This window comes from Gorilla gorilla, chromosome 20 (assembly GCF_029281585.2).
Source record: "Gorilla gorilla gorilla isolate KB3781 chromosome 20, NHGRI_mGorGor1-v2.1_pri, whole genome shotgun sequence".
In the NCBI taxonomy this organism is placed as follows: domain Eukaryota; kingdom Metazoa; phylum Chordata; class Mammalia; order Primates; family Hominidae; genus Gorilla; species Gorilla gorilla.
In genome coordinates this window covers 28,491,967-28,552,914 of record NC_073244.2, presented here as the reverse complement: position 1 = coordinate 28,552,914, position 60,948 = coordinate 28,491,967, and the positions used below count along the sequence as shown (strand labels likewise).

Below are 60,948 nucleotides of genomic sequence, written 5' to 3'. Positions count from 1 at the left end.
TCATAAATAGAAGATTCTAATGATAAGCTTTTAATAAATAAGCACTAAAGAAAACTAGAGGTAAATTTCATCATTATATATGCTGTTCTCACACAATATATGCTACATATATTCTTAAAGATTATGTGCTATTCTTACACAAAATGAAACTGCTGTAATTTAACTTTAGAAGCAAAGAATAGTCTTACCTTGCCAAATTAAAAAAAAATGTCTTGCTGAATATAATTAAAGCCTCTGATATATAAAACAAATATCTGGGAAGAACTTATTTTATTATTTAAATATAGGCTGAAGAAAGTGAATGGAAATCGTGTAATTCCTTTCTGCCTGCAGCAAACTTAAATTTATAATTAAATATTTTAGTAAATATGGAATGCCTACTAATTTACTGCTGGCATAACATTTAAATTCTAACATATTATCCTAAATGTCTAAAACTAAAATAACAGAGAAATTTGAAATAGAAAATAGAAAGTAAAAATGTATAGGGAGAGCGACATCAGTGAAATTAAAAAAATAAAAAATAAAAGTTGACATTTTCTTATCCCCTGACAGCAAGAAAACTGTGAGCCAGCCCTGAAAAAAAATGTGTTTATGAGAGATCCAGGCATCCTGGCTCATATCTGTAATGATAGCTACATAATACACTCAGTTTGAAGAATTTCTTCAGGATAGGATTTCAAGACCAGCCTGTGTTATGTAGAAAGACTTCATCTCTAAAACAAGTACCTTCAAAAGAGCTTTGAGATCCAAGGATGGAGTTGTGAAACTGCTAAAGCCCAAGACTGAGGAACTGTCTTTTCATGAGACCGGCTTCCATTAAGGTGGCAAACTACAGGACCTCTGTTCTTGGCTACGGACCAAAAAATAGCCAACCCAACTTGCTCCCACTGAGAATTCTGAACTTACCCTATAATCATTCCAAACTCCTCCCAGCCACAGCCTAGGAGAGCTCCTGCTGTACAAGAGGCCTGGAGGAAGACACCCATTGTAGCCATACAGTTTAATGTTTTACTTCTAACTCCAAGCCACAGTTCATGGCCAATTCTGCCTTGGTAGAATCCCACACAGTGACCTGGGAAGACCCTCTCTAGTACTCGGTGAAAGGCATCCTCATCCACATCCTGATGTAAGCCCCACCATATACAGACCTGACTGCAACAACTTCCCCTCGTGTCTGCTCTACAGATGAAAGTCCTGAAGAATATTCAGTCTGTCCAATAATAAAATGGGAATTACAACTACCCAAACCTTCTGTAACAAGCCAACTAAAGGTAAATCCTATGCAGAGGCAGCAGCTTTTTGATCAACCTACCACTTCTCTCTATTACAAATAAAAAGGGCATCCTATAAATATGGGGGCCCAACAAAAGAAGATCTTTACCTCTTGTAACCAGTTTATATAAACTTGAAGAGGTTTTCACTCCGTGAAATTTACAAAAACCAATGCAATGCAAAATTATATTGTCTCCATTGCCAATGCTTCTATTTTAACATAACCCTGGAAGTATGTGGCAGAAGAATTAGGCAAAAAAAATTGTTTAACGCCATTGAAATTGAAGACAAATAAATACAAAGTTGCTGTTTGCAAATCATATAATCTTATATATTAAAAAAAAAAACATAAACAGTACATTTAAGGCCAGACACGGTGGCTCACATCTGTAATCCTAGCACTTTGGGAGGCTGAGGCAGGCAGATCACCTAAGGTCAGGAGTTCTAAATCAGCCTGGCCAATATGGTGAAACCTTGTTTCTACTAAAAACACAAAAATTAGCCATGCATGATGATGGGTGCCTGCAGTTCCCCTTACTTGGGAGTCTGAGGCAAGAGAATTACTTGAACTGGGGAGGCAGAGGTTGCAGCGAGCCAAGATCACACCACTGCAATCCAGCTTGGGCGAAAGAGCGAGACTCCATCTCAAAGAAAAAAAATTTTTTTAGCCTAAAATGTTAGTTCTGTGCTTCAGACATATAAATTTTCTTGTTTCACCTAAGTTGTCCCTTAAGAAATGCAATGAGAGAGACAACAACAGAAAAATATTGGGGGACTTTTGTACTTTACTTATAGCATTAGACATGTCATCAAGACAGAAAGTCAAAGAAAGAAAGAAACAAAAACAATGCACTTAAACTATACCTTAGAACAAATGGACTTAACAGATATTTACAGAATGTTCTACCCAACAACTGCAGAATATACATTCTTTTCATCAGCACATAAAACATTCTTCAAGATAGACCATATGATAGGCCACAAGACAAGTCTGAATTATTATTATTTTTTGTGTGTGTGACAGAGTCTTGCTCTGTCACCAAGGCTGGAGTACAATGGCACAATCTCGGCTCACAGCAACATCTGCCTCCCAGGTTCAAGGGATTCTCCTACCTCAGCCTTCCGAGTAGCTGGGATTACAGCCACATGCCACCATGCCTGCCTAATTTTTGTATTTTTAGTAGAGATGGGGTTTCACCATGTTGGCCAGGCCGGTTTTGAACTTCTAACCTGAGGTTATCCACCTGCCTTGGCCTCCCTAAGTGTTAGGATTAAAACATGAGCCACCATGCTCAGCCCCTGAATAAATGTAAGAATATCAAAATTATATCAAGTACTGTCTTAGGGCACAGTGGAATAAAATTAGAAATCAGTTCCAATAGGAACACTCCAAACCATACAAATACATGAAAATTAAATAAACTGCTCCTGAATGATCATTGGTTCCACAATGAAATCAAGATGGAAATTAAATAATTCTTTAAACCGAGTAATAGTGACACAATATATTAAAACCTTTGGGATACAGCAAAAGTGGTGCTAAGAGGAAAGTTCATAGCATTAAATACATGCATCAAAAAGTTCAAAGAAGCACAATAAACAACCTAAGATTACACCTCAAAGAACAAGAGAAACAAGAACAAACCAAACCCAAACCCAGCAGAAAGATAAATAAATAAATAAATAACAAAGATCAGAGCAGAACTAAATAAAATTGAAATTTAAAAAAAATACAAAAGATAAAACAACAAGCTAGTTATTTGAAAAGATAAACCAAATTGATAGACTATTAGTGAGATTAACCCAGAAAAGCAGAAGGATGATCCAAATATGCTCAATTAGAAATAAAAGATCATTCAAAGCTACTATGAATACCTTTACATGCTCAAACTAGAAAACCCAGAGGAGTTCAATAAATTCCTGGAAATATACAAACCTCCTAGATTAAACCTGGAAGAAATAAAAGCTCTGAACAGACCAATAACAAGTACCAAGATTAAACTAGTAATAAAAAATTGCCAGCTGGGTGCAGTGGCTCATGCCTGTAATCCTAGCACTTTGGTAGGATGAGGTGGGTGGATCACTTGACGTCAGGGGTTTGAGACCAGTCTGATCAACATGGCAAAACCTCATCTCTACTAAAAATACAAAAATTAGCCAGGCATGGTGGTTTGTGCCTGTAATTCCAGCTACTCGGGAGGTTGAGGAAGGAGAATCACTTAAACCCAGGAGGCAGAGGTTGCAGTGAGTCAAGATTACACCACTGCACTCCAGCCTGGGTGACAGAGCAAGACTCAAGAAAAAAAAAAAAAATGCCAACAAAAAAAGTCCAGGACAAGATGGATTCGTAGCTCAATTCTGACATTCAAATAATTGGTACCAGTCCTACTGCAACTATTCCAAAAGACAGAGAAAAAGGGAATCCTTCCTAAATCATTCTATGAAGCCAATATCACTCTAATACCAAGATCAGGAAAGACATAATAAAAGAAAACTGCACACCAATGTTCCTCATAAGCATAAATGCAAAAATCTTCAATAAAATACTAGCTAACCAAACACAGCAGCATATTAATAAGATAGTACACCATAATCGAGAACATTTTATGCCAGGGATTCAGAGATGATTTAACATAGGTAAGTCAATACATGTTTTACACCAAATAAACAGAATTAAAACCAAAAATTATATGATTATCTCAATATAAGCAGAAAAATCATTTGGCAAAATCCAGCATCCCTTTATGATTAAACTCCTCAGCAAAATCGGGATAGAAGGAACATATTGTAAGGTCATAAAAGCCATCTATGACAGGCCAGGCGTGGTGGCTCAAGCCTGTAATCCCGGCACTTTGGGAGGCCGAGGTGGGCAGATCACCTGAGGTCAGGAGTTTGAGATCAGCCTGGCCAACATGGTGAAAACTCGTCTGTTCAAAAATACAAAAATTAGCCAGGCATGATGGCGGGTGCCTAGTGGTCCCAGCTACTGGGGAGGCTGAGGCGGGAAAATCACTTGAGTCCAGGAGGCAAAGATTGCAGTGAGCGGAGATCCTGACATTGCACTCCAGCCTGGGCTGAGTGAGACTCTGTCTGGAAAAGAAAAAAAAAAAAAAAAAGCTATCTATTATAAACAGCCAACATTACACTGAACAGGAAAAAGTTGAAAGGATTTTTTCTGAGAACTGGAACAAGACAATAATGCCCACTCTCACCACTTCTATTTAACACACTAATGGACGTCTTAGCCAGAGCAATCAGAGTAAAGCAAAAAATAAACAGCATCAGCTGGGCGCAGTGGCTCACGTCTGTAATCCCAGCACTTTGGGAGGCCCAGGTGGGCAGATCATGAGGTCAGGAGTTCAAGAGCAGCCTGGCCAACGTGGTAAAACCCCGTCTCTACTAAGAATACAAAAATTAGCCAGGCATGGTGTCGAGTGGCTATAATCCCAGCTACTAGGGAGGCTGAGACAGGAGAATCACTTGAACTCGGGTGGCAGAGGTTGCAGTGAGCCGAGATCATGGCACTGCACTCCAGCCTGGGAGACAGAGTAAAACCTTGTCTCAAAAAGAAAAAAAAAAACTTTTCAATCTGATACATAAATTCAGTAAAATTTCAGGATACAAAATGAATGTGTACAAATTGGTGGCACTGGTGTACACTAACAGTGACCAAACTAATAATTAAATTGAGAACTCATCATTTTAAAATAGCTGCAAAAAAAAAAAAATTAGGAATATGTCTAGCCAAAGTGGTGAAAGATCTTTACAAGAAAAACTACAAAACGTTGCTGAAAGAAATCATAGACAACAAAAACAAATGGAAATGTATTTCATGCTTATGGATGAGTAGCACTCTTACTGTGACAATGATCAACCTACCAAAAGCAATCTACAAATTCAATGTGATTTCCATCAAAATAACATTATTATTCTTCACAGAACTAAAAAAAACCTAAAATTTATATAAATTAAAAAGAGAGCCTCCATAGTCAAAGCAACACTAAGAAAAATAAAACAAAACAAAACAAAACCAAAAACACACACAAAAAAATCTGAAGGCATCACATTATCTGACTTCAAACTATACTACAAGGCTATAGTTACCAAAACAGCATTGTATGGGTATAAAAATAGACATGTAGCCCAATGAAACAGAATAGCGAAATCAGAAATAAACCCAAATACTTACAGCCAACTGATCTTTGACAAAGTAAACAAAGATATAAAGTGGGGAAAGAACACCCTATTCAATAAATGGTGCTGGGATAATTGGGAAGCCACATATTGAAGAATAAAACTAGATCTTCAGCTGGGCGCAGTGGCTCATACCTGTAATCCCAGCACTTTGGGAGGTCGAGGTGGTTGGATCATGAAGTCAGGAATTCAAGGCCAGCCTGGCCAAGATGGTGAAACTCTGTCTCTACAAAAAATACAAAAAAAAAAAAAAAAAAAAAAAATTAGCCAAGTATGGTGGCGGGTGCCTGTAATCCTAGCTACTCAGGAGGCTGAGGCAGAGAATTGCTTGAACCCAGGAGCCAGAGGTTACAGTGAGCTGAGATCATGCCACTGTACTCCAGGCTGGGAACAGAGCGAGACTTGTCTCAAAAAAAAAAAAAAACAAAAACAAAAAAACGGATCTTCATCTCTCACCTTATACAAAAATCAACCCAAGATGGATCAAATACTTTAATCTAAGACCTGAAACAACCCGAATTCTAAAGCATTGAAAAAACTCTTCTAGGCATTGACTTAGGCAAAGAGTGCATGACCAAGAACCCCAAAGCAAATGCAACAAAAACAAAGACAGATGGGACTTAAAAAATTCTGAAAAGAAGATACACAAATGGCCAACAAACATAGAAAAAAAAATACTGAACATCACTAATGATTAATGATCAGGGAAATGCAAATCAAAACCACAATGTGATACCACCTTACTCTTGCAAGAATGACCATGATTGGCCGGGCATGGTGTGGCTCATGCCTGTAATCCCAGCACTCTGGGAGACCGAGACAGGTGAATCACCTGAGGTCAGGAGTTCCAGACCAGCCTGGCCAACATGGCAAAACCACGCCTCTACTAAAAATACTAAAATTAGCAGGGCGCGATGGCGTGTGTCTGTAATGCCTGCTACTCGGTAGGCTGGGGCTGGAGAATCGCTTGAACCCGGGAGGCGGAAGTTGCGGTGAGCCGAGATCGCACCACTGCACTCCAGTCTGGGCGACAGAGTGAGACTCCATCTCAAAAACAAACAAACAGAAAAGACCATAATTAAAACATCAAAAAATAGGCCAGGCACAGTGGCTCATGCCTGTAATCACAGCAAACTCCATCACAAAAAAAAAAACTCCATCTCAAAAAAAAAAAGAAAGAAATAGTGGATAAAAACCCAAATATTGTATGTCCTCACTTATAAGTGGGAGCTAAGCTATGAAGATGCAAAGGCATAACAATTATATAATGGGGCCGAGTGCGGTGACTCACGCCTGTGATCCCAACACAATGGGAGGCAGAGGTGGGCGATTACTTGAGGTCGGGAGTTCAAGACCAGCCTGACCAACATAGAGAAACCCTGTCTCTACTAAAAATACAAAATTAGCCGGGCATGTTGCGGCATGCCTGTAATCCTAGCTACTTGGGAAGGCTGAGGCAGGAGAATCGCTAGAACCTGGGAAGTGGAGGTTGTGGTGAGCCGAGATCACGCCACTGTACTCCAGCCCAGGCAACAAGAATGAAACTCTGTCTCAGAAAATAAATAAATAAATAAAATAATTATATAATGGACTCTGGGCACTCAGTGGGAACGGTGGGAGAGGGGGTGAGGAATGAAAGACTACACATTGGGTACAGTGCACACTGCTTGGGAGATTGGTGCACATAAATCTCAGAAATCACCACAAAAGAACTTATCCACGTAACCAAATACTACATATACCCCAAAACTATTGAAATATAATAATTTAAGACAAAAATAAAAAGCCCCAAACTCCCATAAGTTTAAGGTTACATGCTTTGGCTTTTTTTTAAGAAAGGGTCTCACTCTGTCACCCAGAATGGAGTGCAGTGGCTTGATCAGGGCTCACTGCAGCCACAACCTCCTGGGCTCAGGCAATACTCCTACTTCAGCCCCTGAATAGTTGGTACTACAAGTTCAGCTCACCATGCTAAATTAGCTGGGTGTGGTGGAGGGCGCCTGTAATCCCAGCTACTCGGGAGGCTGAGGCAGAAGAATTGCTTGAACCCAGGAGGCAGAGGTTGCGGTGAGCTGAGATCATGCCATTGCACTCTAACCTGGTGGACAGAGCAAGACTCTGTCTCAAAAAACAACAACAACAACAACAACAATAATAATAATAATAATTTAAGGTTGTTTCAAGTTAAAAAAAAGTCTATTAAAATAAAATAGAAAAAGTTAAAAAATATGAGATTATAAAATATATATGAAAATCTAGAGTGTTGAAAAGTGACAAATTTGATGGATTTATTTATAAGATTTTACTAAAATAGGTTTAGTTTTTTTGTTTTGTTTTTTGAGATGGTGTTTCACTCTTGTTGCGCAGGCTGGAGTGCAATGGCCCAACCTCGGCTCACTGCAATCTCCACCTCCTGGGTTCAAATGATTCTCCTGCCTCAGCCTCCTGAGTAGCTGGGATTACAGGCGCCCACCATCACGCCCGACTAATTTTTGTGTTTTTAGTAGAGAAGGGGTTTCACCCTATCGACCAGGCTGGTCTTGAACTTCTGACCTCCAGTGATCCGCCCTCCTCGGCCTCCCAAACTGTTGAGATTAAAGGCGTAAACCATCGCTCCCGGCCTTTAGTATTGATAACACACTATGACTAAAGTAAAAATTAATTTACTCTGGAACAAAAGTTTTATGTATTATTAACATGGCAGTAAAATATATTCGTTCACATTTCGAATACATTTAAAAAAAGAGAGAGTAAAGAAGAGATAGAATATTCGCATGCTCTGGGGTGGGCCTGGCTCAGCTCAGGGAGGAAGCCCTGCCTGAAAAGGCTGCAGCCTACGCTGGCTCTCTTTCTTCATTCAGCCTAGCATCTGATCACATCTTCTGTCACTCAGGGCCTGAAAGGGCGGGGCCTTAAACATTATCCAATCAGGGATGCTGGGCTGGGAACGTCCAATCAGGCAGGCAGCTGGAGGGGACAGGTCGGCTTCCGGGATGTGGTCGGTCCTTTGTCTCTCGCTGCAGCCGGAGGTCAAGGTCTCGTCCTTACTGCTCTGTGTCCTCTGCTCCTAGAGTCCCAGCCTCTGTGGCCCTATGACCTGCAGGTATTGGGAGATCCACAACTAAGTCGCCAGGACCCCCTGGAAGCCTAGAAATGGTGAGTGTGCCGGGTCCGACATCCGGAGAGAGTGGCCCGGGCTGTTTGGAACCGGTGGGAAGTGGCTGTGGCGGGACTCAGGCCTCCCCGCAGTCAGCTGCACATCTGTGCCCCGAGTTCTTGCCTAGCTCGACCTCAGTCCCCTTCAGCCATAAGATGGAGGCTGCGCTGACACCCGGTCCCCGGGCGTCCTGTCTCTTCCCTGCGCTGTGATTGTGCCCTGGCCTGGAGCCCTCTTGGGGCCGCTCTGCACCCGCAGCGCGGAGTCTCTCCCAGATGTGCAGGGACCATGAGAGGGTCGTGAGAGGAGAATCCTGACTTGGGGTGTGGGTTCATGAATGGGAAGAGCTTTGGTCCGTGAGGCTCCCAGTTCCTGTTTTCTCCTGTTAAAAATTTATGGAAGTCACCGCAAAAATATTAAAGAATTTAATCAAAGAGTGATTCCAAAATTGTAGAGCACCCAGCTATGGGTTGTAGTTAATGGTCTATTGAAGGGGTTTGACGGAAAGAGTTTTATAAGGTGCAAAACGAGGAAAACCACATTCAGTAATTGGTTAGGTACAGTTACGTAGTTTCTTGTTTTGTTTTATTTATTTATTTATTTTTGAGACGGAGTCTTCCCTCTGTCGCCCAGGCTGGAGTGCAGTGGCACGATCTTGTCTCACTGCAAGCTCCGCCTCCCGGGTTGACGCCATTCCACTGCCTCAGCCTTCCAATAGCTGGGACTACAGCCGCCCGCCACCATGCTCGGTTACTTTTTTGTATTTTTAGTGGAGAAAGGGTTTCACCATGTTAGCCAGGATGTTCTCGATCTCCTGACCTCGTGATCCGCCCGCCTCGGCCTCCCAAAATGCTGGGATTATAGGCGTAAGCCACCGCGCCCGGCCTTGTAGTTTCTTAATTTGTAACATCAAGATGGAAATTTCTTGGTTATGTAATCAGAGGTTAATTGGCAGTTTATAGTGTGTTAAGCCTGAAATTTTTTCCCCCAATGTAGTAATTTACAAAAAATGCATTTGAATTAGATTTTTTTTTTTTGAGACCAAGTCTCACTCTGTCGCCCAGGCTGGAGTGCAGTGGCGCCATCTGGGCTCACTGCAATCTCCGCCTCCCAGGTTCAAATGATTCTCCTGCCTCAGACTCCCAAGTAGCTGGGATTACAGGCATGCACCACCATGCCCTCTAACTTTGCATTTTTAACAGGGACGGGGTTTCACCATGTTGGTCAGGCTGGTCTCGAACTCCTGATTTCAAGTGATTCACCTGCTTCGGCCTCCCAAAGTGCTGGGATTACAGGTGTAAGCCGCCGCGCCTGGCCAAATTAGATTTTTTAAAAGTAGAAATTAGGAACTACAGCCTCCTCAGTCTAACTGCCAGCCACTTAATTATTTTCACACCCCACAAGGAATTGCTGTTTCCTTGCATTTTTTCACATGTGTCCCAAGCAGGACCTCAAGTCTATCTGCCACCCCCTATTTCTCCAGCCTGACTCTGGCTTGCAGTAAAATACTTAATTTCCAGTTCCTTCTGACATTCCCAAACGCCAATTTCCCCTCCCTTATTCACATGATCAACTATTTGTCCTTTAGTGTACATTTTGATACCTATGTTAATTATTTTTTGACAAAGCATTTGATGGCACATTTAAAAAGATTTGTTTTCTGTTTGTAAATATTTTTTCTTCTGTTTTCCGTAGACATAGATATCAGAATGTTTTTGGGTCAAGGTTTCCCTTTGGAAACTTTATAGGGAGATGTGTCCTCAGACACCCTTCAGTTTTTTCTTGGACCTGAGATTCAGTACTGTCTGGGGAAAAACTAAGATACCCGCCATGGCTATGTCTGTGAGAGTGTCTAGTGAATATCAGCTCCTGGGTCATTTTCTCCCATAAGACAACCTGAGGTACACAGTGTAGCCTCTCTCCTCCCATAACACAACATGAGATATGGAGTGTAGCCTCTCAAGAGAGCAGGTGAGTACCCTGGGGCTGAGAGGCATCTTCTGGTGTCCTGTTTTTTTGGAAAGCTAACCCCTTGAGATATTAGTGTTGTCTTTACCCAACGCAGCTTCCATTTCTTGGAGACACATTGCTGTTCAGACAATCAGATGCTGGTATTGAAGGGGAAACCAAAATAATTTTTGCCCCTGGATTCTCTTAGGGGACAGAAAAATAGTGAAATAAAAATGGTAAAAGGTTTGTGAAAAAAAAATAGCACTCCAAAGACAAAAAAAACTGACCCCAGTGAGATGGTGCAAGAACTTGCAAAGTAAAATGTACCTGGGGCACTCACTGGGGCATAGTTCAGAGTCTCCTGAGAGAATGGTTACTGAGCACTTAAGTGAACAGGATGGGGTGGGAGAATCTCTCAAGTAATTGGATGGCCTGACTTGACACATGAGTCAGACATATCTGTACCTTGAAATGATTAAATGCATTGTTCACTTATTTTGACCTCAGTTTTTTTTTTCTTTTTTCTTTTTTTGAGATAGAGTCTCATTCTGTCACCCAGGCTGGAGTGCAGTGGCATGATCTCTGCTCACTGCAACCTCCGCCTCCCGGGTTCAAGCAATTCTTCTGCCTCAGCCTCCTGAGTAGCTGGGACTACAGGTGTGCACCACCACGCCCGGCTAATTTTTGTATTTGTTGTAGAGACGGAATTTCACCACATTGACCGGGCTGTTCTCGAACTCCTGACCTTGTGATCTGCCTGCCTCAGCCTCCCAAAGTGGTGGGATTACAGGTGTGAGCCACCGCGCCCGGCCCTTTTTTTTTTTTTTTTTTTTTAAGACAGTGCTTTCCTCTGTCCCCAGGCTGGAGTGCAGTGGTGCAATCTCGGCTCACTGCAACCTCTGCATCACGAGTTCAAGTGATTCTCATGCCTCAGCCTCCCGAGTAGCTGGGACTACAGGTGCCCGCCACCACACCTGGCTACTTTTTGTATTTTTAATAGAGATGGGGGTTTGCCATGTTTACCGTGCTGTTTGAGCTCAAAATTCTGACCTCAAGTAATCTGCCTGCCTTGGCCTCCCAAAGTGCTGGGATTGCAGGTGTGAGCCACTGTGCCCGGCTGACCTCAGTTTTTTAACTGTAAATTGCATTTTATTAGTAGGGCTTGAAAGGTAAGAAAATATTTACAAAGGGCATAAAAAAAGGTGAGTTTCAAAAAACAGTATCTAATTATATATTTTATTTGTTGAAAATTCTCATTCACCTTTTATTTTCTCAGAGTGAATTTAGGAGTTTTTTCAGGTGTTACTTTTTTTTTTTTTTTTTTCTGGAGACAGAGTCTTGCTCTGTCCCCAGGTTGGAGTGCAGCGGCGGGATCTCACTGCAAGCTCCGCCTCCCAGGTTTACGCCCTTCTCCTGCCTTAGCCGAGAAGGGAGCCCGCCACCACGCCCAGCAAATTTTTTTGTATTTTTAGTAGAGACGGGGTTTCACCGTGTTAGCCAGGATGGTCTCAATCTCCTGACCTCATGATCCACCTGCCTCGGCCTCCTAAAGTGCTGGGATTACAGGCATGAGCCACCGTGCCCGGCCCTCAGGTGTGTTTTTTATGGCTGAGTGATTTCAAATAGAATTCCATCTAGCTTTTAGAATGTTAGCTACTGAGGAAAAAAATAAAAATTTTTCTTCCATTTTGGCTATAGAGAATTAATATATTTCCACAAGAAAATGTGGTAGATAATTGGTGAGTTACACAGATTCGTGAAAACATCAGTTTCTTTTCTTGCAGGGTGAATTTGCAAAAATAAATATCTTTGTTCTATATCCTGTTTTTCGATTTCTGAGTTTAATGGTAAATTTTATGTCATGAAACTTGGTACCTCCTAGAAGTGTTCCCATATAACTGTTTACCACATGATTTTTAATTCAAAAAATAAAATAATTCTTTATTGTCCAAAAGAAATAAATACAGTTGCTTCTCTTACTGAGGTACAAAAGGTAAGCATCTTAAAATTTTCTTATATGAACACTGTTTTTGAATCATTTTGCTGGATTTTTCAAACACTTAATTTCAAAAACTAAGTGAATGACTCTGACATGGTAAATTAAAGCTTGAGCCCAATGACTGCAAGCTAAGGTTAATTTTGAGCTAGCAAACGGAAGTTATTAAAGGCCCAGTTAGTTCCTTCTGGAAAGCCTTTCCTGCAGATGTCCCAGCGTGCTTACCCCAGCCATGGAAGAAGCCTCTATAGTGAGAAGCTACAGAGCCCTCGAAAGCTGGGGCCCCACAGGCAGATGCAGTTAAGGTTAAGATAGAAGAGGTTTGGGGGTATCTTACGGAACCCTAAACCTAACCCTAAACTGAACCCTAACCCTAAATTGTTAAACAGTAAATTGTTACTGTTTTGAGGCAGTTTTGAGAGGTTTTAAAATAAACCAGTTAGACGTACATTAAAAAAAAATTGAATTCCAAAGGAGTATTAACAACAGGAGGAAGTACCAACTATAAGATCTTTAAGGATTGCAAAGATTAGGTAGAAAAGGGCTTTTTTTCCTAGGGAAAAGCAAATAAGGTTAGAAAGAAGGTGAGGGGAATGTTTAAATGAAGGGTGAAATAATCAGATTTTAGATAGGAGAATGTTTTACCCTGAAGTCAGTGTGTTCTTAGGAGTGTTCTTCAGACACTGAATCTGCAGTAGCATAAAATGAGGTTGTATGGTGGCTCAGACTGAGAGTAGCTCAGAGTTCAGGATCCTGTGGGAAGAAAATAAACTTAAGTTTGATTAAAAGGTATTTTATGTTGACCACTGAAGGCAAATTCAGCTGATTTTTTTAATGAGAAGAAGAAGAAAATATGCAGACTGTTTTCCTGGTTGTGTAGTAGGTAAGAAAAGAGCACCATCTAAGTCATGATGAGAAGGGTGTTTCTTTTCATAAGTGTTCCTGGAGAACACAGAGGATAGAGAATTTTACTAATCCCGGCTATTTATTATCTATATGCTTCATCTTTTCCCACCTCTTTTCTTGGTTCTATACTTTTCTTCCATTTGACTTTTTGGGGGTTGTATATTTTATTTGAAGCCAGTAAGTATAACTAGTGTTCTGCTGAGTTCTGTGAGTAGCTGTATCAGATTATTGAATTTCAAAAAGGTTATGGGAGTCCCCAATTTTTAAACAGTAGGTCAGAAGCATAGATGAGCCCATGGAGTTTGTGACTGGCATCTGCAGTGAGGACAATGTTGTGGGACTGAGCCCTGAATCAGGGTCTGTGCTGACTCTGGGTGGTGTCAGAATTCAAGTGTTAGACAATGAGTTGCTGTTGGAGAATTGTTGGTGTTCATCAAACTCTGCAGATTTGGTGCCAGAAGAAAGATATCACAGACTCCTGGCCTGGAATGAAACTCTGGGTGTCTGGGAATGGGAAGCTCTGATCTCCTCTACACAGGCTGTCACACTGCCCCTTGTTCTTTGATTTCAGATCTCTTCCCAGGGTGATAGAGGACTGAAAACTTAAAAGAGATCTGATGACAAACCCCCTTTTGCCACAGCTGCCAGCAGAGGATTTCCACCCACTCACAAACACCCACTTGACATTGATGTGTCCACACTCCTCTCTGGACAAGGCACCACCCTCAGGAATTTTACCACAGCATTTTTGATCCTAGTGGTTTTTTTGGCCAAAAACATACAAAAGTGTCTACAAGTCTCCTGGCATATCTCTATCTCTATTTTCAGACACTGAATCTGCAGTAGCAACCTGTTTTCTCCACCAGCCTAGGGTTCATAATCTTATCTGCCTGCATGGACCCAGAAATAAATCAGAGTAAGCCCCACCTGGGCCACTGTCTATAGCACAAACCAGTCCTTCCACCTGCATTGCACTCTCTCCAACCCAGGGACTTTGTTTTCTTTTAACTTTTATTTTTGGTTGGTTCAGGGGTACACATGCAGCTTTGTTATACAGCTAAAATTATGTCATGGGAGTTTGGTGCACAGATTATTTTGTCACTGCAGTACTAATCATAGCACCAAAAAGGTACTTTTTCTGACCCTTTTAGGCCTCCCACCCTCCACCCTCTACTAGGCCTCAGTGTCTTTTTTCCCCTCTGTGTTCATGTGTTCTTATTTAGCTCTTACTTATAAATAATAACATGCATTTGGTTTTCTGTTTCTGTATCAGTTTTCTAAGAATAATGATCTCCAGCTTCATCTGTGTTGCTGCAAAGGACATAATCTTTTTTTTGTTTGTTTTTTTTGTTTTTTTTATGGCCACACAGTATTTCATGAATTCGTGGTGTTTATGTACCATATTTGTTCGTTTGTTTGGTTTGAGATGGAATCTTGCTGTGTCACTCAGGCTGGAGTGCAGTGGCATGATCTCGGCGCACTCAAACCTCCACCTCCCAGGTTCAAACAATTCTGCCACAGCCTCTGGAGTAGCTGGGATTACAGGCATGTGCCACGATACTCAGCTAATTTTTGTATTTTTAGTATAGATGGGGTTTTGCCACGTTGACCAGGCTGGTCTCGAACTCCTTACTTCAGGTGATCTGCCGCCTTGGCCTCCCAAAGTGCTGGGATTACAAGTGTGAGCCACCATACCCAGCCCATATTTTGTTTTTATTAAGTTTATTAATAAAGTTTTTAATGTTTTTGTTATTTTTGGAGACAGGGTCTCACCTTTTTCCCAGGCTGGAGTGCAGTGGTGTGATCTTGGCTCGCTGAAACCTCAACCTCTCAGGCTCAAGCAATCCTCTTCTACCTAACCAAGTAGCTAAGACTAAAGTCTGTGCCACCATGCTTAGCTAATTTTTATTTTTGTATTTTTTTTTTTATAGATGGGATTTTGCCATGTTGTCCATGCCTGTCTCAAACCCCTGAGCTCAGGCAATCCACCTAGCTCAGCCCCGAAGTGCTGGATTACAGACATGTGCCATCATGCCCGACCATACTATATTTTCTTTATCTAGTCTACCAGTGATAGGCATTTAGGTTGATTCCATGTCTTTGCTGTTGTGAATAGTGCTGCAATGAACGTGATTGTGCATGTGTCTTTAGGATAGAATAATTTATATATTTTTAGGTATATACCCAATTGTGAGGTTACTGGGTCAAATGGTAATTTGTTTTTAGTTTAGTGAGGAATCACCACACTGCTTTTCACAATGGTTGAATTATAATAATGGCCATTCTCACTGGTTTGAGATGATTTCTTGTTGTGGTTTTCTTTTGCATTTCTCTAATGATTAGTGATGAGCATTTTTTTATATGCTTGTTAGCCACATGTTTGTCTTCTTTTGAAGGCAAACGTCTTTTTCATGGTTTTTTTGGTCTTCTTTTTAGTTTTTTTTTCTTGTAAACTTGTTTTAGTTCCTTATGGATTCTAGATAGTAGACCTTTGTCAGAAGCATAGTTTGCAAATATTTTCTATTATTTGGTAGGATGTCTGTTTACTGTGTTGATAGTTTCCTTTGCTGTGAAAAAGTTTAATTAGGTCCCATTTGTCAGTTTTTGCTTTTGTTGCAATTGCTTTTCATATCTTCATCATGAAATCTTTGCCAGTTTCTATGTCTAGAATGGCACTTCTTACCTTCCAGGGTTTTTTAAAATATATCCTTTTTAAGATTAACATTTAAGTCTTTTATTTACCTTGAGTTGATTTTTTTGTATGGTGTTATAAAAGGGTCCAGTTTCAATCTACTACATAGTGCTAGCTAGTTATTCTAGCACCATTTATTAAATAGGAAATTCTTCCCACATTCCTATTGTCACCTTTGTTGAAGATCAGATGGTTTTAGGTGTGTGGCATTATTTCTGGGCTCCCTATTCTGTTGCATTGGCCTATGAGTTTGTTTTTGTACCAGTACCATGTTGCTTTGTTTACTGTAGCACTGTTGTGTAGTTTGAAGTCAGGTAATGTAATGCCTTCAGCTTTGTTGTTTTTGCTTATGATTTCCTTGGCCATTCAGGCTCTTTTTTGGTTCCATGTGAATTTTAAAATAGTTTGTTCTTTTAGTTCTGTTAAAAATATTTTGGTGGTTTGATTAAATTAGCATTACATCTGTAAATTTAAGCAGTTTGACCATTTTTATGATAGTGATCTTTTTTATTCATGAGCATAAAGTTGCTTTCCATTTGTTTGTGTCATCTCTGGCTTCTTTAAGCATTGTTTTGTAATTCTTGTCATAGAGATCTTTTACCTTTCTGGTTATCTGTATTTCTAGATATGTTATTCTTTTCTGTGGCAGTTGTGAATGGGATTGTGTTTTCGATTCGGATTTGGCCTAGGTGTTCTTGATATATTGGGTTGCTACTAATTTTTGTACATTTCTTTTGTGTCCTGAGACTTTACTGAAGTTGTTTGTAAGTTTAAAGAGCTTTTCTGCTGAGAGTATATGGGTTTCCAGATGTAGAATCATGTTGTTTGCAAATAAGGATAGTTTGACTTCCTCTCTTTTTGTTTGGATGCCTTTTATTTTTATCTTTTGCCTGATTGCTCTGGCTAAGACTGCCAATTTTATGTTGAATATATGAGTGTTGAGAGAAGGCATCCTTGTCTTGTGCCAGTTTTCAAGAAGGAATGCTTCCAGGTTTTGTCCATTCAGTATATTGGCTGTGGGTTTGTCATATATAACTTACTATTTTGACGTATGCATCTTCAATGCCTAGTTTGTTGAGGGTTTTTAACATGAAAAATGTTAAATTTTATTGAAAGCTTTTTGTGCATCTATTGAGATAATCTTGTGGTTTCTGTCTTTAATTCTGTTTATGTGATGAATCACATTTATTGATTTCTGTATGTTGAACAAACCTTAAATCCCCAAAATAAACCATAGTTGATCATAGTGGATTAGCTTTTTGATATGCTGCTGGATTTGGTTTGCCAGTAGTTTGTTGAAGATTTCTTTTCTTTTCTTTTTTCTTTTTTTTTTTTTGAGATGGAGTCTCACTGTGTCATCCAGGCTGGAGTGTAGTGGTGCAATCTTGGCTCACTGCAACCTCTGCCTCCCAGGTTCAAGTGATTCTCCTGCCTCAGCCTCTTGAGTAGCTGGGATTACAGGTGTGTGCTACCATGCCCAGCTAATTTTTTGTGTGTTTTTAGAAGAGACAGGGTTTCATCATGTTGGCTAGGCTGGTCTTGAACTCCTGACCTCAGGAAATCGGCCCACCTTGGCCTCCCAAAGTTCTGGGATTACAGGCATGAGCCACCAGGCCCAGCCATTTGTTGAAGATTTTTGCATCAATTTTCAAGGATATTGGCCTGAAGTTGCCTTTTTTTGTTTTATCTCTGTTAGGTTTTGGTATCAGAATGATGCTATTCTTACATAATGAGTTGGAGAGGAGTTTCTTCTTTTTATTCTTTTGAAATTGTTCTAGTAGAAATAATATCAGCTTCTATTTGTACATCTGCTAGAATTCAGCTGTGAGTATGTCTGGTCCTGAGCTTCATTTAGTTGGTAGGCTATTTATTACTAATTCAATATTTTGAGCTTATCTATGTATTTAGGGCTTTGATTTTTTTTTTTTTTTTTTTTTTTTTTTTTTTGAGGTGGAGTTTCGCTCTTGTTGCCTAGGCTAGAGTGCAATGGCTCGATCTCAGCTCACTGCAACCTCCGCCTCCCAGGTTCAAGCAATTCTCCTGCCTCAGCCTCCCGAGTAGCTGAGATTACAGGCATGCACCACTATGCCTGGCTAATTTTGTATTTTTAGTAGAGACGGGGTTTCCCCAGGTTGAGGCTGGTCTCGAACTCCTGACCTCAGGTGATCCACCCACCTCAGCCTCCCAAAGTGCTGGGATTACAGGCGTGAGCCACCACACTCAGCCCAGGGCTTTGATTTTTTTGTGTGTGTGTTCAGTCTTGGGAGGATGTGTTTGTTCAAGAATTTTTTCATTTCTTCTAGATTTTGTTTGTTTGTTTGTTTATATGCATAGCAGACTTCAGTATATTTTTGTGGGGTCAGTGCTAATGTCTCTTTTTGTTATTTCTAATTGTGTTTATTTGTATCTTCTTCATTAATCTAGCTAGTAGTTTATTTACCTTTTTAAAAAATAGATTTAATACCTGAATCTCTTGATATTTTGTAATTTTTCATGTCTAAATCTCCTTCAGTTCAGATCTGATTTTGGTTATTTCTTGTCTTTTGCTAGCTTAGGGGCTGATTTGCTTTTGTTGCTCTCAGTCTTTTATTTATGATGTCAGGTTGTTAAACTGAGATCTTTCTAACTTTTTGATCTGGGGGTTTAATGCTATAAATTTTTCTTTTAACATTGCTTTAGCTGTATTGCAGGGATTCTGGTGTGTTGTATTTTTGTTCTTATTTGTTTCAAAACACTTCTTGGTTTCTGCCTTAATTTCATTATTTACCAAAAAGTTATTCAAGTGTAGGCCATTTAATTTTTATTTAATTGTATAGTTTCCAGTTGTTTCATTGGTATTGAATCATTTTTTTCTTAAGCTGTAATCTGTGTGTGTGGTTTGTATCATTTTTGGATTTTTGAATTTGCTGAGAATTGTTTTGTTTCTGATTGTGTGGTCAATTTTAGAGTATGTGCCACGTGGTGATGAGAAGAACGTATATTACGGTATTTTTCGATGAAGAGTTCTGTAGATGTCTATTAGGACTGTTTGGTCAAGTGTTGAGTTCAAGTCGTAATATTGTTGTTAATTTTCTTCTTCAATGATCTGTCCATTAGTGCTTGTCAGATGTAGTCTCCGATTATTACTGTGTCAGATTCTGAGTCTCTTCATGGGTCTCTAAGAACTTGCTTTATTCATGTGAACCCATCGAGTTTTTTTTATAACACCTTTCTCTCTTCTGATTTTCCCCCCATAAACATTCTTTCAAGTGCACACAGTGTGCAAAATTCAGATGTCCAAGAGTTCAAGAACTTGTCCAGAGACCTGGCTGTTGTAAGACAAAATATAAATTAGAAATAAGAGGCTTTATTCTCATATGTGAAAATAAGGGAGGATAACTTGCTGATTTTTATAAAAGGTTTAGATTATATGTATATATTTTTTCTGCTTTTTGAAATATATGTAAATCATATTAGCAATAACACAAACCATTTGCCATTCTTTTTGACTCAGAATTGTCTTTATCTGGGACCTGAGATTCATTGCTTTCTTTTTGTCTTGGCAAAAGATTGTTTTTTTTTGTCTTTAGTCTTTAAAGTAGACACAAATTTGTTCAGAGTAAAGTTCATTTCAAGAGCATAAAAAAGTTGAGCACAAAGATTGGATTAAATTCAGCAATACAGAATAATAAAGACTAAAAGATCCTGAGTAAGTTCTTTGGCAGAAACCTGATTATCCAAGGTGATTATTTGCTGGCTGACATACTTACACTGCAAAAGCCAGAAGAGTTCAGTGTATAAACTGAACAGTGGAGTCTGTTGTACTTGGGTTACTTCAGTACAGTTAGTATAGTTATGTGTAGTGTTTGTAGACAACCTGCATTCATATAAACAGTATTTTCTACAATAGTATGAATTTAAGGCCACATATTTACTTTGATTGAATTCCTTAGCTATTTTAATATTATTCATATTTTTGAAATATAGTGTTTCAACTGAAGTATAGTTCAGATAATTTTTAAAAATCTTACATACATTATGACTAGTACATAAAAATATTCATACTTATATATTTGTATCTGATATCCAAAAAAATTTACCATTAAATCATTACAGTAGATATTAGTCTGACATGCATATTAATTTATCCAATGGGAATAAATTATAGGTATATAATTTATAAATTATAGCATAAAATTATGCTATAAAATTATAGCATAATTTTAGTCTCATATATTTTACCAAATTAGCTTGCTACTATTACAGGACAAAGACAAGTGATATGGCTACCCAAAAACCGTAATTGCTCTCCAGTTAGCTATGTTGCAAGCTCTAATATATTCTACTATATTAACACAGTCAGATTTCAATTTTTATAAAAAAGTGCTGGTGGAAGTTGTCAGATATATTCCAATATATCTCACATTCAATGGTTAGGAAATAAGAGAACAGCAGAGATGGAAGATAAATCTTTTAAAATTCTGCTGAGAGCTGGACGCCGTGGCTCATGCCTGTAATCCCAGCATTTTGGGAGGCCAAGGTGGGTGGATCACCTGAGGTCAGGAGTTTGAGACCAGCCTGGACAATGTGGTGAAACCTCGTCTCTACCAAAAATAACAGAATTAGCCAGGTGCGGTGGTGTGTGTCTACAGTCCCAGTCATTTGGGAGGCTGAGACAGGAGAATTGCTTGAACCCGGGAGGCAGAGTTTGTAGTGAGCCAAGATCACACCATTGCACTCCAGCCAGGGCAACAAGAATGAAACTCCTTGGCCGGGCGTGGCAGCTCACGCCTGTAATCCCAGCACTTTGGGAGGCCGAGGCAGGTGGATCACGAGGTCAGGAGATCGAGACCATCTTGGCTAACATGGTGAAACTCCGTCACTACTAAAAATACAAAAAAAAATTAGCCGGGCATGGTGGCACACGCCCATAGTCCCAGCTACTCAGGAGGCTGAGGCAGGAGAATGGCGTGAACCCAGAAGGCGGAGCTTACAGTGAGCCGAGATCGCGCCACTGCACTCCAGCCTGGGCGACAGAGTGAGACTCTGTCCAAAAAAAAAAAAAAAAAAAGAATGAAACTCTTATCTCAAAAAAAAAATTTTTTTTTGCTGAGAATGTGCCCCCTTTATTCAATAATGCTCATGTTTCCCTTGCTGAGAGTAGCTATGCACTTTGGGTGTTTGGAGAGAAATTCTTCTTAGGGAAATATTTTCTGGCTGACTTGATCAATCTTATATCTAATCTCAGTTTTTTCTTAAGACACTTTTAACTTTTTTCTCTCAACATAATCTTTCTCAGAATGAGAGCAGTTTTTTCTCTCCAATGCATTGTGTGTCTGTTTGAGAAGCCCTATTAGTATCCCGTGATGTCTATGAAAGACGTGAGCTGTCACAGTGAGAGCTCTCAGAGCTATCTCTATCTGGACTCATGCTAAAATCCAGCAGTATTTTTTTCATGTCACCATTATAAATAAAACTGAGGCTGAAACACTGCTCCCTTTTCTATTATGGTGAAGGTGCAATTCTACCCAGGAGGCCTGCAGGCTGTTCTCCTGCTACTCCGGCTTCACTGTCTGATGTGGCACTGGAGTGCTGCTGTGGCAAATGGGGTTCACCTAAGATGTGAGTTTCCAGCTGTGAGCCCTGTGCTGTGGGCTGTGCCTCAGTGGCAGATGGTAGGGGTCAAGAGAGTACACTAGCCACCAAGAGAGGGAAAGCAGGAGTGCTCTAGCCCACTGCTCAAGGAGTAGAGAGCTATCGCTTTAAAATGTAAATAGCCAAAAAGGTAGCACCCAAATCAACACTTTTTGTAGAAGAGTCAAAGCCTACTTTCAGTAGGCACCGGGGTTCAAGTTGCAAAACTACTTCCAGTCATGAAGATGTGAAAAGTTTATTTTGTCATTGATTATAACCAATTAGCATATAGGGATGGCCTTCCCAACTACCATGTGAATTTAGGATGAACTATGTATGACATGGTGCTGTAAATTCTACTTGTAGATGAATTATGGTGACTGTCTTTCTGTCTTTGCAATCTCTTGAGCAAATTGACTGTAATGCATGTCACATTCACATGTAATTGTGTAATAAAACAATTTTCTTTCTATTCTGTTATTGTGGAGTTCCTCTGGGGCTGAAGAAAATTTTGCTTCTAATTATATTTCCCAAACCTTGTCTAGAATTACCAGACATAATACAAACGCATAAGGTGCCAACTAAGCTTTACTCTAGATGGGCCTTTTCCACTCAGGCTTCCAGTCAATTCACAGTTGTGCTGTGAAGTGCATGCTGTCCCCTAAATATGCAGGTGGAATTGTGTCTCTACGTACTTGGTATCTATCATCCTCTACAGTCACTTTTAGAGAGGCTAGAACAGATTTCTACAAACTTCATAGGTCAGATATTAACCATTTTACCTCTTTCAATGACTTGTGTCTTCAGACCTGAAACTGATTCAGTGACCATGGGGCACAGAAACCCAATCAGAGTAAAATATGTGCACTGAGTAGACCTGTAGACGTGAGAATCCACTTCTCCCTCCCTCCTCATGCGAAAATGCCCACAAATGTTCAGGTAACACCTGTTGCTACTTTACCCATGCAGGACCTGAATTTGCAGCTCCATATTCTAAATCTAAGTCTTGAGAATTGAAAAGAAAAAAATAAGTTTTTATCTGAGGAATGCAAGTCCTTTTAGTTACTAAAGTCAGAGACATTAAAATGAGAGCACAATTATGTTTTTCTCCTTTTTTTCAGCTATATATTTATCTATTGAAACTGTTCACGATTGCCACAAGTAGCTATAAATTAAACTAATAATTCCACACTGGGCACTATATTCCATATCCTTAACCTTAATGATGTATATCCAATCAATTATTAAAGTTATTTCTTTACATAAATAAGAATTTCTCACAACCAATTTTGTATCAGCTCACTCACTGTTCCTCTTTTTTGCGTCCACAAATCCACTTGTAAGTGCTGCTAATGAAAGCGTAGATTCCAGGCAACTTGAATATTTTGTCTCAAGTTAAAATACTTAAGCTTGACCCAAATAAACTGTCTGCTTATGTTCATGTTGTGTCAGCTTTTTTAAGGTAAAATATTATTTAGAATATCCTAGAGCAGCCTCTATGACGGAATCTGTACTTTGATTACACTCTACTTGCTGTAACACCCAAAAATGCAGACTGAGGTTGATTTCACCTAGAATTTGCAAATAAGACCTGGCCTCTGCTGGGATTTACAAGGCAGGGCCAGACTTTGGATTAAGAATTTACAGAAAACCAACAGGAGGCATTTTCTGCATTGTGAGATATCAACATAGACATTTTAAATTCCTCTTTTGAGAGTGTGGCTTTTTGACCTTTTCACATCTTCTTCATTAATCTGCCCCAGTTATGTGAGAGGCTCCAGGAGTAAATAGAATCTGATGGCAGAATCTGTAAGTGTAAACAAGCATCTTAAGGCCACAAAGTATCCAGAGCCACGACCACAACTATACCTACCTGTAAAATGTGATACTGGAGTAGAGTCTTCTTGTCCTTCTACTTACCCAACAGCTAGCAAATCAGGATGGACAACCCAGATTCTGGAGTTGAGCCAAAGTAGTTCCATTTTTTTATTTAGAATCATCCTGAGTCTTCTCTGCCTGGCTTATCATTGGACCATCAGCCCAGGTTCACTGGGAACCCTCTCACAATCACCTGCGAATCTCTGAGACATTTGAGAATGTCCAGAACAGAATTGTGTCAGGCTGACAAGAGTGATTAATTCTGCTTCTGTCCCAGTGTGAGAGAAATGAGTCATCTCGTGTTTGTTTCACCCCTTATACAAGAAGTATCTTTGGTTGGTACCCAGATGAGAGTTTTTCCAATTCCCTGGTACTTAGGTAAAAAATCAGGAGGTCTGGAGGCTCAAACAGATAAACTAATTGCTTCCATTTCATATAGTCATAAAAAAATAGAAGAAACAGGTTGGGTGCAATGTCTCATACCTGTAATCCCAGCACTTTGGGAAGCCAAGATGGGTGGATCACCTGTGGTCAGGAGTTCAAGACCAGCCTGGCCAACATGGTGAAATCCCATCTCTACTAAAAATACCCAAATTAGCTGGGTGTGGTGGCTCGTGCCTGTAGTCCTGGCTACTTGGGAGGCTGAGGCAGGAGAATCTCTTGAACCTGGGAGGAGGAGGCTGCAGTGAGCTGAGATCACACCATCGCACCACAGCCTGGGCAACAAAGTGAGACTCAGTCTCAAAAAAAAAAAAGAAAAACAGATAAGCAGTCATGATTGCTACCATCCTGGAAGTTGTAGTCTAGACTAGCAACTGGAAAAATGATTGAATTATGCATCATATGGTGGGTACAATAAATAGATGTGTACAAAAAACAACTTGGGCTTTATTTGAGCCACTTTCTTTATATTGTGGTTTCTGATGTTTACACCTGAACTTATAATCGGAAGAGTCATTATTATTATTTGTATTTCTTTTACCCTACTAAGAATACTTATTTTTCTTCTAAAAAAATTATTCTAGAAAACCTTAAGGGATTTTTTTTGAATTGCTTATTAGTATGTAATATAAAATTTACAGGGCAGTGGCTAAAAAAGATTAAAATTATACAAACTTGGATTTAAGTTTACTTAAGTAAGCTTAAAAAAAAGAACTGACAGTACCCCCCAGTGGCATAAAGAACAAAATTGTACATTGGCTCTACACTCTGCCCCAGCCCTGTTCATATTCACCCTTTTTTGGAGGCCTTATTTATGTCTGGCCCTACCCTGGAGTCTTGCCTGAAAGAACCGATTAGAAGAGATCAGAGTTTTGGGTCATGAATCCTGTTGCCTTTTTAGAGCTGGTGCTCAACATTTTCTGAAACTTAAAAGCAGATAAAAGGGAAACATAAAGTATGTATTATAGGATCTTACTTTTCAAATTTTTTATTAAAACCAGTGCTTGAAGAGACATTATTTAGCAGCTTGTTTTCTGTTCCTCCAGATCTAGTAGTTGATTCACAAGTTACAAGAAAGTAAATATAAACACAATAAAAATGTATCTAAATTGCATTAAACTCTTTCCATCTGTATCCCTTTCATCTGTCTATATTTAGCTTTTATTCTATACATTTTTTGAAAAAATCAATGACAGATCAACAGAAATAGAAATAAAAATGCTGGGTCCTTTAAAGCCTTGGAATTATTGAACACTTAGTATCAACTGAAAGGGTGTTATTAGGATTAAATCACATAATGTGCTATCACAGTGCTCTGTAACTTCCTATTGAGCACATAGTACCTCCTTAATAAACATTGCAGTAGTACATGTGCACATGTTGTTTTCCAAATGCAGACTTACTCAGAAATTGCTGCTTTTTTTTTCTCTCTATAAACTTTAAAGAGTCAGCAAAGAATATAATACTTTAGGATGAAGAATGATTGTCTTCATTTGTACCAGAAGTATTTGTGTTTTGACAAGAGTGCTGCGTGTAAGGGACTCTGCATTGTGCCTCATTTCTCTAACTAATGCTAATAATAAGCCCAGTGGAAGCAACATCATTATTGACAGGGCATTTGTTTAAAAGACTCATTTATGGACCCTTTTCATACCTGCAGAATTACATTTCATAGAGTGGGGCCAAAATTACCAACTGATTTTATAAGCTCATTAGAGCTTGAGAGGAAATGCTTACTTAAGGAGTTATCAGCCCAGGCTTCTAATTAGTATCACTTGGCCATTTTGCAGAATTCTTTTTACTTGTGCCCTGTCCATGGATTCTGTTTATTGTTCTTGGTGGAAGCATCCATGTTGTTTTAATTAAGTGGCTCATGTGACTCTAAGGTGAGGCCCGAATCAAGTATGAGGAATTCATAATACATTCATGAGAGTTAAGTTCCATCTTTGCATTAAAGGGTGCTCCAAGAACCTAATTATGTTTGGATTTGGTAGGGACAGTACAGCGTGGCCCGTATTTCCATTACTGTGGCAGAAATTGCTGGTGCCTGTGTCAGGGGATGGCTCCTGAGGACAAAATAAAGAAAAGCATATTTTTATCTCTGTGGAGCTACTCTTTGTTAATCTCTTCTTCTATAAAGGACAGAAATGGATGGAGTTTTTCTGTCTTGGTCCTTCTGCCTGTGGATGTGGTGACAGCAGGTAGACCTGTGGTGCTGACACTTTTAAAGGCATATTCTCAAGATGCAGGTGTAATTTGTCCAGAAAATTTTATTTGAGAAAGAATCCTAGAAGGAGGAGAAGGAGAAAAAAATGGCCTTTTCTTTTTCAGCTAAACATGTCTCAGATCAAGATCTGTGTCCAGTCTGCTTCCTCCAGAAAACATGTGTTTAGTACTTGCAAACCTGTACTTCTGTATTTGTGTTTTTCCTCCCTAATGAGTTTGTCTTAACTATTTGAAAAAATTCTGACAATAATCAAAGTCTCTGAAAAATATATATTTTTTCTGTATACCAGAGCCTTCTCTATATTACAGCTTCTTATATGCCATGCAGAAATCTCACTATGAATTTATAATCTGCAATATTAAAAATGTCCCTTTGTGGCTGTTGAACATGGGAAGATGTAGACACTCAAAATTCCTATTTGGGAAAACCTGGGGTTTTTAGTGAAGACAGAGAACATATAATGTTGAGGTTTCATCTGTGTTCTTTATTATCTCTCTGCAGTACAGGATAAGAAAACACTCATTGAAGCAGTATGGTATTTATTACCCAGAAAATTCTTTAAAAATTGTTAGGAGATACCTGCTTTCTACAATGCTAAAGAAAGACTATTTAAAATCACTACTAAAAATTACAGAACATGGGAGATATCTGTATCTTGAACTTTCCATAAAACTAATGTTTCCTTACGGTTAAACTCAGACTATAATTTACCTTTCAGGGGGCAATATCTCAGCAGTAATGCTGTGTCCTTCTGGGTGCATCAGGACATTATAAAAATGTGTTCTAGTGTAGTTGATGTTAATAAATCACTTGGCTGATAAGCTTTCTGACACATTTTTTCACTATAGAATTAATTATATTTCTCTTCATTGTCAAGTATCTTTATGCAGCTGATGTGAATAAACCAACACATTTAATCTGGCTGCTGCCCTTCTTTCTTAGGTTTCCTTTCCATTTGTCTGTTTTTGGAAAATGAAACCTCTCATCTTTGTTTACAAACCAGAAAAACTGAGAAAAACACAGGCTCATTCAATTACTGGATATTTGACAAAATAGTCTTTTTCGGCCAAAAACTTTGGCATACTGATGAGCTTATTAGAAATTCAGTAACTCAGACTTTATCTCAGATCTTCTGGAAAAAAAAAATCTGCATTAACAGGATCTCTAGCTTGTTGTACACATTAAAATTTGAGTGATACCTTCTAACTCAACACGTCTATTCCATCTGAATAATACACAAAACTATGTCTTTTCCATTTGAAAAATGCAATTAATTCTTTTTTTTTTTTTTTTTTTTTTTTGAGATGGAGTTTCGCTCTTGTTGCCCAAGCTGGAGTGCAATGGCATGATCTCGGCTAACCGCAACCTCCGCCTCCCGGGTTCAAGCGATTCTCCTGCCTCAGCCTCCCGAGTAGCTAGGATTACAGGCATGCGCCACCATGCCTGGCTAATTTTGTGTTTTTAGTGGAGATGAGGTTTCTCCATGTTGGTCAGGCTGGTCTCGAACTCCCGACCTCAGGTGATCTGCCTGCCTCAGCCTCCCAAAGTGCTGGGATTACAGGCATAAGCCACCATGCCTGGCACACAATTAATTCTGTATGATGTAAATACAGCACTCAAAATTGTACATGTTAGTGTTTATGCCCTCAGTTTATACTTTATTATCTAGAAAAATATTACATATAAACTGATGTTATGGATCTTATACCACTTTCTTTTATCAGAGTTAGAGAATAAAACTCTCAATAAATTTGGTATTGATGGGACGCATCTCAAAATAATAAGAGCTGTCTATGACAAACCCACAGCCAATATCATACTGAATCGGCAAAAACTGGAAGCATTCCCTTTGAAAACTGGCACAAGACAGGGATGCCCTCTCTCACCACTCCTATTCAACATAGTGTTGGAAGTTCTGGCCAGGGCAATTAGGCAGGAGAAGGAAATAAAGGGTATTCAATTAGGAAAAGAGGAAGTCAAGTTGTCCCTGTTTGCAGACGACATGATTGTATATCTAGAAAACCCCATTGTCTCAGCCCAAAATCTCCTTAAGCTGATAAGCAACTTTGACAAAGTCTCAGGATACAAAATCAATGTACAAAAATCACAAGCATTCTTATACACCAATAACAGACAAACAGAGAGCCAAATCATGAGTGAACTCCCATTCACAATTGCTTCAAAGAGAATAAAATACTTAGGAATCCAACTTACAAGGGACGTGAAGGACCTCTTCAAGGAGAACTACAAACCACTGCTCAATGAAATAAAAGAGGATACAAACAAATGGAAGAATATTCCATGCTCATGGGTAGGAAGAATCAATATTGTGAAAATGGCCATACTAGGTATTATATAGATTCAAGGTAATTTATAGATTCAATGCCATCTCCATCAAGCTACCAATGACTTTCTTCACAGAATTGGAAAAAACTACTTTAAAATTCATATGGAACCGAAAAAGAGCCTGCATCGCCAAGTCAATCCTAAGCCAAAAGAACAAAGCTGGAGGCATCATGCTACCTGACTTCAAACTATACTACAAGGCTACAGTAACCAAAACAGCATGGTACTGGTACCAAAACAGAGATACAGATCAATGCAACAGAACAGAGCCCTCAGAAATAATGCCGCATATCTACAACTATCTGATCTTTGACAAACCTGAGAAAAACAAGTAATGGGGAAAGGATTCCTTATTTAATAAATGGTGCTGGGAAAACTGGCTAGCCATATGTAGAAAGCTGAAACTGGATCCCTTCCTTACACCTTATACAAAAATTAATTCAAGATGGATTAAAGACTTAAACATTAGACCTAAAACCATAAAAACCCTAGAAGAAAACCTAGGCATTACCATTCAGGACATAGGCATGGGCAAGGACTTCATGTCTAAAACACCAATAGCAATGGCAACAAAAGCCAAAATTGACAAATGGGATCTAATTAAACTAAAGAGCTTCTGCACAGCAAAAGAAACTACCATCAGAGTGAACAGGCAACCTACAAAATGGGAGAAAATTTTCACAACCTATTCATCTGACAAAGGGCTAATATCCAGAATCTACAGTGAACTCAAACTAATTTACAAGAAAAAACAAACAACCCCATCAAAAAGTGGGCAAAGGATATGAACAGACACTTCTCAAAAGAAGATATTTATGCAGCCAAAAGACACGTGAAAAAATGCTCATCATCACTGGCCATCAGAGTAATGCAAATCAAAACCACAATGAGATACCATCTCACACCAGTTAGAATGGCAATCATTAAAAAGTCAGGAAACAACAGGTGCTGGAGAGGATGTGGAGAAATAGGAACACTTTTACACTGTTGGTGGGACTGTAAACTAGTTCAACCATTGTGGAAGTCAGTGTGGTGATTCCTCAGGGATCTAGACCTAGAAATACCATTTGACCCAGCCATCTCATTACTGGGTATATACCCAAAGGACTATAAATCAGGCTGCTATAAAGACATGCACACGTATGTTTATTGCTGCACTATTCACAATAGCAAAGACTTGGAACCAACCCAAATGACCAACAATGACAGACTGGATTAAGAAAATGTGGCACATATACACCATGGAATACTATGCAGCCATAAAAAATGATGAGTTCATGTCCTTTGTAGGGACATGGATGAAATTGGAAATCATCATTCTCAGTAAGCTATCACAAGGACAAAAAACCAAACACCGCATGTTCTCGCTCATAGATGGGAATTGAACAATGAGAACACATGGACACAGGAAGGGGAACATCACAGTCTGGGGACTGTTGTGGGGTGGGGGGTGGGGGGATGGATAGCATTAGGAGATATACCTAATGCTAAATGATAAGTTAATGGGTGCAGTACACCAGCATGGCACATGTATACATATGTAACTAACCTGCACATTCTGCACATGTACCGTAAAACTGAAAGTATAATAATAATTAAAAAATGGAAAAAAAAGAGAATATGTTAGAGAATATTTCTGTGTTGAAAATTATTTTATTGAATAATTTCAGTCATGCTTATAAGTCAGAACCAGCTCTCTTTACTCTCTGCATTTTACCTTGAGTCAAATTAAAAATTCTGCCCATGTCCAGTTGATAAATATGTGTGTTTGTGTGTTTTCCAGGGATCATTGACATTTAGGGATGTGGCCATAGAATTCTCTCTGGAGGAGTGGCAGTGCCTGGACTCTACACAGCAGAATTTATATAGAAATGTGATGTTAGAGAACTACAGAAACCTGGTCTTCCTGGGTGAGAATAACTTTAATACGCAATTCCTGGTATACACTACAGGTTTCATTTTGCTGCAGACCTTATTGGACTGAACAAAGGAGGATGAATGTGAGAATAAAGACAAAGACAAAAGAGTATATTTGGAAGAAGGGGTCAGGGGGCTCCTTGCTTATAGTGAACAAGGGTCCTGAGCTTCTATAGCCCTTTGTATTTATTGAGTAAAGGAGATAGGGAGAAGGGGGAGGTTGTGGTCAGCTGCTTGACTTAATGAAGGCCTGCATGACTGTATTCTTTGAACAGCACTCTCCAGATGTTCCAGTAGATAACTTCAAGGAGCATGGCACCAGGGAGTGACTGTCCTCAGTGTACCTTCTGGTGGCAGGAGCAGAAGCAAGTTTGCCCACATTCTGCATTCATGATAAACCGTTTGCTGTTTATCATATAGCCTCCAGTGGAATGCTGAGTTGGTCATGACCCTCAGGCTTTCAGCTCCCAACACCATTTCTTTTTTGTATAATTTCTTTTTGGTAATTTATGCTTTCAGATTTCTATTTTCAGGAAAATCATAGGAATTTTTCCATATAGAAAAAAAATTCAAGATGTTTCATCTTGACCTGAACTTACCACATTCTTGAGCTGATCTGTGTCCTTCACTTTAGATTAATGGTAATTTCAAAAGTTTACTGGCAACCACCAATTTTTAATTCAGTATTACTAGGTGATAAAATTAAGAACCTACAAAATTAGAGAATTTTCTAAATATTTAGAAATTTCTGTTATTGTTGGGGACCAGCCTCAATACCACCTGTAGGGTACAGAAAGTCCAGTGGCGATGAAGGAATGAGAAGAGACAGGTTAAGAGTGCACAAAGGGTGGGGTGCCAGGGGACCAGTTGCACTTTTGGAGGCTGCAAAAGGCATCAAGTTCTGGTCTCCACAGTATTTATTGAGTATAATCACTTAGATCTAAGAAGCAAGATGTTCAGGGGTGAAATGGTGAAAGGGAGGTGGTGTGTCACACACCTAATCTATAGCAGTGGTGGTTTAGGCAAATTTTCTTTGTGCTGAAGCAGCATAAACTTAACTACTGATTTATTCTTTAACTTACCGGAGAGCAGCTGTGGGGGGTGGGCCTAACTAGGAGCCTGCATGTCTGGCCACATTCCAATGCTTCAAAGGAGTATCTTTCTCCTTGAGCACAGTGTTTATAAATAAGAGAGCAGGTCACGCTCTGGTCATGGGAACGTGATGGCAGTAAGGAGGCTTTCCTCTTCGGAGGCCTCCTGTGGCTTTCCACAACATATTGTCCCATATTTTTATGGCCAGCTTATACAGGCACCCCATAAGCCTTTTTCCCAACTTATTATAATTTAGTATTTTGGGATAAATCTATTAGAATATTCTATTACATCCTCTTTACTGAGCACATTACTGAGTTGCTAATTGGAGAATATGAGCAAGAAGCATGTTGTTCATTTTTAATAAAACAGGTATTGCTGCCTTTAAGCCAGACCTGATCATTTTTCTGGAGGAAGGAAAAGAGCCCTGGAATATGAAGAGACATGAGAGGGTGGAAGAATCCCCAGGTAGGTGAGAGTGAATAAAGACAACATGGATGAGAGGTCAAAAGTCAAGGAGGAAGCCAGTCCTTAAAGTGATTCTGGAAGCTGTGTTCCAAAAGAAGTAGTTTCTGGAAAGCCTAATTTTTATTTTTATTTTTTAATTTTCTCTCACACAGGGGCATCTTTGGTCTTACACTTTTAAAATTTCTAAGAATTCTTCTTCCCCTTCAGTAAGTAATCTTCCTTCAAGTTTACAGTGACAGCCAAAGTACCGTTCATGGCATACAAGAGAGTGCACAATTTTTTGTTTGTTTGTTTTTGTGGACACACAGATATCTGCATGATTTTAAGATACTCCATGTTAAACTATCTTTTAAGTTCTCTTTTTCCATCATCTCTGAAATGTGTGAGAGTAGTGGTTTCTGTATCTTTGGGGTTTTTTTTTGTTCATTTTTCTGTACATTTCATCCTGTTTTTATTACTGTAGTCTTGAAATATAGTTTGAAATTATAAAGTATGATGTCCTGCTTTTTTCTTTTTCTTCAAGGTTGCTTTGGCTATTCACAGTTTCTTGTAGTTTCACGTAAATTTTATGATTGTATTTTTCATTACTGTGAAAAAAACACTGGAATATTGATAGTTTATTGAATCTAGAGATCACTTTGGATAATATGGCATTTTACCATTTATTTTTTGAATTGATAGGCATAAAATTTATTTGAATTTATTTGTGTTCTCATTATTTTTCATTGATAAATCTTGCACTTGAAAACTTTTTCAACTCCTCAGTTAAATTTGTTCTCAAATATTTATTATTTTAGTGCTATTGTAAATAAGATTGTTTTATTCCTCTATTTTATCAGATAGTTTAAGTGTATGGAAACATAACTTGTATGTTAATTTTATATTTTGCTAATTTACTGGGTGTATTTATTGGTTTGAAAAGGTTTTAATATACTGTTTATGGCTTTTTATAGAGAACATTGCATGATTTACAAACAGCAATGTTTTACTTATTTGTCTTCAATTTCAATGACTTTAAAATTTTTTTGACTAATTTTTCTTCCACATACTTCAAGTGCTGTGTTAAAATAGAAGCATTGACAATGGGCACAATATACTTTTGCATTGGTGTATGAATTTGAAGGAGTAAACACCTCTTAAAGTTTTTATAAACTGGTTTCAGAGGGTTGTAGCTCGGTCACAGGGCTGCTGGCTCTGCAATAGAGTTGGCTTATTATAAGGGGCTTTGGTAGTTGTAATTCCCATCTTATTTTTGGACAGAGTAAATATCCCTCAGGACTTTGCTCAGTAGGGTAGACGCTAGGGCAGGTTTCTGCAGTCAGGTCTGCGTATGGTGGGCTTTATAATAGGATGTGGATTAGTATGGTTTCACTGAGTACCAGAGAGGATTTCTGAGGTCACTGTAGGTTTCTACATGGGCAGAAGTGGCCATGAACTGTGGCTTAGGAAACTGGAACTGAGTCATGAAACTGGTATTGGGACCACAGTAAGGACCAAGGTCTGCCGGCCTGCCGTCATAGCTCTAAATGGGTATCTCTCTCCAGGCTTCTGGAAGACAAAGACCTCTCTCACAGACTGTGGCTGGGAGAAGTTTGGGATGATTACAGAGTAAGTTCAAAATTCTCTGTGGGACCAAGTTGTGTGGGACATTTTCTGGTCTGTAGTCAAGAGCAGGGGTCCTGTAGTTTGCCACCTGAATGAAAGCTTGCCTTCTGAAAAGGGTGCTCCTCAATCTTGGGCTTTAGCAAAGTTTCGCAATTGCCTCCCTGGATCTCAAAGCTCTCTTAAAGGCACTTATTTTTGAGATGGGGTTTCACTACATAACCCAGGTTGGTCTTAAAATTTTGGCCTGAGGCAATTCTTCAACCTTACTGTACCATGTTGCTGTCATTACAGATGTTAACCATGATGCCTGGTTCTCTCATTAAGATATTTTTGTCACGGATGACTGACAAACTTTCTTGCTGTTGGGGGTTAAGCAAATAGGAGACCTTTTGTTTTTATCTGTTTCTGAGTGTAAATGCTTTATATCTCTCTATCTCATACAATCTTTTTCTTTTTGTGGCTGACTCATTTCATTTTGCATAATGTTATCAAGATTTATCTTTATAATTGTTAGAATATTTTCTGCTTTTTGAAAACTGAGTGATATTCCAGTATTTTTATATTTCAGATTATATTTACTGAATGATTTGGTGACAGAAATTTGCATTGCCTTTACCTATTAGCTTACAGTAATAATTATTGCTATGTAAATGACTTCTCATATGACCATACATGTTAAAGTATATGTGTCGCATTCTATTTCTTTAGTCTGATTTTTCATCCTTATACCAGATTGTTTTAATTCTGTAGCTTGGAATGTCTTTTGAAATCAGGAACTTTAATGCCTGCAACATTGCTTTATTATTATTATTATTTTAAGATTGTTGGGTACTTTATTGTCTTTTGAGATTCTATATACTTTTAGGGTTGCAGTTTCTATTTTTTCAAAAATGCAATGAGAAATTTGAAAAACATTTCATTAAATTTATAGATTACATTGAGCAGGATGAACATCTTTACAATATTAACATTACAACCTTTGCATAAGAGCATGCTCAAGTGTTTTGTTAAATTCATATATATATATTTTTGTTTGTTTGTTTGTTTGTTTTTGTTTTTGGAGACGGATTCTTACTCTATCACCAGGCTGGAGTGCAGTGGCATTATCTCGGCTCATTGCAACCTCCACCTCTTGGGTTCAAGCGATTCCCCTGCCTCAGCCTCCTGAGTAGCTGGGACTACAGGTGCGTGCCACCAAGCCTCACTAGTTTTTTGTATTTTAGTAGAGACAGGGTTTCACCGTGTTGGCCAGAATGGTCTTGATCTCCTGACCTTGTGATTCGCCAGCCTTGGCCTTCCAAGGTGCTGGGATTACAGGCATGAGCCACCGCACCTGGCATATTTGTTTTGTTTTCAGTTTTTTTCTATTTTTGTTGTATACTGGCATTCAAGTTTAGTCACAGAAAATAATTCATAAAATTTCAGTTTTAAAAAACTTGGTAAGACTTCTTTTTTGGCTTAAGAGGTGGTCTATCAAGAAATATATTGTATGAGCTATTCAGAAGGGTGTGTATCCTGATGTTAAGGAGTGCTCTCTATACCTCTGTCAGAAATAGTTGTTTCATACCATCTTTATGTAGTCTGTTTCCTTATTAATATTCTGTTTTTTTAAATTATAATTTAAATTCTGGGGTACATGTGCAGAACGTGCAGGTTTGTTACATAGGTATACACGTGCCATGGGGGTTTGCTGCACCCATCAACTCGTTATCTACATTAGGTATTTCTCCTAATGTTATCCCTCCCCTAGCCCCCACCCCTCGACAGGCCCTAGTGTGTGATGTTCCCCTTCCTGTGTCCCTGTGTTCTCATTGTTAACTCCCACTTATGAGTGAGAACATGCTGTGTTTCGTTTTCTGTTCTTGTGTTAGTTTGCTGAGAATGATGATTTCCAGCTTCATCCATGTCCCTGGAAAGGACATGAACTCATTTTTTTTTATGGCTGCCTAGTATTCCATGGTGTATATGTGCCACATTTTCTTTATCCTGTATATTACTGATGGGCATTTGGGTTGGTTCCAAGTCTTTGCTATTGTGAATAGTGCTGCAAAAAACATGTGTATTCATGTGCCTTTATAGTAGAATGATTTATAATCTTCTGAGTATATACCCAGTAATGGGATTGCTGGGTCAAATGGTATTTCTAGTTCTAGATCCTTGAGGAATTGCCACATTGTCTTCCACAATGGCTGAACTAATTTACACTCCAACCAGCAGTGTAAAAGCTTTTCTACTTCTCCACATCTTCTCCAGCATGTTGTTTCCTGACTTCTCAATGATTGCCGTTCTAACTGGCATGAGATGGTATCTCATTTTGGTTTTGATTTGCATTTCTCTAATGACCAGTGATGATGTGCTTTTTTTCATACATTTGTTTGCCACATAAATGTCTTTTTGAGAAATGTCTGTTCATATCCTTTGCCTACTTTTTGATGTTTTTTTTTTCTTGTAAATTTGTTTAAGTTCTTTGTAGATCCTGGATATTAGCCCTTTGTCAGATGGATAGATTGCAAAATTTTTCTCCCATTCTGTAGGTTGCCTGTTCACTCTGATGATAGTTTCTTTTGCTGTGCAGAAGCTCTTAGTTTAATTAGGTTTCATTTGTCAATTTTGGCTTTTGTTGCCATTGTTTTTGGTGTTTTAGTCATGAAGTCTTTGCCCATGCCTATGTCCTGAATAGTATTGTCTAGGTTTTCTTCTATGGTTTTTATGGTTTGTGGTGTTACATTTAAATCTTCAATCCATCTTGAGTTAATTTTTGTATAAGGTGTAAGGAAGGGGTCCAGTTTCAGTTTTCTGCATATGGCTAGCCAGTTTTTTCAACACCATTTATTAAATAGGGAATCCTTTCCCCATTGCTTGCTTTTGTCAGGTTTGTCAAAGATCAGATGGTTGTAGATGTGTGGTATTATTTCTGAGGCCTTTGTTCTGTTCCATTGGTCTATATATCTGCTTTGATACCAGTACCATACTGTTTTGTTTACTGTAGCCTCATAGGGTAATTTGAAGTCAGGTAGCATGATGCCTCCAGCTTTGTTCTTTTTGCTTAGGATTGTCTTGGCTGTATGAGCTTTTTTTTTGGTTCCATATGAAATTTAAAGCGGTTTTTTTTCTAATTCTGTGAAGAAAGTCAATGGTAGCTTGATGGGGATAGCATTGAATCTATAAATTACCTTAGGCAGTATGGCCATTTTCATGATATTGATTCTTTCTATGCACGAGCATGGAATGTTCTTCCTTTTTTTTTTTTTTTTTGAGATGGAGTCTCGCTCTATCACCCAGGCTGAAGTGCAGTGGTGCGATCTCAGCTCACTGCAAGCCCCACCTCCCAGGTTCACGCCATTCTCCTGCCTCAGCCTCCCGAGTAGCTGGGACTACAGGCGCCTGCCACCATGCCTAGCTAATTTTTTGTGTTTTTAGTAGAGATGGGGTTTCACAGTGTTAGCCAGGATGATCTCGATCTCCTGACCTTGTGATCCACCCGTCTCAGCCTCCCAAAATGGTGGGATTACAGACGTTAGCCACTGCACCCAGCCATGGAAAGTTTTTCCATTTTTTGTGTCCTCTCTTATTTTCTTGAGCAGTGGTTTGTAGTTCTCCTTGAAGAGGTCCTTCCCATCCCTTGTAAGTTGTATTCCTAGGTATTTTATTCTCTTTGTAGCAATTGTGAATGGGAGTTCACTCATGATTTGGCTATTATTGGTGTTTAGGAATGCTTGTGATTTTTGCTCATTGATTTTGTATTCTGAGACTTTGCTGAAGTTGCTCATCCATTTAGGGAGATCTTGGGCTGAGACAGTGGGGTTTTCTAAATATACAATCATGTCATCTGCAAATAGAGACAATTTGATTTCCTCTTTTCCTATTTGAATATCGTTTATTTCTTTTTCTTGCCTGATTGCCCTCACCAGAACTTCCAATACTATGTTGAATAGGAGTGGTGAGAGAGAGCATCCCTGTTTTGTGCCAGTTTTCAAAGGGAATGCTTCCAGTTTTTGACCATTCAGTATGATATTGTCTGTCAGTTTGTCATACATAGCTCTTATTATTTTGAGATACGTTCCATCTATACCTAGTTTATTGTGAGTTTTTAGCATGAAGGCTGTTCAATTTTGTTGAAGGCCTTTTATGCATCTATTGAGATAATCATGTGGTTTTTGTCATTGGTTGTGTTTATGTGAGCGATTATGTTTATTGATTTGTGTATGTTGAACCAGCCTTGCATCCCACAGATGAACCTGACTTGATCTTGGTGGATAAGCTTTTTGATGTGCTGCTGGATTCAGTTTGCCAGTATTTTATTGAGGATTTTTGCATCCATGTTAATCAGGGATATTGGCCTGAAATTTTCTTTTTTTGTTGTGTCTCTGCTGGGTTTTGGCATCAGGATGATGCTGGCCTCATAAAATGAGTTAGACAGGAGTCCCTCTTTTTCTATTGTTGGGAATAGTTTCAGAAATAATAGAATCAGCTCTTCTTTGTACCTCTGGTACAAAGGTTGTGAATCCATCGGGTCCTGGACATTTTTGGTTGTTAGGTCTTAATTACTGCCTCAGTTTCAGAACTCGTTATTGATCTCTTCAGGGATGACTTCTTCCTGATTTAGACTTGGGATGGTGTATGTGTCCAGGAATTTATTCATTTCTTTTAGATTTTCTAGTTTATTTGTATAGAGATGTTTATAGTATTGTCTGATGGTAGTTTGTATTTCTGTGGAATCAGTGGTGATGTCCCCTTTATTATTTTTGATTGTGTCTATTTGATTCTTCTCTCCTTTCTTCTTTATTAGACTGGCTAGCAGTCTATTTTGTTAATCTTTTCAAAAAAACAGCTCCTGGATTCATTGATTTTTTTGAAGGATTTTTTGTGTTTATCTCCTTCAGTTCTGCTCTTTTCTTAGTTATTTCTTGTCTTCTGCTAGGGTTTGAATTTGTTTATTCTTGCTTCTCTAGTTCTTTTAATTGTGATGTTAGGGTGTCAATTTTAGATCAGTCTTGCTTTCTTTTGTGGGCATTTAGTGCTATATATTTTCTAGACACTGCCTTGTCTGTGTCCCAGAGATTCTGGTGTGTTGTGTCTTTGTTCTTGTTGGTTTCAAAGAACTTTTTTATTTCTGCCTTCATTTTATTATTTACCCTATAATCATTCAGGAACAGGTTGTTCAGTTTCCATGTAGTTGTACGGTTTTGAGTGAGTTTCTTAATCCTGAGTTCTAATTTGATTGCACTGTGCTCTGAGAGACTGTTTGTTATGATTTCCATTTTTTAAAATTTGCTGAGGAGTATTTTACTTCCAAGTATGTGGTCAGTTTTAGAATAAGAGTGATGTGGTGCCGAGAAGAATGTATATTCTGTTGATTTGTGGTAGAGTCCTGTAGATGTCTATTTGGTTTGCTTGGTCCAGAGCTGAGTTCAAGTCCTGAATATCCTTCTTAGTTTTTTGTGTCATTGATCTGGCTAATATTGACACTGGGATATTAAAGTCTCCCACTATTATAGTATGGGAATCTAAGTCTCTTTGTAGGTCTGTAAGAACTTGCTTTATGATTCTCGGTGCTCCTGTATTGGGTGCATATATATTTAGGATAGTTAGCTCTTCTTGTTGCATTGATCCCTTTACCATTATGTAATGACCATCTTTGTCTCTTTTGATCTTTGTTGGTTTAAAGTCTGTTTTATCAGAGACTAGAATTGCAACCCCTGCTTTCTTTTGCTTTCCATTTGCTTGGTAAATATTCCCCATAACTTTATTTTGAGCCTATATGTGTCTTTGCACGTGAGATGGATTTCCTGAATACAGCACTGTGATGGATCTTGACTGTTCAATTTGCCAGTCTGTGTCTTTTAATTGGGGCATTTAGCCTGTTTACATTTATGGTTAATATTGTTGTGTGTGAATTTGATCCTGTCATTATGAGGCTAGCTGGTTATTTTGCCCATTAGTTGATGCAGTTTCTTCATAGTGTCAATGATCTTTACAATTTGGTATGTTTTTGCAGTGGCTGGTTTACCAGTTGTTCCTTTTTATGTTTAGTGCTTCCTTCAGGAGCTCTTGTAAGGCAGGCCTGGTGGTGACAAAATCTCTCAGCATTTGCTTATCTGTAAAGGATTTTATTTCTCCTTCATTTATGAAGTTTAGTTTGGCTGGATGTGAAATTCTTGGTTGAAAATTCCTTTCTTTAAGAATGTTGAATATTGGCCCCCCAGTCTCTTCTGGCCTGTAGGGTTTCTGCAGAGAAATCCACTGTTAGTCTGATGGGCTTCCCTTTGTGGGTAACCCGACCTTTCTCCCTGGCTGCCGTCAACATTTTTTCTTCATTTCAACCTTGGTGAATCTGATGATTCTGTGTCTTGGGGTTGCTCTTCTCGAGGAGCATCTTTGTGGTGTTCTCTGTATTTTCTGAATTTGAATGTTGGCCTGTCTTGCTATGTTGGGGACATTCTCCTGGATGATATCCTGAAGAGTGTTTTCCTACTTGGTTCCATTCTCCCTGTCACTTTCAGGTACCCGAATTAAATGTAGATTTGGTCTTTTCACATAGTCCCATATTTCTTGGAGGCTTTGTTCATTTCTTTTTATTCTTTTTTTTCTAATCTTGTCTTCTTGCTTTATTTCATTAAGTTAATCTTCAGTCTCTGATATCCTTTCTTCCGCTTTATCGATTCAGCTGTTGACACTTGTGCATGCTTCATGAAGTTGTCGTGCTGTGTTTTTCATCTCCATCAGGCATTTATGTTCTCTAAACTGGTTATTCTCATTAGCAATCCATCTAACCTTTTTTCAAGGTTCTTAGCTTCCTGGCATTGGGTTAGAACATGCTCCTTTAGCTTGGAGGAGTTTGTTATAACCCACCTCTGAAATTTGTCAAATTTGAGCTGTCAATTCATCAAACTCATTCTCCATTCAGTTTTCTTTCTTTGCTGGTGATGAGTTGTGATCCTTTGGAGGAGAACAGGCATTCTGGGTTTTGGAATTTTCAGCCTTTTTGCACTGGCTTCTCCCCATCTTTATGGATTTATCTACCTTTGGTCTTTGATGTTGATGACGTTTGGATGGGGTTTCTGAGTAAACATCCTTTTGGAGATGTTACTTCTATTCCTTTCTGTTTGTTAGTTTTCCTTTTAACAGTCAGGCCTCTCTGCTGCAGATCTGCTGGAGCTTTCTGGAAGTCCACTCCAGACCCTGTTTGCCTGGGTATCACCAGCGGAGGCTGCAGAACAGCAAAGATTGCTGCCTGTTCCTTCCTCTGGAAGCTTCGTCCCAAGGCCACCTGCCATGTGCCAGCCAGAGCTCTCTTGTACGAGGTGTCTGTCAGCTTCTACTGGGAGGTGTCTCTCAATCGGGAGACACGGGTGTCAGGGACCCACTTGAGGTGACAGTCTGACCCTTAGCAGAGCTCAAATGCTGTGCTGGTACCTCCACTGCTCTCTTCAGAGTTGTCCAGCAGGGATGTTTAAGTCTGCTGAAGCTGCACTCACAGCTGTCCCTTCCCCAAGGTACTCTGTCCCAGGGAGATGGGCGTTTTATCTATATGCCCCTGAATGTGGCTGCTGCATTTTTTTCAGAGATGCCCTGCCCAAAGAGGAGGAATCTTGAGATACAGTCTGGTCTTGCTGAGCTGCGATGGGCTCCATCCAGTTCAATCTTCCGGGTGGCTTTGTTTATACTCTGAGGGTAAAGCTGCCTACTCAAGCCTCAGCAATGGCGGACGCCCTTCCCCCACCAAGCTCGAGCTTCCCAGGTGAAGCTTGGACTGCTGTGCTTGCAGCCAGAATTTCAAGCCAGTGCATCCTAGCCGGCTGGGCTCCCTGGTTGTGGGGACTGCCAAGCCAGACCACTTTGCTCCCTGGCTTCAGCCCTCTTTCCAGGGGAGTGAACGGTTCTGTCTTACTGGACTTCTGGGCACTACTGGGGTATGGGGGAGAAAAAGCCTCCTGCAGCTAGTTTGGTGTCTGCTCAAATGGCCACCCAGTTTTGTGCTTGAAACCCAGGGCCCTGGTGTCATAGGCACCAGAGGGAATCTCCTGGTCTGCAGGCTGCGAAGACCATGGGAAAAGCACAGTATCTGGGCTGGAGAGCACGGTTCTTCATGGTACAGTCCCTAAACCCTTCCCTTGGCTAGGAGAGGGAGTTCCCCAACCCGTTGCACTTCCCAGGGGAGACAACATCCCACCCTGCTTTGGCTTGCCCTCAGGGAGCTGCACCCACTGTTCAACCAGTCGGAATGAGATGAAACCGGTACCTCAGTTGGAAACGCAGAAATCACCCACCTTCTGTGTCGATCGCACTGGGAGCTGTAGACCAGAGCTGTTCCTATTTGGCCATCTTGCCAGCCTCGTCTATTTTGATTTTTATTACAGAAAGTGTGGTGTAATAATATCCTACTATAATTGTATTGCTCTCCTTGTGTTTCTTCTATTCTGTCAGTATTTGGTTTCTGTATTTGTAATCCTAATGTGTGATACACACACACACACGTATTCAAAGTTTTCACAGGTTCTGAGTTAATCCATTATTTTTAATATCTTTCTTTGTCTCTTTGGAGTTTCACTGTAAAGTGCATTTTATAAAATATGAGTCTTTGACTTAAGATTTAGCTTGTGTAATATTATTTTGACCTCTTCTGCTCTCATTTGATTAATATTTGCATGAAATGTCTACTTCCATCTTGCCACTTTGAGTCTTTTTAACATTAGGTTTCAACTGACTCTTGTAGAAAGGCAAGTTGGATCTTGATATTTAAAATTTTTTAATAGCCTGGGCACGGTGGCTCATGCCTGTAATCCCAGCACTTTGTGAGGCTGAGGCAGGTAGATCACCTGAGGTCAGGAGCTCAGGACCAGCCTGGCCAACATGGTAAAACTCTGTCTCTACTACCAATGCAAAAATTAGCTGGGTGTGGTGGTGCATACCTGTAATCCCAGCTACTTGGGAGTCTGAGGCAGGAGTATCACTTGAACCTGGGAGGCAGAGGTTCAAGTGAGCTGAGACAGGGTCATTGCACTCCAGCCTGGGCAACAAGAGTAAAACTTTCTCTCAAAAGAATAAATGTTAATAAATCTATTAAATATCTGTTGATTTGAAAGTTAATTTTCCATATATTTAAATAATTTTCTGAAAGTGAAGGAGTTACTTTTATTACCTATTCTATTTGATTCTTGCATCTTGTCTCTCATTTTCTCTTTCTGTCTTCCTTTGTTTCTGTCTGATTTTTGTATGGCTATGCTTTCACTATCTTAGTTTTCTTTTCTGTATGTATACAGATATTTTGTGTGTGTGGTACCTTGGGCATTACATAGAACCTAAAAATGCAACAATATATTTTAATCAGGTGAAAAATTAACTTTGGTTGCATAAAAAATTCTTCCCTATTATGTCTGCTCTTAAATTTGTCACCGATGTTGCTAAGTTTATCGATTTATGTCGTATATTCATTAACAGATGTTTATAATAATTCCTATGCTTTTATCTCTCAAATGTTAGAGAATAATTAAAAATGTTTTCTGCACCATTAGAATAATGCTAGAAATTCAAATTTTTGTCTGTGCATGTCTTTCCTAGAAAATGTATTTTTATATGATTAGGTGTTGTTTTCTTACATTATGTTATTTTCAGTGGTAAAAACTGCTTTCGGCATCTTTCTTATGGAAGACATATGTAGTGCTAATATACTTCTTAAGAATTTAGTTATTTTGAAAGGTTTTTTTTTTCGCGTTAGGCAGGACAGATTTGCTGATGGTATTATTCTCACTTGATAGCCTTTTTTTTTTTTTTTTTTTTTTGGACTTTGACTATATCACACAGTTTTCTTCTGGCCTGCAAATCTTTTGTTGACATTTCACTGGTCATTTTTGTTCTTATCCTCATTTTTCTGATTTTCTTTACGCTTTTGTGTTCCTATTTCACTCATTGAGTGTTACTCAGTTTTTAAAATTAGTATATCCATTGCTAATGGGTTCTTTCTGAAAATTGTATAATATTTTTGATGGAATTATATTGCCCTATTTTGTATAGATTTTAATCTTTGAGATTTGGACATTTAAAAAGACTACCGGTCACAAAATTTATAATGTAGCTTTGTCCTGGCATAGTCAGAAAACAATGGTCTTGGTTAAGATTATGTGGGCCTCTCAAACATCTTCAGATTTGTCTGAAGTTTTGCATTTACTTTTAGTTGAGAGAGATTATTTATCTTTCTTCTGAAAAGTAATCACTTGGTACATCTGGTCTCTCTCTGCAGGACTGCAGTGCTCTGCTGCAGTGCATTTACCTTTGGTCTCAGCAGACTCAAACTGTCATTTCTAAGTATACCACCATATCTTTCAGCATTTTATGTCATGGGAGACAGAAACCAGTGCGTGGAAAGGGCTGTAGAAGACATAAATTAAATTTTTTGTGCCAATATTTTACTTTCCTTAAAAACAGAACAAAACAAAACAAAACAAAAAAACAAAAACAGAAGTTGACAATTTAGTTCTGAAGGTACTAGGTAATATTGAGGAACAGAAAGAGTTGTACTGGGTAAATTTAACAAACTTTTCTTTTTTTCTATGTGACTCTGCATTCAGCTTAATTCAGGCACTGCACACACTTAACTCATGTATAAATTATCCACATAGGTATTTCGGTCTATATGTTTTTATTAGATTTATATGTCTATGAAGAATTAGGGCCTGTGTCATATTGCAGTGTCATCTTGCTTATGTAGTTTGAATGATTTTATAGTTTAGATTTAGAAACTGTATTTATCTGAGTCTAATAAGTAGGCTAATTTGTGATTTTTATTTCTTTTCAGTTATATGTTCTCATTTTGCTCAAGATCTTTGGCCAGAGCAGGGCATAGAAGATTCTTTCCAAAAAGTGATATTGAGAAGGTATGAAAAATGTGGACATGAGAATTTACACTTAAAAATTGGTTATACCAATGTGGATGAGTGTAAGGTGCACAAAGAAGGTTATAATAAACTTAACCAGAGTTTGACAACTACACGGAGAAAAGTATTTCAACGTGGCAAATATGCAAATGTCTTTCATAAATGTTCAAATTCAAACAGACATAAGATAAGGCATACTGGAAAGAAACGTTTGAAATGTAAAGAATATGTCAGATCATTTTGCATGCTTTCGCACCTATCTCAACATAAAAGAATTTATACTAGAGAGAATTCCTACAAATGTGAAGAAGGTGGCAAAGCTTTTAACTGGTCCTCAACCCTTACTCATTATAAGAGTGCTCATACTGGAGAGAAACCCTACAGATGTAAAGAATGTGGCAAAGCCTTTAGTAAGTTCTCAATACTTACTAAACATAAGGTAATTCATACTGGAGAGAAATCCTACAAATGTGAAGAATGTGGCAAAGCTTTTAACCAATCTGCAATCCTTACTAAACATAAGATAATTCATACTGGAGAGAAACCCAACAAATGTGAAGAATGTGGCAAAGCCTTTAGTAAGGTCTCGACTCTTACTACACATAAGGCAATTCATGCTGGAGAGAAGCCCTACAAATGTAAAGAATGTGGCAAAGCCTTTAGTAAGGTCTCAACCCTTATTACACATAAGGCAATTCATGCTGGAGAGAAGCCCTACAAATGTAAAGAATGTGGCAAAGCTTTTAGTAAGTTCTCAATCCTTACTAAACATAAGGTAATTCATACTGGAGAGAAACCCTACAAATGTGAAGAATGCGGCAAAGCCTATAAGTGGCCCTCAACCCTTAGTTATCATAAGAAAATTCATACTGGAGAGAAACCCTACAAATGTGAAGAATGTGGCAAAGGTTTTAGTATGTTCTCAATCCTTACTAAACATGAGGTAATTCATACTGGAAAGAAACCCTACAAATGTGAAGAATGTGGCAAAGCTTTCAACTGGTCCTCAAACCTTATGGAACATAAGAAAATTCACACTGGAGACACACACTACAAATGTGAAGAATGTGGCAAAGGCTTTAGTATGTTCTCAATCCTTACTAAACATAAGGTAATTCATAATGGAGAGAAACCCTACAAATGTGAAGAATGTGACAAAGCCTTCAGCTGGCCCTCAAGCCTTACTGAACATAAGGCAACTCATGCTGGAGAGAAACCCTACAAATGTGAAGAATGTGGCAAAGCTTTCAACTGGTCCTCAAACCTTATGGAACATAAGAGAATTCATACTGGAGAGAAACCCTACAAATGTGAAGAATGTGGCAAAAGCTTCAGTACATTCTCAATCCTTACTAAACATAAGGTAATTCATACTGGAGAGAAACCCTACAAATGTGAAGAATGTGGCAAAGCCTATAAGTGGTCCTCAACCCTTAGTTATCATAAGAAAATTCATACTGTAGAGAAACCCTACAAATGTGAAGAATGTGGCAAAGCTTTTAACCAATCTGCAATTCTTATTAAACATAAGAGAATTCATACTGGTGAGAAACCCTACAAATGTGAAGAATGTGGCAAAACCTTTAGTAAGGTCTCAACCCTTACTACACATAAGGCAATTCATGCTGGAGAGAAGCCATACAAATGTAAAGAATGTGGCAAAGCCTTTAGTAAGTTCTCAATCCTTACTAAACATAAGGTAATTCATACTGGAGAGAAACCCTACAAATGTGAAGAATGTGGCAAAGCTTTCAACTGGTCCTCAAACCTTATGGAACATAAGAGAATTCATACTGGAGAGAAACCCTACAAATGTGAAGAATGTGGCAAAAGCTTTAGTACATTCTCAGTCCTTACTAAACACAAGGTAATTCATACTGGAGAGAAACCCTACAAATGTGAAGAATGTGGCAAAGCCTATAAGTGGTCCTCAACCCTTAGTTATCATAAGAAAATTCATACTGTAGAGAAACCCTACAAATGTGAAGAATGTGGCAAAGCTTTTAACCGATCTGCAATCCTTATTAAACATAAGAGAATTCATACTGGTGAGAAACCCTACAAATGTGAAGAATGTGGCAAAACCTTTAGTAAGGTCTCAACCCTTACTACACATAAGGCAATTCATGCTGGAGAAAAGCCCTACAAATGTAAAGAATGTGGCAAAGCCTTTAGTAAGTTCTCAATCCTTACTAAACATAAGGTAATTCATACTGGAGAGAAACCCTACAAATGTGAAGAATGTGGCAAAGCCTATAAATGGCCCTCAACCCTTAGTTATCATAAGAAAATTCATACTGGAGAGAAACCCTACAAATGTGAAGAATGTGGCAAAGGTTTTAGTATGTTCTCAATCCTTACTAAACATGAGGTAATTCATACTGGAGAGAAACCCTACAAATGTGAAGAATGTGGCAAAGCCTTCAGCTGGTTGTCAGTCTTTAGTAAACATAAGAAAACTCATGCTGGAGAGAAATTCTACAAATGTGAAGCATGTGGCAAAGCCTATAAGTCATCCTCAACCCTTAGTTATCATAAGAAAATTCATACTGAAGAGAAACCTTACAAATGTGAAGAATGTGGCAAAGGCTTTAGTACATTCTCAATCCTTACTAAACATAAGGTAATTCATACTGGAGAGAAACCCTACAAATGTGAAGAATGTGGCAAAGCCTTCAGCTGGCCCTCAAGACTTACTGAACATAAGGCAACTCATGCTGGAGAGGAACCCTACAAATGTGAAGAATGTGGCAAAGCTTTCAACTGGTCCTCAAACCTTATGGAACATAAGATAATTCATACTGGAGAGAAACCCTACAAATGTGAAGAATGTGGCAAAAGCTTTAGTACATTCTCAATCCTTACTAAACATAAGGTAATTCATACTGGAGAGAAACCCTACAAATGTGAAGAATGTGGCAAAGCCTATAAGTGGTCCTCAACCCTTAGTTATCATAAGAAAATTCATACTGCAGAGAAACCCTACAAATGTGAAGAATGTGGCAAAGGCTTTGTTATGTTCTCAATCCTTGCAAAACATAAGGTAATTCATACTGGAGAGAAACTCTACAAATGTGAAGAATGTAGCAAAGCCTATAAGTGGCCCTCAACCCTTAGATATCACAAGAGAATTCATACTGGAGAGAAACCCTACAAATGTGAAGAATGTGGCAAAGCCTTTAGTACGTTCTCAATCCTCACTAAACATAAGGTAATTCATACTGGAGAGAAACCCTACAAATGTGAAGAATGTGGCAAAGCCTTCAGCTGGTTATCAGTCTTCAGTAAGCATAAGAAAATTCATACTGGAGAGAAACTCTAGAAATGTGAAGAATGTGGCAAAGCCTGTAAGTGGCCCTCAACCCTTAGTTATCATAAGAAAATTCATACTGGAGAGAAACCCTACAAATGTGAAGAATGTGGCAAAGCTTTCAACTGGTCCTCAAACCTTATGGAACATAAGAGAATTCATACTAGAGAGACACCCTACAAATGTGAAGAATGTGGCAAAGGCTTTAGTATGTTCTCAATCCTTACTAAACATAGGGTAATTCATACTGGAGAGAAACCCTACAAATGCAAAGAATGTGGCAAAGCCTGTAAGTGGTCCTCAACCCTTAGTTATCATAAGAAAACTCATACTGGAGAGAAACCCTACAAATGTGAAGAATGTGGCAAAGGCTTTTGTACATTCTCAATCCTTGCTAAACATAAGGTAATTCATACTGGAGAGAAACCCTACAAATGTGAAGAATGTGGCAAAGCCTTCAGCTGGTCCTCAGTCTTTAGTAAACATAAGAAAATTCATGCTGGAGAGAAATTCTAAAAATGTGAAGAATGTGGCAAAGCTTTTAAACAGTTCCCAACCCTCCTACACATAAGAAAATTAATGCTGGAGAGAAACACTACAAATGAGAAGAATGTGGCAAAGGCTTCAACCAGTCCTCAAACCTTATGGAACATAAGAGAATTCATACTGGTGAGAAACCCTACAAATGTGAAGAATGTGATAAAGACTTGAACTGGTCCTCACACCTTACTACTCATAAAAGAATTCATACTGGAGGAAAAACCCTACAAATATGAAAAATGTGGCAAAACTATTAATTAATTCTCAACCCTTACTGAACATAAGGGAATTTGTACAGGAGGGAAACCCTACAAATCTGAAGAATGTGGCAAGCCTTTTAGCTATTCCTCAATCCTTACTAAACATTCATGTAATTCATACTGGAGGGAATTCCTACAATTGTGTGGAATGTGGCAAAGCCCTTAACCAGTCCTTAAGGCTTACTACATATAAGACAACTCATACTGGAGAGAAACCATGCATGTGTGAAGAATGTGGGAAAGCCTCTAATAGATCCTCAATTCTTAAGAGACATAAGCTAATTCATACACAAGAGAGACTCTACAAACCTGAAAGGTGTGACAATGCCTTTGGCAACACCTCAGACTTTTCTGAATATAAAAGAAATCGTACAGATGAGAAATCCTAGAAAAGTGAAGAATATGACAAAGCCTTTAAGTGGCTGTCACACTTGATTGTAGGTAAGATAACTCATACTGGAGAAAACTACTGTAATAAACAATGTGACAAACATTTAACCAGTGCTCATGCCTTATTGCAAAGGAAAGCATTTACACTAGCCTGGGCAACAGAGAGAGACTGTCTGGAAAAAAAATTTTGTTAATGCCAGTAATATCTTCTCACAGCTTATTAAACATCAGAGAGTTCATACTAAATAAAAGTATTAAAAGTGCAATCACTGTCACTAGATCTTTCAGAAAATAAAAGCTGTTAAAGTACAGAAGAATATTTATTTTGAGGAAACACATTATAAATATTAAGAGGGTTGTAGTACATGTACATGTATCACAGATTTCATTGTACACATTTTGTACTACAGGAAAACCTGAGGTAGTTGTTCCAACTTTGCTCAACATCAGGGAATTTATATTGAAGAATAACCGTGCAAATTTAATAAATTTGGAAAAACATTTTTTCAAAAACTACAGATTGTAAAACACAAACGCGTTTATACTAAAATATGTTTTTGCAGATACAGTAAATATAAAAAATATTTAATCCAAAATTAAGTTTATGTAAATATCAGCTAATTCACAGTAGAAATACCTGTCGCTCAAACTTCAGATATTACACTAAATCAGACTGCTGAGTATAGGAAAAAATCCAAAACTAAAGTTGGCAAAAAGAAGAATTATTTGTATATAACTTTAAAAGAAGTAGATCTTTGAAGAGTTATAATTAAATTTAAAGTATACTTTTTTCTTCAAAACACAGATTTTTTTTTTTTCCAGACACATTGGCTTACTGTGGCCAATACTTTGTGATGCCAAGGTGGGCAGATCACCTGAGGTCAGGAGTTCAAGACCAGCCTTGCCAACATAGTGGAACTAAAAAGAAATGTTTACTAAACATGTTTACTAAAAAGAAATACAGAAATTAGCCAACGTCTACCTTCCAGGTTCATGCCATTCTCCCACCTCAGCCTCCCAATTAGCTGGGACTACAGGCACCCGCCACCACTCCCAGCTAATTTTTTGTATTTTTAGTACAGACGGGGTTTCACCATATTAGCCAGGATGGTCTCGATCTCCTGACCTCATGATACGCCCACCTTGGCCACCCAAAGTCCTGGGATTACAGGCATGAGCCACAGTGCCTGGCCTAATAACAGAAGTCTTTAGCAGAGCAAAAATGTATAAAATGTATAATGACATTGTATAAGTAATAATAAACCTACTAACCATAAAAAGCCCTGGATCATATGAAATCACAGCCAAGTTTTACCACATATACAAAGAGTTTTACCTAAGCCTACTGAATGCATTCGAAAAAATCAAGGTGGGATTTCACCCTAACTTGTTATATTAAATCAGTGAAATATATGAAACTAAAATCTAGTGAAGGCACCACAAAAAAAGGAAAGTACAGGTCAATATTCTGGGTGAATATTGGAATAATAATCCTCCATGAAATACTAGCAAACTGAATTCAAAAGCAAATCAGAAAGTTATTTTGCTACATTCATGTGAGCTTTTCCATATATACGAAGGTGTTTCATGATATGGAAGTCAATAAGTGTGATTCACCATGTAAAGATAATTAAAAGAAAAAAAATTAACAGTAGGGGCAGAAAAAGCATTCAAGAAAACCCAATATTGACTCAAAAATGTTGTCAACACACTGGACATTGATGAAAATATCTTAATAAGAGTCATCTATGACAAATCCTTAGCCAACATCATACTAAAAGAGCAAAAACTGGAAGCATTCTCCATGAGAATAAAAATAAGAATATCCATTCTAAACAGTCCTATTGAAGTTATGAAATCCTAGCCAGAGAATAAAAGGAATCCAAACAGAAAACAAAGAAAGTCAAATTATCTTTACTGATGAAAGAATTGTCCACCTAGAATACTTTAAAGGTTTCACCAAAAGAGTTCTAAGCCTGGAAAAAGACTTCAAAAAAAATCTTAGAGTACAAAATCAGCACAAATGCATAGCATTTCTGTACACCAATAATATTCAAACTGAGAACAAAATAAAAAACACAGCTCTATTTACAATAGCAACAAACACAAAAAAATACCTAGAAATACATTAAATCAAGGGGGTAAAATATCTCTACAAAGAACAATAAAACATTGCTGAAAGAAACGAGAGACAATGCAAATAAATGGAAAAATATTGCTCATGGATTCAAATAATATAATTAAAATGGTCATTCTGCCTAAAGCAACCTACAGATTAAGTGCTATTTTTATCAGACTATCCATGACGATTTTTATTGAATTAGAAAAAGAAAGCTATTCTAAAATACATTCAAAAGAATTAAAGAGCTCAAATAGCCAAGAAAACTTCAGACTAAAAGAATAAATTTGGGAGGCTGAGATGGATGGATCACCTGAGGTCAGAAGTTTGAGACCAGCCTGGCCAACATGGTGAAACCTGCATCTCTACTAAGTACAAAAAATTAGCCAGGTGTGGTGGTGCATGCCTGTAATCCCAGCTACTTGGGAGGCTGAGGAAAGAGAACCATTTGACCCTGGGAGGTGGAGGTTGCAGTGAGCCAAGATTGCATCAGAATAACCAGTATAACATGGTTCTGGTACAAAAATAAACATCTAGACCAATGAAATGGAAGAGAGAGTACTGAATTAAGCTATACTTTGCAATCAGGTTATTTTTACAAAGCCAACAGAAATAAACAAATGGGGAATTAACTCCCTATTTAGTAAGTAATACTGGGAAAACTGGTTAGTCATATGTGGAAGAAAACTGTACTACCTTTTTCTATAAAAAAAAAAAAAACTCAATATAGATTAAAGACTTGATCTGTGAGTCTCCAAGCTACAAAAATCTTAGAAGAACACTTAGATAATACTGGCCTCTGTAAAGAATTTATGACTAACGTCTAACATGAGTGCAACAAAAATAAAAATAAAAAATGGCATCTAAGCCAAAGAGCTTCTGCACAGTAAAAGAAACTATCAGCAAAGTAAACAGATGACCTACAGTATGAAATAAAATATTTGCAAACTGCAGACAATGAAGGATTAATGTACAGAATCTATAATACATTTAATAAAAAAGCAAACATGATATGAATAGCCAGCTTCTTCTCAAAGGAAGACATAAGAGCTGCCAATAAACATGTAAAAATTGCTCAACGTTCCTAATTATCAGAAAGAAGTAAATCAAAGTGACAGTGTGATACTATTTCATACCAGTAAGAATGACTTATTAAAAGTAAGATAAATAAGATGTTGAAGTTGTAGAGATAAGGAAATCTTTCTACACTGTTGGTGGGAATGCAAATTAATTCAGAATCTGTGCAAAGCAGTTTGGAGACTTCTCAAAGAACTAGAAATAGAATTGCCATTTGACCAATCAAGCCGATTACTGGATATCTGCCCCCAAAAAGAATAAATAATTTTGCCAAAGAGACACCAGCACTCACATGTTCATTGCAACACTATTCACAATAGCAAAAACAGAATTTAACGAGTTACCCATGAATCTTTTATTGGATAAGAAAAATGATGTACTTATACAACCTCCAATACTATGCAGCAACAGAAGAGAATGAAGTAACGTCTTTTGCAGCAACATGAATGCAGCTCTGCTTCAGGCCATTCTAAGCAAATTATTGCATCAGAAAAACAAATGCCACATGTTCTCACTCATACATGGATGCTAAAAATTGGGCGCACATGGAAACAAAGATGAAAACAATAAACACTGAGAATTCTAAAAAGAAGGAGGAAGGATGGGAGACAAGCATTAAAAATCTGCTTAGGTATGATGTACACTACTTGGGCAATGAAATTATTAAGTATCCAAACCTCAACATCATGTAGTCTACCTGTTTTACAAATCTGCACATGTACCTTAAATATAAAATAAAAATAATAAAATGTTTTCTGGTATAATGACATGTTCTATTTTTCCAGTGCTGGGTTAATAGTTGAAATTAGGGGTGAAAGACAAATTTTTCACCCCTTAAGGCATGGTGGTGAATGTTTCTATACCAGGTCTCCTCACATTTTATAAGCTAACCTGAAATTTCTTGGTCTATAGCCCAAAAAGTGTTTTATTTTCAAGTGTGCAAGTAAAACAAATTACACCTTTATTATTTATGTATTAACTGTACACTAGACTATAGACTTAATTTGTTACTGTACTCTTTTGGGGGAAAATGTAATTGGATTAATCATTTTTTTCAGAATGAACTATTTGTGAAAGGGTGAGACTAAAAATTATGCTAAATTACTGAATTAGAAATATAAAACATTTTTTCTAAAAAAAAAAAAAAGCACAAAAGTCTTATGGTTGTATTCCAAAAATAATTCAACAGAAAGTGGTGGTTATTTAAGACCACAGTGCTGCAAATGCTCATTCCATCACAATCATTCTTGTGAAAAATAGAAATAATGGGTCAGAAGGTATTTTTAGAGTACTTTTCTTACACTATTGCAGTGTGAAATTCTTTTCTTTATTAATTTCCATATGAAAGTCTGTACTTGAACAAAAGATGCCATGAATTTCAAGTGAATATGCTCAGACATTTATTCTCCCTAGATGGGCACTGGCATGTTTTCAATCAAGGTGTAGCATTTCTTGCCTTCCTTGTGCTGCTGTGTTTGTGTGAAATGAAAAGGCAGCAAGTAAAGAAGAATGAACCATGACATTTCTAATTTCAACAGCCACAGCCTCTGTAATTGTTATATCATCTAGAAATGACAGTATTTCAAAACTGACAAAAAGAAAGTGATACTTTATTTTAGTGTATTATTTATAGTTTCTAAAAATTTATAGTTTCTGATTTATTATATGCTAAAAAACCTGAACATACAGACACCTGAAATTTCTACCAGATGATAGTATTAATATTTTAATAGCTTATAATTGACAGTCAAAATTGCCTCATTTGATTTACTGGAAAGCAGTTATTTATCTTCTAAGTGTAAATAGAGTACCCATAATCTTAAACATACAGATCTTTTAAGATTAGCATTATGTCTAGATTTAAATAAAATTCATAGGCTTGTAGTAACATAAATTTTCGTACTTATTTTCTAACAAAAGTGAAAAAGCAAAAGAAATAAGTTGTTAAAATGATTTTTAAAAGAAACTTTATATATCTTCATTAAATAACATTTAAAACCCCATTGTAAGTGAGTGATCAGTAATTCCAATCTTTTTTAGTCACTGAGAAAACTTAAATTATTCAATTGGAAGAAGTATTCTTATATTAGCATTTCTGAAACTCAGAAACTATAGACCACTCAATGGATGATGATGTACATGCAGACCACAAATTTTCTATGTAATAATAAGCTAATCCTAGATTTTAATATAAAAATTTAATATAATTCTAAATTAAAACTAGTGGCTGTTTTAAGTCATGAGAGATATCATTGTTAGAATCCATTTACCAAAGTATTTGGTTAAATGCAGAGTGTCTGTCAGTTTTTTCATTAGAAGAAGGCATATTGTTTTTTGTTTACTTGTTTAATACATTTATGTTAATTTGATAAATTTCAGTATAGTTTAAAAATATATATTAAAATTTTTTTTCTAACAAGTGAAGGAAATCATTTATTTAAAAATTTAGAGAGAATTTTCCTCTAAACAGTTGCTTTAGAGTCTGTCTTTCAAAGTATTATATTATTTTGAACATTAAAAATCAAGTCTATTTCTGAGTGCTGGGTTCTGACTGTTCATGATATTTAAAGTTTACTTACCTACATCTATAAATGAGCAAGCCATTTGAAATAAAATATATATATGTGTATGTTTCCTAAAATTTTAAGATGAACAACCACATTTTTCTCTGGTGCAATATCTTAAGTCTTACTTCACTCTCTCTTATAAAAAAAGTATTAGTAGTATTTTTTACTGGTAAATCACAGTTGCATATATTTATGGGATACAGTGTGATGTTTTAGTATATGTATAAAATATGGAATAATTAAGTTTTGTTTAGTAACATATCTATGAACTCACCTATCATTTTTGTGGTGGTACATTTGAAATTTACTCTTAGTTATTTTGAAATATACAATACTTTATAGTTTACTATAGTTACCCTGATGTGCGATAGGTCTCAAAACTTACTTAACCTATTTGAAATTTTTTACTTTTTGTCAACTCCCTATCTTTTCATTAAGTTTATATCCATTCTGAATGTGAATATATGAACATTTGCCAATAATACTATTAAAAACATTCAACTACTATTATAGCCCCAGACTGTAAATCTAGTCTCTCAATTTAGAGTAAATTAAGAGAAGACTTATTTTTTTCAGCCAAGCAAATAAGTGTATAAAACTAAAGGGTAACAAACATAGCATTAGTTGCCAAAAAATAGTATGACTAGATTCAATAAGTGTCTAGCTATGCAAATGACGGTTCAATTAAATTAAGACCCTAATAGGTGCGTGTGAAAAGCATTGATGTGCAATGTGTTGCACCTCCACTCAGCACCTTTTTTTGCCCATTCGTAAAGATATCAATTTCCCCTGTGTGATTCAGAGTGAATACTAAAAATGGAAAATTCTATGTTCAGAGTAATTACTGGGAACATGGTTAAAACATTTCTTCAATGTTATGAAAAGTTTTTATAAGTATCACTCCACTTCAAAAAGTCTTTTAGTAAAAGATTGTTTATTTATAGTACTCAATTTAGATTCATAAAAATTTCAATATTCCAGGAAAGTCAGAGACACCTAAATGTAAACAAAATTCCATAAAGCTTGAATGAGATAAATTCCTCTTGGTTAAGAATTTTATTTTACTAATATAGAGAAAAATAGAAAACCAGTACTTCAGGCAAAATAACAGTTTTTGGCACAGGAGTATCACCAAAACAAGTGCTCTTCATCATCATTGTTAAAGTAAGAAGAGCATTGCCTGCTTTCCTGGAAGCAGCTGGCCTGCTTTCCACTGATATAAAGTGGAGAAGGCATTCAAATAGTGAAAGAGGGTGATATAAATAGAATACTTATGTGAAATACAGTTTATAATAAAAAGTAGCATTTGATGTTTTATAACCGTAGATGAGACTATTAGCATGAGGTCATAATATTATTGTTTCTATTGACAAATTAACTTTATTTACAATATCCTTATTTCAGATAATATTCCTTTTTCTGCTCTATATTTGCTAGATTTTGGTCAAATCTTATCTGAACTCAATTGAAATCAACAAATCGATTCTACCACAAGCATTTTATTATTGATGCATCTGCTTATTTTGCTTAAAATACATTAGCTTTTGAAAAGATTTATAGTTTTGTTTCTGAGTGTTGTTTATTTCTGAGAAGTTGCTGTCATGCTAGAAAACTGCTTTTCTCAGCTCTACTCACAATGACTAATAGCAAGTGGAAGTGATGTGTGGATGAGAAGCAAATGTGTCTTCTCTGCATCTCTTTTTTAATCAATTGGCTGAAGAAAGAGAATGCAGATAGAAGGTGAAAGAAAATATAATCCCTGAAAGATCATGAAAAATTCCTTTTCATCAGAAAAAAAAGGAAATGGTGATTTGAGCAGAATATATATTTAAAAAGACAATTTTTTAAAAATGTTCTTTTTTTGAAATATAAAAAAAGCTGACCAAATAAAGTCTAAATGAATTAAGTATAGCTCCTAGTATAACTCACAGTTAATATAAGTTGACTATCCTCTCTGTAGACATTTTTCATCAGCCCTTTTCACCATACAGCTAGACCTCAGCTAACACTTATTATGTGTCACAAAAATGAATCACTTTAGAAGCCATCTTAATAATGAGACAATTTGTTGTGGGAAGTCAAGGACCCCAAATGGAGGGACTGGCTGGAGCTGTGGCAGAGGAACATAAATTGTGAAGATTTCATTGTAATGTGGACATTTATCACTTCCCTAAAAATACTCTTATAATTTCTTATACCTGTCTTTACTTCAGTCTCTGAACATCAGTTGTGAAGATTTCATGGACATTTATCAGATCCCAAATAATACTCATAATTTCTTTCACCTGTCTTACTTTAATCTCTTAATCCTGTTATCTTCGTAAGCTAAGGATGTATGTCACCTCAGGACCAGTATTGTACAAATTGATTGTAAAACGTGTGTTTGAACAATATGAAATCAGTGCACCTTGAAAAACAACAGAATAATGGTGATTTTAGGGAATGAATGAAGACAACCATAAGGTCTGCCTGACTGTGGGGTAGGGCAGAATAGAGCCATATTTTTCTTCTTGAGGAGAGCCTACAAACGGACATGCAAGTAGGGAAGATATCACTGAATTCTTTTCCTAGCAAGGATTATTAATAATTAAGACCCTGGGAAAGAAATGCATTCCTCAGGGGAGGTCTATAAACAGCCGCTCTGGGAGTGTCTGTCTTATGTGATTGAGATAAGGGCTGAAATATGCCCTGGTCTCCTGCAGTACCCTCAGGCTTATTAGGGTGGGGAAAAAAACCCCACCCTGGTGAATTTGTGGTCAGACTGGTTCTCTGCTCTCGAACCCAGTTTTCTGTTGTTTAAGATGTTTATCAAACCAATACGTGCACAGCTGAACATAGACCCTCATCAGTAATGCTAATTTTGCCATTTGCCTTGTGATCTTTGCTTTTAGTCCTTGCCCTGTTTCCTCAGAAGCATGTGATCTTTGTTCTCTTTTTGCCCTTTGAAGCATGTGATCTTTGTGACGTACTCCCTGTTTGTACAGCCCCTCCCCTTTCGAAGTCCTTAATAAAAACTTGCTGGATTTGTGGCTCAGGTGGGCATCACAGTCCTACTGATATGTGATGTCACCCCTGGAGGCCCAGCTGCAAAATTCCTCTCTTTGTACTCTTTCTCTTTATTTCTCAGACCAGCTGACACTTACAGAAAATAGAAAGGACCTATGTTGAAATATTGGGGGTGGGTTCCCCCAATAACAATTGACTTCTGGTACACAATTCAGAACATCTACAAAAGGAGTGGTGAACAGATTTCAACTGTGATGCAAATTCTTATTCATTGGCATTGGTAGCTGAGTGCTGTGTCAAGGATTCAGGAATCAGTATTTATTAAGTGGAAGTAGATCATCATAAAGGTCTTCATTCTCATCATCTTCACACTGAATAGGGTTGCTTTCTTTTCTGCATTTGTGTTTAAAACTGTCCAAAGAGACTCTCCAAATGCTTGGCTTTCTGTCTGGAAATTTCAAATGAGGTTTTTGGGTGTGCATCTTTTTCTAGTTTCACACAGCTGCAGAGGCTTCAGGAAACTTAAAATCATGGTGGAAGGCAAAGGGGAAGCAAAGACTTTCTGGTTGTGGCTGGAGAAAAAGCTACAATATACTGACTGGTCTCATTTGGGATGTTCTTGACATTCAGGATAGGTGGGGTGACCCCGCAATCATATGGACACTATCCATTCCAGTGACACTCAAACTTCAGCACACATCAGAGTCCCTGCAAGGCTTGCTAAGACACAGAGTGCTGAGCCCACCTCTAAGACTTTTTCCTTTTTAAGGAATAAAGAGCATTCCATTGTGTAAATATACCACTTTTTAAAATTCATGTACCTGTTGATGTACACTTAGGTTGATTTCATACCTTAGTTATTGTGAGTAATCTACTTTTTTTCCTTTTCTTACTTATGTATCTCTTTTTTTATTTCTAGAAACATTTTAATTTTACACTATAAATTATGACTTAGATACCTTTATTTCTATGCCTTCTTTTGGTTAATATTTTGGCTGATTGAAACAATAAAGTTTTTAAAAAATTTTTGGATCAAGGCCATTACATTATTATTAACATAATTTGAGACAATATAGCAATAAAAATCAACATTGATTAGTGAAACAACAATTTTCTAGCCCCTGCTAATCATTTTCTCTCCCACCCAACATAAAAGTTGAATCTTTGTGTCATTTCTCACAGTTGTAAGAAAGAAGCTTCTGATTAAATTGGTCAGCATATAATTTTGTAGAATTTTACTTTTTTAATCTAAAAATTCAACTGCTCTATTACCAGAAAAGCTATTTTTAATGTGTATTATTTTACTGTATTTTATTTAAATTCTTCAGAAATACTAAGCTGACAAAATATGAGCTCATATTTTTTTGAAAATTAAAAATGCTTAAGAAACATTTTTTACAGAATCTAAAACTAAAAATATTTTTAGTTTCTTAGAGAACATCTCTCAAATACTTCAAGTTACCTTCTTCTGACAGTAGATATATATTTTTCTGTATTGCTATAATACAGCTTTGCTGTCCTTTGTGGTCAACTGCATCATTTTTAGTCTATTTTCTTGTGCAATATTTATGCTATGCATTTTATATTTTAAAAGTTGTAGACCATGCAGTGTAATCTTCAAACAATTGACAAATGTTTTTCCATGTATAGCTGTCTGCTTAATCGGCAATCACTTTATTTTCCCCCCTCGAAGGCATTTTTACTGCCTGAAAAACAAAGGGATCATTCAAGTGAGTGTGCTGAGCTGGTCTTCTCAAGTGTCAGTCTATTCACATTCACAAAGGTATTCTTCTGGTGAAAGAGGGTTCACTTCAACACTATTATAACAGCAATATGGAAAAGATGTAATAGAATAAAATGTGAATCATGGCCTTCTAATAAAATAAGTTAATTTTTCTTTTTCTGTGTATGTGAGTATGTGGTAATTGTAAGGTTGGGAATTGAGACTAAAGTGAGAGAGAAGAACACTTCACATGGGTAGCACAAGAAGGTTCTGTGTAACATTCTTCTTTGTCAAACATACCCAGAATGATTTTGTGAAGTATTATGTTGCTGTATTCATCACTTATTAGTATCTGATGGTCATTTTTTACTTTATAAATTTAAATACGCACTTTTCATCATCCAGGGTCCTGTCCTTGATGCTTAAGTGCTCAGACATAAAACTATTAATATATTGATGAAAGATGAGTTCCTTTTTTTTTTTTAATCATGAGACTGAGTCTCTGTCACCCAGGGTGGAGTGCAATGGTGTGATCTCAGTTCACAGCAATCTCAGCCTCCGAGGTTCAAGCAATTCTCATGCCTCAGCCTCCTGAGTCACTGGGATTACAGGTGTTTGCCATTATGCCTGGCTTGGTAGGTATGTGGTTATGAGGCACTGACTCGTGGGTTAGGGGCTCTCTGGGGACCCTTCCCTTGCTGTCCACCTTAGGCTAACTAGCTAATCCCTGTCAGTCTCCTCTCAGGAGGGGAGACCCTAACTGCTGTTAAGGAGAATAGGCATTGATATTTTTGGCTATTCCTCACTGGAAGGGTTGCTGTGTAGAAAACAGCAGCTAAGATTTCTTCCAGGGCTGGTTTAAGTGTCTCAGAAGAAACGTGTGTTTATGCATCATTCCATTTGCATTACCACTTGGAGCTTGACAGTTTTTAGGGAAAAAGAAACAATCTGGTTTAGTAGAGGAGAGGCATTGAAATGAAACAAGGAGGGCAGGAAACACCTAAAAAGGTTGAGGCTGCTGACACACCCTGATAACTGGTAGCTATAGTTATATTTGCTAAGATTTGGGTGCATGAGGCTTGGCTTTGGTTAGTTCCCTTGATCTTACTTTCTGATAAAAGAAAGCTCTGGGTTATTGGCACCTTATTTATTTCTATCACCCAGCCGGATTTGCAGAACAATTGCTTAGAACTAGAATATTGATTTAGATTTTTACATTACCCATCCCTATCTTTTTTTGATGAGCTGCAGGCAGAGATTGCTGGTTGGCTTACAGGAATAAGCCGGGTTGGTTTAAAATGTCATCAAAAAGTTTGAAACAATGA

The 60,948-nt window shown here is 37.8% G+C and overlaps 1 protein-coding gene across 2 annotated transcripts; it reads left to right on the top strand.

Annotated features, from left to right (window-relative positions):
• The first annotated feature begins 8,442 nt into the window (after positions 1 to 8,442).
• ZNF208 (zinc finger protein 208) lies at positions 8,443 to 57,990 on the top strand. Of its 2 annotated transcripts, XM_055372301.2 has the most exons (5): positions 8,443 to 8,625; positions 22,591 to 22,722; positions 30,459 to 30,585; positions 32,057 to 32,152; positions 44,553 to 57,990. In XM_055372301.2, exons 2-5 carry the CDS (start codon positions 22,705 to 22,707, stop codon positions 47,951 to 47,953), a joined length of 3,642 nt encoding a protein of 1,213 aa, XP_055228276.1. In that variant the 5' UTR covers positions 8,443 to 8,625; positions 22,591 to 22,704; the 3' UTR covers positions 47,954 to 57,990. The 2 variants fall into 2 exon arrangements, with proteins under 2 accessions (XP_055228276.1, XP_055228277.1); XM_055372302.2 differs by lacking the exon at positions 22,591 to 22,722.
• The last annotated feature ends 2,958 nt before the right edge of the window (positions 57,991 to 60,948 follow it).

Coding starts and splice junctions, on each gene's coding strand:
- ZNF208 (XM_055372301.2), top strand. Junction 30,586..32,056: donor CAGAAACCTGGTCTTCCTGG/GTGAGAATAACT, acceptor TTAATAAAACAG/GTATTGCTGCCTTTAAGCCA. Junction 32,153..44,552: donor GAGGGTGGAAGAATCCCCAG/GTAGGTGAGAGT, acceptor ATTTCTTTTCAG/TTATATGTTCTCATTTTGCT.